The sequence below is a fragment of the Saimiri boliviensis genome, chromosome 9 (genome assembly GCF_048565385.1).
Source record: "Saimiri boliviensis isolate mSaiBol1 chromosome 9, mSaiBol1.pri, whole genome shotgun sequence".
Classification (NCBI taxonomy): domain Eukaryota; kingdom Metazoa; phylum Chordata; class Mammalia; order Primates; family Cebidae; genus Saimiri; species Saimiri boliviensis.
In genome coordinates this window covers 12,176,791-12,248,879 of record NC_133457.1, presented here as the reverse complement: position 1 = coordinate 12,248,879, position 72,089 = coordinate 12,176,791, and the positions used below count along the sequence as shown (strand labels likewise).

The window sequence follows — 72,089 nt, the reverse complement described above, 5'->3', positions numbered from 1 at the left end:
AATGAATGATAATCCATGAATATGGTTGAACTCTGCTATACTCTGGTGACTTTATAAGAAATTATTCTAGTTTCTGTTCCTATGTAACAACCCACCCCAAAATTAATTCTATGAATTGACTGATCTATTGCTCAGCATGTGGATCTTGCTTGGGGTTTCTCAGATGGCAGCACAGAATTTAGTCATCTGAAAGCTTGACTGGGGTGCATATCTGAGATGGTATCTTCTCCCACATGTCTAGGGCTTCAGCTGAGAAGGTTAGAATGCTAGGAGACAGACTGGGCATCTGTATCTCCCCATGTAGCTTTTACATATGACTAGCTTGGACTTACTTACAGTATAGCAGTCTCAGATAGTGAGTCTTCTTGCATGCTGACTGGTGTTCCAAGAGTGCTCCTTCTAAGAGAGCAAGAAGAAAACTGCTAGGCTTCTTATGATCCACTCTTAAAGTTACATTGAGTCATTTTAGTGCATTTCATTGGTTATATATAGTCTGCCTAGATGCAATGTAGAAGGAGACTACACAAATATATTAATACCAGGAGCCATGGTTCTCTGGGGCCGGCCACCTTTGAAAAGTTTATGCCGTCTTTCATACCTTCTCAAGCCAAGAAAAACAAACACAATCTACAAGACATGCATTTTGCCTTTGCCTCCTTTATTTGTTTGTTTGTTTGTTTTTGGAGACAGGTTTTCACTCTGTTACCCACGTTGGAGTACAGTGGTGCAATCATAGCTCACTATAGCCTTGAACTCCTGGGCTCAAGGGATCCTCCTGCCTCAGCCTCCTGAATAGCTAGGAGTACAGGTGCACACCACCATGCCCATCTAATTTTTTAATTTTTTTTTTGTATGGATGGCATCTTGCATGTTACCCTGGCTGATACTGAACTTCTAGGATTATAGATTTATTCCTGTAATCCGACTGCTTTGGGAGGCCTCAAGTGATCCTCTCACCTTGGCCTTCCAAAGAAGTGGAATTACAGGCGTAAACCACTGCACTCTGCCTACCTTTGCCTATTTGCTTAACAATTTCAATTTTTGAACCTGCTTTAATAGCATTCTCTACTGCATATCATAAAGAGTAACTTTCACACTAGGCATAAAAATTAGTGGTATGCAATAGAGACCCTCTTTTAATGCCTAATTTATGCTGATTGTTCTTTTTGTTCAGCACATTAAGTTTTGGAAAAATTCAGGGTATCTTAATTAAAATGCCATTTGAAACTCAAAATATTTCAAGGTATGCCTACTGAATATCTATTATGTGCCCCAAACCATGCTAAGTGCTAGGGATACATCAATTAACATAAGACTATTCTACGTTCAGAGAGCTTAGAATGAGGATAGGCAGAGCATGCAGCTTCCACACACATTTCCACACATATAGTTATCCAAAACTCTTTTTCTCAGACCCTCACATTTTATCTGAAATTCCTTCAGTCTGAAAATAAACCGTCTTTCAGGTTCCAAGAAGAGTTTAGCAAATGAAACATTACAAGTGATAAATGTTAACTGTTGTTCCCTCTTTCCTTCCCCTACATGATTTCAGGTGGGATTTATTAAGAGAAGATGTATTTCTTCTTCTAGGTCACGAAGAACATTTTTTCTTTATCTGTATCCTCCAAGGAAGCTTGTGGTGAAATAGATAAAATGTCAGAAATAATTAAGAAAAATGCAGGGGTATCCAACAACCTAAAATTACACCTTTTGGTGATGCCTAGTTTTTATCTCCTCGGTCTCTTGACAGGTATAAACACCAACTTATCACATCCTTTAGATGATGGTGTGTTAAATCAATGTTGATGAACACATGGTGCAGTGAACAGGGAGAATGAAAGGAAATTCCCTTAGAAAGCAGAGGTCATGGGTTCTAGAAGGTCAATATACAGTATGTGATCAATACAGAATCTAGAATCCCTCAGAATTATTGTACTGTATGAAAATCCTCCTAAATCTCTTTATCATTTTATTAGGTTCTATCACACCTCTATTTTAATCTACTATTAACCTCTTTTTAACTTACTATTTTCTATAACTACAAAAATTGCTGTTTCAAACATTTGTTTCAGTATTTTCTTTCAGTAATAGGTGTTTAAATTAATATAGTAGTAAACTCAACACACAGACAACATGGACCCCCTGTATCAGAAATGGGATATCTCACAGTTATGGGACTCTCTTTTGTAAAGACCTTGAATATATTTTTCTACCTCTGTTAAAATCCTCCTACTCTAGATATACAAACTAATTTTAATGAAGTGCACTTAAGAATCAGTTTTTTCCCAATGGGCCATGATAAATAGATATGGACCATTTATTATTATTCTATTAATTATTTAAAATACATGCTACTAAGGTCTTTGAACAAGTAGATAAAAAATATCTGTAACTACATTAATTCGCCTAATGCTTTTAATTACTCATTAGTAGTGGTAGTTATAATAAAACAGATAAAAAGTTTTAAATATACCAGTGTCAAGTATGCTAAACATTTTTAAGTAGACTTAATTAATTATTCTAATAACAACTGGAACTGTTCTTATTTCTACAATGTAAATGTAAAAATAAGGCATAGAAAGAAAAAATAATTTTTCCATGTTCTCTCAAGGAGGAAGCAGAAAAACTCGGTTTAAACCTAATCCTGTGAGACTCATGTTATGGAGTATTAGGGAGGGTAACTTGTGTCCCACTCCTGATGCTTTCATCCATGGGGAAGAGGGCCTACTAAAGTGACAGCGCTGGCCCATCCCCCCCTGCTCCCTGCCACTCATTCCCCCTTCTTATAAAAGGAATGAATTACCAAATTAACAAGTTTGGAAAGGTGAGGAAGTTTCCCACAGTAAGAATAAATTTAGCTTTGCTTTTCTAAGCAGCATATTTTAGATAAGGCAGAGCTATCTTTGAACTAATTATGTCTTTGGATGGATAAATATTTGTAATTCTGGAGTAGGATATTAGGTACTTCATTTGCCTACAGATAGAAACATTCTGTAATATTATTTGTATAAATAATAGAGGTCTCTAATTGGCCTTAGTTTTCCCTTTCTGATAAAGTTGGATAAGAAAGAATTACTGACTTCCTAAAGATACCAACAATTCTGAAGCCTTTTCTGAATTACTAACAATTCCAATAAACAGAACCCAAAATAACATTTTATCAATCTCGCCTCGAAGTTGCAGTATGTGTTTGCAAGTACATTTTTCTATACATTCTACAATATCTTGGCTAACTCACACATAAAAATTTCATAAGTGAGAAAGTGAAAACTACAGCTTTGTACCTAGAGAGATATAGATTCGATACATAACTAAGAATATCTGCAATATTTGAAAAATGCACTTTGAGGTAATCCAAACCACATTAATGTGTTCACCTTCAAATTTCTAAAAAATTTAACTTCACATTTTTATTTGGGGACCATGAAATGTAAAAATAAATGGAACATTTTTAATGAAATGCATTTACCATTTAAAATAAAATATCTTCTGAAAGATGTTCTAGAAATTTAAGACACATGCTTTAAATAACAATTTGATTTAAAATAAATTTTGAAATTTGATTTTGCATATATAAATATATAGCTAAATATTAAAGTTTCTATTTTATATACATAAAATTTAACATACTGCTATTTAATATGGATTTGATAATACATGTCAATATTCTGTCATATTATAATTTGTTGAGGTTACAGTTAAATATACATAGCTATGTTTGCCATTTTTGTTGCTTTTATTTTGTCAATTTTTCTCTCTCTGGGGCATTAGAAAGTGGGAGTGGAGTCCAGACATTCTAAAAGGCAGATTCTACATGAGCCATCATCTGAGCATATAGTGAAAAGAAAAGGTTGTCTTGGCAACTGGAACAAAATTAATGCTCTCAAACTCTGACTTCCACTCACATAACCTTGTAGTTCCACGGTTTTCAGATATACTTTGATAATAAAAGTCAGGTCTCTCTCTTATTGCCAGTGGAAATTTATCAGCTGATGCCCTTTTTATTTTTTATTCAAGAGCTGGGTTCTTCAACTTGTAATTTTACTTATGATGCTTGGACCATACAACAAAACTTTTAATTTCACAGCTGAGTAATTTTCAGTGCTCTTAAATTACAATTTAATCTGTAAACCAAAGTGTTTTCTATAGAAAATTTAAAATTTTTATCTCTGTATTCTAATCTAACATGTTTATTAGTTCTAATATTTAAATCTTTTCCTGACTTGATGAATATAAGTTACTTGTAAAAAGTTCATAAACTATAAAAATGTTAAAAAGAAAAATGATCTAGAAATCCATCACTCAATAATCTTATTTCAGTTTCTTTTTTCTTGCATATTTTGAAATGGTGACCTGTTTTTCTTCTTTCGTTCTTTACTATGCCTCTCAGAGACCTGCTGCTTAATACTTTGTCCTATCACTATAATATTTTGTATGTCAATGTAATGTTACATCAGTATTACTGACATACTGGTAATATACTTGAATTAATGTACTGTTCTTAATTTGTACTATTTTTAATTTAAAATCATTGCATATAAATAATTTTCTGTCTCTGATTATTCCCTAAAAGTACATTCTTTCAAGTGAAATATTGGGATCAATCATGTGCTATTTTTCAGTTTTTCTTATACATTGTCAAATGATTCTTTAGATTCTAGAATATCTTAAGAGTCTGGAAAGTTTTCACCAGTTTGTGCTCATTCCATGAAAGTAAGAAACCCTCAATAGCTTCAAACTCTATTCAACGTTGGGATTTTCCAATACAATAGTTTCAGTGGCAGCATTTTGATATTCACTTTGTTATTAGTGAGATTGAACTTTTTTATACTTTATTAAAGCTTTATATTGGGTTTTATGTTAGTTGTATATGCTTAGCCCTTAACCACTTTTTTGTTAATTTGTTTTCTATTTTAATATTCTTTTTTCAATTTTTAACATCAAATTTGTTTTAATCTGGTGGAAGTCGAATTAATCTTTCCCCCTTGCTAGTTCATCTCACCTTTGCACTTTGAGAATTATTTTAAAACCTAATAATAGGAAAAAAAAAAAAACCTTACCTATATTTTCTCCTGAATGGTCTGTGTTTTTGTTACATTCAACTTCTTATGAGACTTATTTTAATTTCCAGTTAGAAAAGAAGGCCTCCACTGGACTAGTAGATTCACAGAATTTTATTTAACTACCACATGAATTCCATGACATATATATTTCTTTTTTTTATTTTACAATTTTTATTTTTTGTGGGTACATAGTAAGTATATATATTTATGGGGTAATAGATATTTTCTTACCAGCATGCAATGTATAATAATCACATCATGGAAAATTCAGTATCTATCCCTTAAAGCATTTATCCTTTGTGTTACAAACAATCCAATTATACTCTTTTCATTATTTTAAAATGTACAATTAAATTATTATTGACTACAATCCCTCTGTTGTATTATCAAATATTAGGTCTGATTCATTCTTTTTAACTATATTTTTATGTACTCATCAGCCATCCTCCTCCCCTTCCCCATATACTATCCCAACCTCTGATAAGCATCCTTCTATTCTCTATCTCCATGAGTTCAATTGTGTTGATTTTTAGTTTCCACAAATAAGTGAGAACATGTGATGTTTGTCTTTCTGTGCCTATCTTATTTAACTTAACATAATGACTCCAGTTCCATTCACGTTGTAGCAAATGACAGAAACGCATTCCTTTTGATGGTGAATAATACTCTATTGTGTATATGTATAACATTTTCTTTATCCATTCATCAGTTGATGGACACTTAGGTTGCTTCCAAAGCTTAGCTACTGTGAACAATACTACAATAAACATGGAAGTACAGATATCTTTTCAATATACTAATTTCCTTAATTTTGGATATATACCAGCAGTGAGATTGTCGGATTGTGTGGTAGCTCTATTTTTAGTTTTTTGAGGAACTTTTGAACTGTTCTCCATAGCGGTTGTACTAATTTACATTCCCACCAGCAGTGTATGAGGAATTCCTTTTCTGCACATCCTCGTCAGCATTTGTTATTGCCTGACTTTTTAATAAAAGCCATTTTAACTGGGGTGAAATTATATCTCATTGTAGTTTTGATTTTCATTTCTCTTATGTACAATGATGTTGAACACCCTTTCATATGCTTGTTTGCCATTTGTATGTCTTATTTTGAGAAATGTCAATTGAGATCCTTTGCCCTTTTTAAAATCAGATTATTATATATTTTTTCCTATAGAGTTATTTGAACTTCTTTCATATTCTGGTTATTAATCCCCTGTCAGACGAGTAGTTTATGAATATTTTCTCCCATTCTGGGAATTGCATCTTTACTTTGTTTTTTGTTTCCTTTGCTCTGCAGAAGCTTTTAACTTGATGTGATCCCAGTTGCCCATTTTTGTTTTGGTTGCCTATGTTTGTTGGGTATTACTTAAGAAATTTTTGCCCAGACCAATGTCCTGAAGAATTTCTCCAATGTTTTCTGGTAATTGTTTCATAAAGTCTTAGATTTAAGTCTTTTATCTATTTTGATTTGATTTTTGTATAAGGCAAGAGATAAGGGTCAAGCTTCATTCTTCTGCATTTAAATATCCAGCTTTCCCAGTATAATTTATTGAAGAGACTGTCTTTTCCCTGATATATGTTCTTGGTAACTTTGTTGAAAATAAGTTTCTCATAGGTTTGTGGATTTGTGTCTGGATTCTCTATTCTGTTCCCTTGGTCTATGTATCTGATTTTATGCCAATACCTTGGAGTTTGGGTGACTATGGCTCTATAGCATTATTTGAGGTCAGGTAATGCGATTCTTCCAGTTTTTTTCTTTTTTCTCAAAATAGCTTTGGCTATTTGAGGTCTTTTATAATTCATATAAATTTTAGGATTGTGTTCTCTATTTCCATGAAGAATGTCAGTGGTATTTTGATAGAGACTGCACCAAATCTGTAGGTTGCCTTGGGTAGCATGAACATTTTAACAGAATTGATTCTTCTAATCCATGAACATGGAATGTCATTAAATATTTTCTGTGTCCTCTTCAATTTCTTTCATGAATGTTTTGTAGTTTTCATTGTAGAGATCTTTCACTTCTTTGGTTAGTTCATGGATATTTAATTTTATTTGTGGTTATCATAAATGAGATTATTTTCTAAATTTCTTTTTCAATTGTTCACTTTTGGCATATGCAAATGCTACTGATTTTTGTATGTTGATTTTGTATCTTGCAACATTACTGAATTTGTTTATTAGTTCTAGCATGGTTTTTCTAGCAGATATGTGAAGTCTTTAGCTTTCTCCAAATGTCAGATCATATTATCAGCAAATAAGGATAATTTGACCTCTTCCTTTTCAGTTTGGATTTTTTTTTTTTCTGGTTACTCTAGCTAGGATTTCCAGAGCTATCTTGAATAACAGTAGTAAAAGTGAGCATCCTTGTTCAGTTTTTCCACATTCCATATGATACTACCTGTTGGTCTGTCAAATATGGCTTTTATTATGTTGAGGTATGTTTCTTCTGAACCCAATTTATTGAGAATTTTTTTTAAATCATAAAGGAATGTTGAGTTTTATCAAATGCTTTTTCAGCACCAATTGAAATGATCATATGGTTTTTGTCCTTCATTCTGTTGATACATCATATTGATTAATTCGCATATATTGATCTATCCCTGCATCACTGAGGTAAATCCCACTTGATCATGAGGAATGATCTTTCTAATGTATTGTTGGACTTGATTTGCTTGTATTTTATTGATAATTTTTACATCAATATTTATCATAGATATTGTCAGGTCATTTTCTTTTTTTCTTTCTTTCTTTCTTTTTTTTATTTTTTATTTTTTTGATGTATCTTTGTCTGATTTTGGTATTAGGGTAATACTGGCCTCATAGAGTACATTTGAAAGTACTTTCTCTCTAGTTTTTGAAACAGTTTGGGTAGGACTGGTATTAGTTCTTGTTTAAATATTTGGTAGAATTTAGTAGTGAATCCATCGGATCTCAGGCTTTTCTTTTAGTGAATGATTTTTAATTATGGTTTTGATATCATTATTTGTATTTGGTCTGTTATGGTTGTGTGTTATTTTATGGTTCAATCTTGGTAGGTTGTATATGTCTATGAACTTATTCATTTCTTGTAGATTTTCCAGTTTATTGGCATATAGTTGCAGACAGTTGCCCCTAACAATCCTTTGAAATTATGCGTTATCAGTTGTGATGTCTCCTTTCTCACCAATTGTTTGTTTCAATTATCTTTTGCATCATTTTCTTCATTTGAATTTCACTCATTTCTTTTTTGATCTTTATTATTTCTTTTTTCTACACATTTTAGGTTCAGTTTGCTCTTGCTTTTCTAGTTCTTTAAGATATATTGTTAGATTATTTAAAGTTTTTTTTCTTTTTTGATGTACATGCTTTATAGTTATAAATGTCTCTCTTAGTATTGCTTTCTCTGTATCTCATAGTTTTTTATATTTTACATTTCCATTACTATTCGATATTTTTAAATTTTCTTTTTAATTTCTTCATTGAACCACTGGTCATTTAGAAGCATATTGTTTAATTGTCATGTGTTTGTATAGTTTCCAAAATTCCTTGTTATTGATTTCTAGTTTTATTCTACTGTGGTCAGCAAAGATGCTTGATATTTCTTTCAATTTTTCTGAATGTTTTTAGACTTCTTTTGTGACCTAATATATGGTTTATCTTTGAGAATGATCCATGTGCTGAGGAGAAAAAATGTGTATTCTGTAGCCATTGGATGAAGTGTTCTATAAATATCAATTAGGTCCATTTGCTGTAGAGTGCAGGTTAAGTCCAACATTTCTTTATTGATTTTCTGTCTGGGAGATCTATTCACTGCTAAAAATGGTGTCATTGAAGTCAACAACTACTATTGTTTTGGGATCTATGTCTCTCCTTGGCTCTAACAATATTTTCCTTATATATCTGGGTGCTCTAGTGTTGGGTGCCAATATATTTACAATCATTATATTCTCTTGCTGAATCAACCCCTTTATCGTTATGTAATAACCTTCTTTGTCTCTTCTTACAGTTTTTTGTTTTGAAATCTATTTTGTCACATATAAGTATAGCTACTCCTGCTCTTTCTCTCTATTTCCATTAGCATCAAACATTAGTTTCTAACCCTTTATTTTCAGTCTATGTGTATCTTTATAGGTGAAGTGTGTTTTCTGTAGGTGACAGATCACTGGGTCTTGTTTTTTTCAGCTATGCAGCCACTTTATGTCTTTCGATTGGAGAATTTAGTCCATTTACAGTCAATGTTATTATTGATAAGTAGGGACTTACTTGGGTCATTTTGTTATTTGTTATCTGGTTGTAAACTACTCTTTTTAATAGCATACTGGTAGACATAAAGTTGTTGTTATTACACATGGTGAAACACATAATAATTGATGTGTTAAACTGTTATTATTCACATTAAAATAGAAAGATGTCACAGCAGCTTTATTGATGTAAAGTAGCCTTCCTAGAGTGCTACTTAATCATACTTGATTATAGGAGCCCCTCTCCCTATCCCCTGAATTATTTGGTCCCAGTCTTTGCATCATGTTACCAAGATGCCTCACTTATCTCTGATAAACCTCATAAGAAGTCTGATCTAGTAGTTGCTACTCTCACTAGAAATGTGTACTGCCATCTTCTACCTGGTATCAAATACTGACATCTTTCTATCTACTTCTCTTAAAGCATGAAAGAGATATTTTTCTTAATTTCACAAAGGCTCAGTAGAACAAACATCAGGCAATAACTTAATAAACTTTGCTGAAGGTTTGAAAAAAAAGTAAAAGGGAAGCTCAAAATAGAAAAAAATAGTGTATAGGCTCCAAAGTTCAGTGCTATCTGCAGAATGATCTTTAACTTCAAGGAGCCAGAAGCATATTGCTCCAACTATCAGAAGGGAAAGCTCAACTTTACCACCTGAAGGAGCAATTCATTCCCAAGAATACTACCACTGTTAGGGCTCTGGGCACCTCTGTGCTTCAGTCTAGGCCAAATTAACTACGGCTCAAAGGCAGGAGAATCTTCCCTCTATGCAGTCACTCACTCATGCACTTCTTGAGTCTTGATTTCCTGCCTCAGGAATGAGCTCTTCATAATATAGTTTAAAGTAAGAATACATTTCATGTGGGAGAAATTCCATCCTTAAACACACACACACAGACACACACACACACACACACACACACACACACACAGATCTGGTGTCTACTCTTATCCTGTGACCTCAAGGAAAGGACCAAATATAGTAGTCTAATGTCCCCCAACCTAGGTTATTAATATTTATAGAACATATAAGTAATATTAATTGTCTTTGAAATCATGCCAAGTTTGCTCAGGTTTATTTTCATTCTTTTCAAGTTAGCTACTTAAAAATAGTTTAAGACTTTTTTGGCTACTCTGAAATCTTGGAGGACACATGTTGACAGTCTCTTAACTACGATTCAGCTCACTTTCTTAAAATGATTCTCTATCACCTTGGGCTATTGTTTTCACCATCTGGATCACCGTCATTTTCCATAATGAATGAAAGGGTAGTTTTTTCAGCCTGCCATAGTAGTTTAGGGTTCCATAGTGTTTTTAATTTGTAGTTTATCTCTTTTATTCAAGCAGACAAGGCTTCCAACAATGGAATTCCTTTAAAATTTGAGTGGGTTTCCTACAAATCTCACTGGGGTTTGTTCCATTAAACAAAAGCCTCATATACACATTTCTTTAATGTAGTCTTTTTTCAACTTTGTCATTTCTGTAAGGCTGCTGTGGGATGAGACATTTAAAATTCTTAAAATCCCTGTCATTTAACAAGGAGTAGCTATGGAGCACACCCTTAAGATCCTTAGAGAAACCTTACTCTGTTTAATATGCTATTTTAAATATTTCTGAGGTTTTAGCAATGAGTTTTGCAGTGACACCTTGGCTTCATATTTAGATCATGGTTTTTCTGACAGCTGTTTGGGTTTGATCTCTGTGTCTGCCCTCTGGAGAGTATGAGAATTGAGAAAAACTTTTATTTTCAATTCCAGTAAATTTGGACTTCATCATATTAAGGGGATTTTTCTTAAGCCTACGTCTTTACTTTCTCACATTTTACCTATAGACACTTAATTGAACCCATAGGATCCCACTGACACTCTACTAGGAAATCTCCTTAGATAAATATTCCAGTTCATTAGGTATATTTTCTATCTGCAATATTTCCTCAGGTGATGGTGTTGCTTGATTTTCTGCCACTACATAATCATGAAACTGCTTTTTCTAGGTTTCAAATTATATTTTTCTCATTCTCCTTTAAACCCTTACCGATAACCATTTTAAAAGTTAGTTTTCTGCTAACCATTTCCTGGTGGCCTTTTATTCTTTCAATAGCACTTAAGTTTCTTCCAACCACTACATTTTTCCAAACCATTCCCGTATGTTTTAGGTTTTTTGTTATAGCACTATCTCCTATCTGGCCTGCAATATCTATTTCTTGTATGCATTTATGCATGGCAAGCCACCCTTAAATTTACTGATTTAAACTACACCATTTATTTTACTCCTAATCTGCAATTTGGGCAGATGTCTGTAGAAAGGACAGTTCTACTCCAGTCAGCTTCTGCTAGGGTAACTTCACCCACTGACATGTCTGTTTTCTGGAGTCTAAAATAAATAAGATTCTTTGGATATCTTCCTCTAATTCCATGTGGTCTCTAGGGATGATGGCTTCAGGGTGTCCAGATTTCTTACTTACTGACTTGGAGTTCCTGACAGAGACCAAGCAGAAGTTAAACCACATTTTTCAATCTAGCATTACAAGTCACACCTTGTTACTTCTGCTGAATTCTATTCATTGATGCAGTCACAAAGACCTGCTCCTTTTCAAGGGGTGGGAAACCAGAATCTACCTCTTAGTAGGGAGTTGAGAGGTTCTAGAAGAGCAAGTAGAACTAGAAATATTTTGGTAGCCATATTTGGAAAATGAAATCTAACACAGGATCTAACCTGAGTCAAAAATACCTTTTTATACCAGATCTTCTAATTCTAAACCTAGTTTTTATGGAAACAATTAGTATGTTCTCATCTTCCTTCAATAGTTTTTCCCTTATTTTCTCTGTTTCTCTGTTCCTTTTAATTATTCCTTCTCCACTGCCTTTTTTTTTCCCTCTTTCTTTCACTTCTCAGCATCATCTTGCATACTAAGCTGCATTTCTACTTTCTCTTCTCAGGCGAGGAAAACTTTTTAGATTAATTAAAATGCAAAATTCAAAGTTAAGTCAGTGAATGGTATACTAATTAGTTTAATTATGTGCATAAATATAGTATATTATCTAAAGCATTAACTCATAAGTTGCTGATTGATCATTCAAAACACAATAATTAAGCAGCTACCATATCTTAAACATTGTCATAAATCTTTTCCCAAGGAAAAATTGACCTATATTTTAAGAAAACTTCTTTCTTAATAGGAAAGAAGTTTTATAAGATAAATGCTACATATTTATCTTATTTAGATACATATATATAGTTTAATTTTTAATGGTTTTAAAAATATATATTTAAATGTCTATGAATTAGCAGCTCAAACATATTTATATGCCATATGTATGACATATAAAAATATATGCTCTATTGTATTAGCAATAAAAACTTAAGAAGTAAAACAAAACTATAATTATTTTTTGCCTTTTAGTTTAGAGAAAATATAAAAGATTAATACTATTCAGTGGGATAGTTGATAAAAGAATTTGCATTCTTATATGCTGGAGAATGGAACTACTAGTTGACACAGATTTGCTTAGGGCAATTTAGTAACTATCCAAATTTTAAGGGTCTATCATGAAATAATTGAAAAAAATACTACATTTACACCTATACTGTAACTATGACCTAATACTAGGCAATGGTTTAAAAAATAAATTAGATACCCATACAATCATGTGGAATCTTCAAAACATATTTATGGTTTTAAAATCATAAGTACAGAGTAAGTCCATTTATATAAAAATGTACATGCATGCATATAAAATAAATATGTGAAACACATATGAAAATATATGTAAACTTTAAACTTCAAAGTGTTTATTTAATGGGGGGTAAAAAGATTTAAAAATGGACTTTTGGGCCAGGCACAGTGTCTCATACCTGTAATCCCAAACTGGGAGGCTGAGGCAGTAGGATTACTTGAGATCAGGAGTTCACCAGCCTAGGCAACATGGTGAGACCCTGTCTCTAGAAAAAATTTAAAAATTAGCCACACACAGTGGCATGCATCTGTAGTCCTAGCTACTAGGAAGGCTGAGGCAGGAGGCTCACTTGAGCTCAGGAGGTCAAGGTCGTAGTGAACCATATTTGCACCACTGTATTCCAACCTGTGTGGCAGAGTGAAGTTGGAATGCACTGCTGCAAGCAGGGTTCACCGCAGCCATGTCTAAACAAACAAAAAAACCTTTTATTTATTATTTTTTAACTTCTTAATATTTAGAATATTTTGTAATTACAGTGATATGCATTTATGCTTTATAATTTGGAAAGAGGTTATATGAAGAAAGCAACAAGAAAAAATTAAAATTGATGGTTAAAACAAATGAAAGTTTCAAATCAAAATAATGAATAGAGCATAAATTATGGCAGAAATGATGAAAAAATATAAAAACATAAAACCTGCTTATAATTTTCAGCCTATATTTTAAAAATTAATAGAATATAAGAGAAAAGCAAATAATTGTGGGAAAATTACTTGAGCCTGGGAGATTGAGGCTGCAGTGAGCATTGATCATGCCACTACACTCACTGTAGCCTGCATGACAGAGAACAGCTGTCTCTGAAAAATAATAATAGTGATGCACTCACAATCTGTCAAAATATAAAATTCAACTTCACTTTTTATTTATGTCTGTGAAATAACACTATTCTTATTGAATAGTTAAGTATGCTGCGGAATAGACTGATAATCTACATGGATATTTGAAATCTGTAAGTATAACACATCCAAACCTACATGACAATTCCAACTCTGTGTTTGTAAAACTGATACACAAACATAAGAAAAAAAGAAACTATGGTGGTCAACATTAGTTTATTTTATAAAATAAAGTAAAATCTGAAATTTAAAGGTTGCTGTGGTTTTTGAAATTTTTATAGCTATAATTTTTCACTAATAATCATAGGCTTAGTGCTGGCAGCCCTTGCTGTCATTTGCTCTTTCTTAATTTAACTCTGGGTGACTGAGTTCAGGGCACAGTGAATTGAGTGAAAATAAATTATTTTTTAAAAAATTTAAATAAATCATACCTGAATGGTAGCTCCAGAGGCTTTTTGATAAGAAATAGTCCATTTGAACTTTGCCTAATTGATTTTCTTTGGAGGAGTCTTACTTGCTTGATTCACATTTTGTACCATGTTTCAAACAAGTATTAATTCGAAGTGGCTGAGGTTAGAATTCATGACATATGGTTGTGTGATTGAATATTTTTTGTAAAATATGTGTGACAGAGTTTTTAAAGCACCTTTGTGTGGTGACAGTAGTGACACTATGAAATAAAACTGTGCTTATCCTTTGATATTCAGTTTCCTGAATGTTTAGTTCTAGAAGAGAATGGAAGTCTGAATTTTGTTTTTGAGGTTTCCAATTTACCATGCCAACCACACAGTGGAGAGTGATGGCCAGTACACCTTATTGCACAGGTGCATTGCTCAACCCTTTGGTGACCCCTGAATGTCTTCTAGACAGGCTTCATAGTACACCAAAAGACAGAAACGGCCAACCTGAATAATCCTTGGAAATTCCAAAAACAACAATACGAAAGAGAGTAATTTATGTAGTGAATGCTCTTCTGTTCTGTTCAGCACATTTTTTTAAAGAGTATCTCATTTTCTAAAGCACCTTGACAGGTCACTTTTAATGAAATCAAAGCTTTTAAGGGGAAAGAACTGATGACATTGCAGCCCTGATACTCTCTCTCTTCCCGATGGGCATAGTGTTAGCGGCTTAACTTAGCACAGTATTAGCTGCAAGATGCATGAGTTCCAAAATTATTCTAAGTGTTCATTCAACATGAGGCTTCCTTTGAGAAAAGGCTGCCAGTGGTGCAGAATTGTGCCAAATGTGCAGCAGTTTCATAATGCGGGCTGTAATCCACTAGGAACTAAATCCTGCTGTTACTCTCTTTGGGGAGACTTCTAAAATCCTGCTCTTCTTATTGTCAATAGTAACCTGGAGTAGTTAGAGGTTACTGGAAATCTCCTTTAAAAATTGTCACACATGTGTTGAACCTTCCTTAATGTAAGTCACAGTAATGTGACTTACATCAATTGAGCTACTGCTAAAGCCACAAGATGGGGCATCCAACACATTTCTTCGCTTGTAATTATTCTTTTATTTTGTGTATTATGACTTTAGTTATAATTTAATTTTAAATTTAAAAATTATTATCTTCAATAACTGGAATAATTGTGTATACTAACAAAAAAAGATCCTTTTCCATGGTATCAGTGATACAATAGGATCAAATTTTATGAAAATGTCAAAAGGTGCAGAAGCATGTCTTTCATATGGAGATTTCAATTCATCACTCATATATTTGTGTGTGTGGGTGTGTGTGTGCATGTGCGTGTGCATGTGTGTGTGTGGGGGGGGGCAGTGTTGACATTCACCCATCTAAAGAACAAACTCTGCAACCATTTCCCAGAGCACAGCCATATTCTGTAACTGTTCAGGCAGGAAGTGAAGAGCTCCTCATCGAACTGAACCAACCAGGGCTTTAGAAGGAAGCAGAATGCAATTACCCAGATTGAAATTTGTCCAGGACACTGGAGTTAGTGTCTTCACTCTTCCAGAAAGTACCAAGACTCTGGTTTTATGTCTTATCTGAAAGTTGATGCCTGCGGTCAAAAAGTGCCGTGTATTCATACACTGTTAGGCAACCCAGAACTGAAGATGCCATTTTTTTCAAGAAAAAAAAAATCTGTACAAGTAGTGGATTGGTACAACCAGGATTCATTGGGACACTGGTTTTATTTATTTATTTATTTTATTTTTAAAATTTCTGTGGGTACATGGTAGGTGTATATATTTATGGGATACCTAAGATATTTTGATACGGTTGTGCAATGTGAAATAAGCACATCATGGTGAATAAAGGTATCCATCTGTTTAAGAATTTATCCCTGAGTTACAAACAATCCAATTATAGTCTTTAAGTTACTTTAAAATGTAAAGTTATTATTGACAATAGTCATCCTATTGTGCTATCAAATTTGTAAGTCCTATTCATTCTTTCTAATTATATTTTATACCGATTAATCATCCCCACCAACCTCAAATTGGATTTTTTTTTAAATTTTGTTTACTTTTTTTTTTTTTTTTTTTTTTTTTTGAGATGAAGTTTTGCTCTTGTTGCCCAGGCTGGAGTCCAGTGGCCCAATCTTGGCTCACTGAAACTTCTATCTCCCAGGTTGAAGCAATCTCCTGCCTCAGCCTCCCAAGTAGCTGGGATTATAGGCACACACCACCACACCTGGCTAATTTTGTATTTTTAGTAGAGATGGGGTTTCACCATGTTGCCCAGGTTGATTTTGAATTCCTGATCTCAGGCAATCTACTCACCTTGGCCTCCCAAAGTGCCGGGATTCAGGTGTGGGCCACCGTGCATGGCTTGTTTTATTTTCTAAAAGAATAAAATACAAATCATGTTTTCTCCCCTCAGACCAACTCACAGCTCTCTTTATTTCAATGACCAAAAAAAGTGTTGCATGTAAATGCCTATGATTTATCATGAAAATTAACCTTACCTGTTACCACAGTAAAAACGAATCTGAACAATAACTTTATTGTGTATGTTTTTACTTAATTTGTATTTAGGTATAGCACTTTTTCAATTTCTGCTATTAATTCACCTTCCACGAATCATCAAATAATTAATGTATTAATGAATTTATTATGCAAGCTTTGTAGTAATACAAATTAAAGATAGAAATTCAGAATTACCAGCATTAATAGAGATAAGCTGCATGGTAGGTGTCTAATTACAGATTGAAGAGGGTCTTCATAACATCTAGTGAAAAAGAATTCTTTGATACTACTCAGTTATAATCTAAATATACATCAATTGATAAAAATGATATTTCAAAATTTCTAGAGAAAGTACAATTTTAGTATATTCTTCAAATAGACCTAATAAATGCATTTTTGAAAAAGAAAAAGGCTTAAAGCATTTTCTAATAGCTTTAATTATTATAATAAGATTTGGTTCTTATTAACTAAGGAAATGTTAAAGGAAAGGTAATTCTGACGTTAGTTAAAAGGAATGATAATGTAATTCAATTTACCAGTGTAATAGTTTTCAGTTTAAGTTTTATGTTTCAAATATTACACAATTACCTATGTCTTTCTACTTGTGAGTAGAATTTATTTTCTCATTTATCTTTATACTCATATAACTAATCCCAAAGTTACTCTTAAATGTACTACCCAAGCTTTTCTATTTTTGTTTGGGTCAGAGGATCAGAACGCTATTCTCTTGAGGTCAGGATCATCCTCATTAGCGTTGCTCTGTTCTGAGGTCACTGATTATGCTGTTCGTCCTGAGAAGCCTGGGGTGCCTGGAAGGAAAGACAGATGGATCCAGAAAAAGCTATCACAGCCGTAAGTGCCCAGACTTACGGCAGCGCAGAACTGCCATTTTCATGTACAAAGGATAGCATATCATTACTCTTCAGCCTTTATATTCTTCTTAAATTTCCTCATTGAAACAAAATGCCTGTAAATCAAGAAGAAACCAAAGTTAACCCATGTATTGTAATTTTAAAAAGTAATGCTTCTTCAATATAAGAGGTTTTTTTTAATTAAATTTAAAAGACCATAATTTATAAAATAAGTTGAGTTTTAAAATTTTTACATAATATTTAGTGATATGAAGAAATTCTCATAGTGTAGTTTTAACTAAATTGTGCTCATAATAGAAGGTTAGATTGAGTAGAAATTTTATATATGAATATTATAATTCTAATATAATGCTTCCTATTACTATACACCTAAAGGAAACACTCTGTAGAAGGAGCCTGACCAACATACAAAAGGCTGAAGAACAAGGAATAGGATGACAGGAGAAAAAGAGAGAGAAAAGATGGGTTGGCAGAGTGGTGAGGATTGATTGTAAATGATATAATTTGACACCCTGGATCCAAGTGTGTCTGAAGTATGCCTGATTTACTCCTAGAATTTTAATTACATGAAACTATAAATTTTTTTGTCGTTGTTTTCTTAAGTTGATTTGAGGACCCCAAAGAACCCTTACTAATACATCTAATATTACCTCAATGAATAGGTAATTAACTAACTAAAGAAATAAACTATGCAGTACTTCAAAACTTAAAGCATGGGTATTCATGCTAACATAATGTCTTGAGATTTCAATGTGTATGTGGATCTTATAGAGGAAAAAAGGAATTTATTTCATTTAACAAAATGAAAAAGATGTAGTAAGTATTTTTAGGATTATAGTATTAAAGAACACATGTAATGATGAATTGAAAATATAATAGAAGCATTTTATATAGTAGTGTTCATTAGATATAAAATAGAGTTTAAAAATTATCAAATTAGTCAAGGTACTGAACATTTACTGCATGACAGACACTGTAGACACTGAAGGCTCAAGGATAAATTAGAGACCTTGACAGCACAGGAAGAGGCACAGCCTAGAGGGGTAGAAACCAGAAAGGAAAGGTCAAACAACAAGGAAGTTCCACTCAACATCTGACTCTAACAGGCATCTTGCTTATGATAGGTAGGAAGATAGAAAGATAGATAGAAAGATCAAATCAAAACATAGATTATAGACAACAGATTTAAAAATAATTATGCCCATTTGATACATAAATTTTTAAATACATGTTGCTTGCCTTCCTAGATATTATAGTAATAAATCTTTCCACTTCAAAAGTATTTTAAAAATACATAGTACTTTCCATGGAGCTTTAAGTTGTTTTCAAATATTGTAACATTTCAAAGTAATGTTTCATATAAAAACACTCTTTATTTGCTCCTTCTCCTTAACTGGATAAAGGAAAGGCCTAAGATGAATAAGGGCTAGAGAAAGAAGCTATAGAGAAGTAGGTGGATCTGGAAGGTTTCCCTGACCATTCCTGGCTGCTACTTTACATGGAAAAACTGTCACAATTGTGAAAGGCACCTGGAGACAGAAGTAGCATTCCTCTGTTGTCTGAAGTGTCTGGAAATGCGTGTTGTCTTCTGTGTAAAGGGCTAAAGGACTTGCCAATATTACTCTGCAGATTGTTGATCTCAGTTCTTAGTACATGAGTAACAAATTTATAAATAAAATAGTAGGTGTCAATGATAAAGCTGATCTCTCTGCTGCCATCTCACTTTGAAAACATCAGCTAGCATTTTGGATTGGCCTTTCGGGTTCCTGCTCCCTACGTGATGAACCTATTCAGTGTTCTTTCTCTTTCCATCCATCCTGCCGCTCAGGTACCAGCAAATCATGACAGTACATGATGCCTTGCTTCTGAAACTACTGAACTGGGGTCCAAGATCTTTAACTTTCAAAGTTCTGGCTAAGCTTACAGAATTGTCATTGTATTTTAAAGAAACTTCCAGGAAAACTGTTCTCTGGAGGATTCCTGTAAAATACTGTACTTAGTTCTACTTAAAGGGAAGGTAACCCAAGCAAAAGTTACAGACCATTAGAATGAGGAAAGTAGATTCTAGAAATCACAGAAGAGAAAACACATTCAGACTATAAAGTCTGCTATTTTAGTAAGCTCTGTGGAAAAGCATGATTAAGGTAATCAAAAATTGAATTGCAAAAAAGGATGGATCCATCATATGTGTGGTCTAATGTTTATACAATTAGGGAGGTCCTCTTTAAGAATAATCACACAAACTTATGATTAGAAAATTTAAAATTAATTTATATTTATCTATAATGAGAAAAGAAATCACAACAACAAATTAAAAATTTTCAAAATCTGACCAAAAATATACCTGCATGCAAGCTTCAGTAGCATCTCAGTAATCTACTGCTGATTCCAAAAGATTGTCCAGGAGTATCCTAAGCAACTCTCTTCTCTGTGACATTCTTTTTGTATTCTAGTTTTTCCTCACAAGCAAGTCTTTTCTATTCATATTTAATGTACTCAAGTCTCTCTTAACCTAAATTTTAATAAATTTCTTATGACCCACATCCTCCTCCTAGTAGGATCCCAGCATTCTTTACAACCAAACTCCCGACTGACACTGTTTCTGGTCCCCTTTGACTCCAAAACCCTCAGAAACCTGACCTCTCTCTTCATCTAAATGGCTCTTTCTAAGATCTACCTGAGGATAACAATAGCCTTAATATAAAAATAAATCTTTGTCTTTACCTAAATTTTCAGCATAATTTGTTCTGACAACATTCTCTCTTCATCCAAAATACTGTTTTCTTTTGTGGTGGCAAACACTGCCTGCCTTTCTCTTATCTCTCTGGATATTCCATTTTGTTCTCTTTTCTTAGCTTCCTATCTTCTGCTCAGTTATTAAATGTAGGAATTATTCAAGTCTCAGTCTTCGTCCTCTTTTCTTTTTCTTCTTCTTCTGGTTCTATTGCTTCTCTCTAAAAATCTCATTTAAGTCCATAGTTTAAATTGGTATCTATAAAGACTCACAAGTTTATATGTTCAGGCCAGACCTGTTTTTTAGACACCCTATTTGTTATCTCAATACTTCAAACTGTGCTGCAATCTTCTTCATCAGAGCTAACCAGTGATATCCACCCTTTCAGGCCCCAATGTGAGCACCCCATGATGCAACTCTGACACCTTCCTCTCTATCACATCCAAGTCTAATTCATCATCAAATCCTGTCAATTATGCCTTTTAACTATCTCCTCAATTCATACATGGCTCTTCATATAAACTCTATTACTCTAATCCAAGTCACCATCATCTCATAAATGAAGTCCTATGGTAACCTACTAAGAAATTTCCTATATCCTGTCTTTGTGCCTGTTTTAGTCTGAGTTCTCTAGAGAAATAGAACCAAGAGGAGATATATTTGTATTTATTACATATTGAAATATGAATATAAATATATGTGTATATTCATATTTGGACTTATGTAAATAAAGAGATTTACTGTAAGGAATTGACTCACATGATTATGGAGAGAGACTCCAAGATCTGCAGTCTGTAAGTTGCAAACCAAAAAGAGCCAATAGCATATTTTCAGTCTGGGTCAGAAGGCCTGAGAACCAGGGCAGCAGATGGAGTAAGTTCCAGTGTGAGTGAAGGAGGCTGACGTACCAGCTCAGACAGAGAGAGCAAATTCTACCTTACTCAGCCTTTTGTTCCATACAGGTCATCAAATGATTGGATGTGGATACATCCTGACATGAGGAAGGGCAGTCTGTTTTACTCATTCTACTGATTTAAGTGTTAATCTCATCCAACAAGGCCTTCATGGACCACTCAGAATAATGTTTCACCAAATATCTGGATATGCCCTGGCCTAATCACGTTGACTCATACAATTAACTGTCATACCACTTACAGTCCAATCACCATAGAATTGTAAAACAGATGCTTCTAAACTACAAATCTGATCACTCACTCTCTGCTTAAATAATTTCAATAATTACTTCATAAGCTTCGGGTACTGACTCAGGTCCTTCCAATGGCCTGTGAGCTCCTGCATGAGCTGGCCTCTGCTTACTCTGACATATCACAAATCTGTTCTCCTGGATCTCCCTGTTCTAGACTTACTGCTCATCTTTCACATACTGAGCACTTTTGCACTCCTCTCCCACTCGGCCTTTGTGCTCTTAAATTCTCTTTGGAATTCTGCTCATTTCCACACATTAAGGGAATCTCAGAAAAAAAATATTACTTCCTTGGGCAAGCCTCCCTAATTTGTGTTCCCACATCACCATTATCATCACTGCAATATAGGTGAGGTTTCCTTATTATCTACCGTAATATAATTATTTTCATAATAAGTAGCTAACTTTATTAATATATGGTATTGCTAATCAAGAAAAATGGCCAAGGCAAGTCTCAATCATTTCAGGAGGTATATTTGCCATAGTTAAGGATGTGCACCCAAGAGACAGGTCTGTGCAATTCTCTGAAGAGGAGGTTGAGGGCTTCAGTATTTAAAAAGGAAAGGGCAGGATATTGAGAAAAAGACAACTTTCATGTGAGAGGGGGCTAGGGAAAATAGTCATTCATGCCTTTGTCTGGTGGCAGACAATGCACCAGAGGAAACAATCAGATAGATATGTATTTGTCTCAGATGGGCAGAGGGATGACGTTGAGGCCTGTCCCATGTCCTCACACCTGTGAAGATAAGCTATCAATTACATTGTCATGGTGAACTTTAACAGAAACACTTTAGAGTAAAGATCTTGGGAACCGCAAGAAGATTCCTGTGAGCAAGATGTGAGGGAGGTATGTAGCTCTTTATCTTTGTAATCATCTTATTTAGGAACAAAAATGGGAGACAGCTTTGCATGACCCAGTTCCCAGCTTGACTTTTCCCTTTGGCTTAGTGAATTTGGGGTCTTGAGATTTATTTTCTTTTTGCAATATTATTCTGACAAATCTTTGACTTATCTTAGAGCTTTAACAGAACAGGAACCAATTCTAAATGCACTTGCCATTTTTCACTATCACCTAACAAATTGCCTTGCCAAGATTAACCTAGTCAATAAACATATGTAGAATGTTAAATGAAGTAGACCCCCAACCCTTATCTCCACCAGGAAGCGTGGCTCTGCATTTTTTAAAAAAGCAAATACCCCAACTGTTGCAAAAATTGCTCCAGGTCACAGCTTACATTCTCCTCCACACCAGCTTCTTTGGATTCTGAAGTTGTTGACTATCTCCACTTAGCTGGTCCTTCCTTGTTTTCTTTGTTTGGTTTTGGAAATTTCTTTTTATATCATGTTTTTAATATTAACCTAAAAATCCTTACCAAATACCACTTCTTATCAATGTCTCATTTTCTCCCAGAATCTGTCTATAATTTTAAGCTCCAGAGGTTGTGCCCACCAACCAGCTTGGGTTCTAGTACCCCAGGAAGTAGGACCTCTCCAGGCTTCCCACCACGCCCAGAGGAAATAGCAGACAGATATAACTGGAAACAAGTATCCAATTGGTCCTACTGGCTTAAATTACTGAGATCTGCCCTTCTCCGCTTCTGTATTATGCTCTAAATGTATTCTTCTCTCCCTTAGGCTCCATCATCACCAACCTGCCCGATCTTGTACTCCTTACTAGGAAACGTGTTAAGATATACTAATGGAAAAATATGTTTTAATTTAAGCAGAGATGCTCTGGAAAAAGTATTTGAAGTGAAAAGATCTTACAGCATGCTTTATTTCATATGTTCTTTCTTTTATGTGTGTTGAGATTTTATTTTATTTTTTTCGATACCTAAGGTAGCTTAAATAATAAATTGGACTCTTCAAGAGCTAATGTCAATTCTAAAAGATTCTCCCAGAAGATTGTACACCACAAGAATTGAGCTCATGAAAAGGCATAGTGATCTGTATACTGTATAGAAAATAAATAGGACACAGCATCTGCTCTAGAGAACTTGCATCTAATATTAGGGAAGTCTATGTAAATATGGGGGAAATAGGCAGTGGCATCTTGGTCATTTAGCACTTCACAAGTGTATTTTAGTGACAACCCTGCTAAAAATTAAAGCATCCTATACATTAGACCACAGACCTTAAAAAGGCTTGGGAAAACGTTCTAACTTTATGGACTTCAATGAATTAAGTCAATAAAATAATTGAAGTAGGCCTTCTAGGTAAACAACTACTTTTGTTTAAATAGTCATTCTAAATAGATTTTGATGGAATAACACTGTGTTTCAAAGTAGCATGCAAATGTTGATTTTGATTATTATTCCTTTAGCTACAATCAATAATAAAATAATAAGAGTTTTCATTTATTTAAGTATTGTGTTAAAGATGTTGAACTCAGAGCTTGAAATGTGTTAGCTCGTTTATCTCCTTAATAATTATTTGCATTAGGAACAATATTATCACCATTTTACAACTGAGGATGCTGAGGTTAAATATGCTGCTCAAGATTACTTAGTTACTGGTGGCAACTGAGATTTTAAATGAAGTATTTGACCAGTGGTTCTCAACTGGGGACAAATTTGGCAATCTCCAGAAATGGTTTTAGTTGTCACTATATGCGGAGTACTACTGGCATCTAGTGGGTAGAAGATTCACATTAAATTGACCTTGAAAGGGACACTTGGTTCAGTGTGAGAGCTGAAACGAGAGCAGAGGGTTGCCTTGACTTTTTGCTTTGACTTCAGTTGGGAACGTCCATGCCCACAACTAAGAATTTTGGGGTTACAAATGAATTTTTTCAAGTATGCAAATTCACAAATACAGACTCAATGAATAATGAGAATATGCCTGCCTGTAATACATTTTCATGCTGAAAGAAACATTAATATGAAGTCTTATCAAATAGTTCAGTTTATTTTTTTTATGCTTGTTATAATCTTGTTGGTTTGCCTAAAGATATTACTTAATAGCATAGTGCTATGAGTCATGATTTTAGGAATTATTTAAATTGTTTACTAGGCCACAACCTTGCTTTTTTCATTTCAATCTGTCTTCAAGAAAAGTGGTTCTCAGTTGCTGATACAAGGTAAACGTACTCAGGGAGTTTTATAAAGATATAAATGGCCTTTCTTTTCACTTACTGAATCTATTTACTTAATATTCTAGGTATGCTTTTTGTATATTATGTATATAATGTTTCAGAATTATTCATTGTGAAAAATGTATTCATTTATTTTTATAAATCAGGTGTAACATACATTGAATTTTTGAAAATGGGCTTATCAGTTGTCTCTAGAGATATTGGTCTAAAATTGTTTTTGGAATGGCTTTTGTTTCACGATTTGTAGACTACAGGAACAATCAACATTTGTTGTCGCTTACAGATTCTTTTTATGAACTCTCATTACTCCTTTTACATTTGAAAATTTTCAGTAATACATTAGCAATAGCCATTAAGTCTCTATAATCTACAAATAGTCTTTATTTTATTTGGATGCTTATCTGATGTCTCTTTTATAAGCTATCTTTTTTTTTTTTGGTCTTTAACAACAAAAGACTTTGAAATGGACATAGAAAGTCTTTTTTCACAGTTAATAGGCATTAACTGGTCTAAAACTAATTTCTGTCTATTAATTTATAGACTGTATCTGGTGAAATGCATGTGGCCAGTGCATATTGTGCATATTGACCAATTTTGCCAGTTCTGACTTCATTTATAAATGTATTTCAATATTTGTTACCTGACCATGAATGTTGGAAAATTTAAATATTTTTGTACCTGTGTTATTCTCTCATTGATTACTAAGTTAAAATATTTAACATACGCTAAACTTATATTACATGAGAGTCATGATATGATCTTTTTCTTGGAAAGTTACCTTCTAACATTTCCTACTCAGGAAAATGATCTATTGAGTTTTTGGAAACTGAAAACAGTAAACAATTTATTGCCAAAGCAGCATAATGAATGAAAGAATTTGAGTTAAAAAAACTAGGCTCACATTATTCTCATGATTCTGAAATTACTTATTTTCACTATTTATATGAATGTGCAGGTTTTTACAGTTTCAAGAGTGCATCATCATAGCATGAGCACAGAAGGCTTCTCAAAGCTATTTGATAATAAAAACACAGATATTCTTAAAATACCACTGATATGACTTTAGAATTTGAGTATATGAAATATTTATCAAGTATTTAATTAAAAAAATGGTAAACATGCTTAATGAATAGAGAATGTTCATTAGACAGAATAAAAGTTAGATGCTTAAAAAGAAGCCATGAAGATACACTGCCAGTTATAAATGCTTATGAGAGCACAGATACGTCTATTTGGGCATAAATCTAAACTATATCTCCTGGTCCAGGGGAGTAAGATATAAAGTGTAATTGTCCTAAAGATTATCAATAATTTCAAATACAACAAGTTACAATAGCATGGAAGCAATAAAAAGCCCACTGTGAAGAAACTTGAGTTGATAAAGTAGGAGGTCCTTTGCAGCTGAAGGACAGTTAAACTCAAGGTCTCAAATTTCAAGGTCTTTTTCCTGTACTTTAAGGACACTGAGACACTATGCTTTCCATGGCCACTCATGCTATAGTCCTGTCTTTTTTGTCATTAATGAGCAAAGGCCAATTATACTAGCAGCAGAAATTTGCATATTTGCATTTTTATTTCACTGACACTGACAAAAAAGACGTAATTGAACCTCCAATATTTTAGTCACTGATAGTGAACTATGCTAAATATCTTTGCTATTCATTCGTACCTTGGTATAAATAAGCTAGATATGTGTGCCATCATTTTGATAACCACAGTCTTATCCATCCCCACCCTCTACACTGACTGTTTACATTAAACACAATCACTGTCATGTAGTCCCATGGTGTCAGGTGGTGGAAAACTGGAGGATGGAGATCTTGCTTCTATCAGGAGAAAGTGACAGACTGAGCAGAAGTCAAAGATAAAGAATAAGATCAAGTGGAATACACAAGCAAGAACTTTTTGTCCCACCATTTAAAGATAAAACTAGCTGAAATGAAGAAAAAGCAAATACATAAATAATCACAAAAGAAAACAGTGTGTATATTATGAGTTCAGGGTTCTACTGAAGGAATAAAGCTTTCTTTTAGAGGGGATAATCAAGAAAGCTTACCCGGCAAAGTTAAATTATATGGATACAATTATTAAGTTAGAGAAAACACAGTAGTCTAATAAACACAGTATGGTACGTACTATATAACAAATATTTTATCAGATCATTTGCTGTTTTTCAGGGGAAAACAAGTCATTGCTAACAAGATACATTGTCTATTTTCTTTTTTATCTTTATGAGATGCAGTTTCGCTCTGTCACCCAGGCTGGAGTGCAATGGTATGATCTCAGCTCATTGCAACCTCTGCCTCCCGGATTCAAGCAATCCTTCTGCCTCAGCCTCCTGAGGAGATAGGACTACAGGCATGTGCCACCATGCCTAGCTAATTTTTATATTTTTAGTAGAGACAGGGTTTCACCATATTGGCCAGTCTGCTCTTGAACTCCTGGCCTCGTGATCCTCCCACCTCAGCCTCCCCAAGTGCTGGGATTACAGGCGTGAGCCAGTGTACCTGGCCATGTTGTCTATTTTCAACTTTCCCAGGACTAAAAAGAGCTTGCCTGAAAAAAATACCTCCAATACAATGGGATCCAACTAATGATCCATAGAAATTTTAAATGAGGTACCTGTCTTTTAGTTAAATGTAGCACACTTTACATTAAAGATAGATAAGAAACTAGTCCAATAGAGTAAGAGGACACACAATTTTGACAACTTGGAAACTGTTTCAGAATAAGGGTTGAAGTTTTAAACATGCCTCAAGGGATAGTTTTCTAGCAATAAAGATATGGAGAAGGAGGAACGCAGAAAACTTAGATCATCTTTCTGAGTCTTAGGACCCAAGTAAAGAAACTTCCTGCAAAATTCTGATTGGGAAAAAAAAATAGACATTACTGGTGTACCTGCACCAGCATGGGGTTTATATGAAGTAGTATTCATCACAAGTGATATGGATAGAATTTCTGTTAATACAGATTCACTATCGCATAAACTCATCAGCATTAAAAGGCTTGGCTTATTTTATATATCTCATAATTCAATTATTCAAATAGTGGGCACTATAGTATGATAGACACCTTGCTATGCAGTAGGGATGTAATACAGAATAAGACAAAGTCTTTTCTTCTGAAGAGGTCAGAATAGATTGTGTTGCAAAGTTTTATCATTTTATGAAATTTTTAAAATTGAGTGTTTCTCAACAGAGAGTACTGCTTTGTCACCATTAGGAGACCCAAAATAAGACTTCCTACCATAAAAATTATTTCATTAAAACAGGACAAAAATTATAGAATAAATTATAGTTCTGCAAACTGAATCAATTTGGCTTCCTCAAAATGCACTATAATGTCTTAATTTTCTCATTTTGTCACAGACCAGTAAAAAAATTCATCAAGAACTCCGCTAATTTAAGAATCACCAACTTTGACATATAAAAAGAGTTTGCAGTGTTGTGTCCTCTTCTTTCAAAAGGAAGTGTATGTTTCATCACTGAGTGGACAGGGAGAGGGAATGGAACACACAGACACAGACAAGCCCATATATCATCTACCAAAAAAATAAGTAGGATAACAAAATCCAATTTTAAAATACAACATACTTCCTGGGGAATTTCTATCCACTTTTAATATCTACATGCGAATTTTTAATCAAATAATTGTGTAAAATCTTGATAATGTCTGATACACTGGTGGAATTTACATTTTTATTTGGGGAATGGGGGAAGTTTATTCTGGATTGCTTGGGACGTAACTATTGAAGGCTGAGTCTGAATGTGTTTTAGGATCTGAGAACAGCATGTAGTTGTAGGCATCTGGAAGGCAGGTCATAAGAAGAATTGAAAATGAGAAAAGATTGAGGGAAATACTGGGAGAAAGCCAAAGATAAACTTGTAAATTCTGCTTTTGTTTTTCTTCTAAAGATGGTATTCCAACTTAAAAAGGAATAAAAAACTTACTCCCCTTACCACCTTTTCTTTTCTTGAGACAGGATCTTGCTGTGTTACCCATCCTGTAGTGTGATCTCGGCTCACTGCAACCTCTGCCTCCGGGATTCAAGCGATCGTCCCACCTCAGCTTCCTAGTAACAGAGATTACAGGTGTGCACCACCATGCCCAACTAATTTTTGTATTTTTAGTAGACATGGGGTTTCACCATGTTAGCTAGGGTGGTCTTGAATTCCTGGGCTCAAACAATTTGCTGCCTCTGTCTCCCGAAGTACTGGGATTACAGACCTGAGTCACCTTGCCCAGACCCATCCCTTTTGTTGTTAGGATTTTAAATTAATAATATATAAAATTGATAAAAATTAAATGGATCTGTTAGAAATGAGAATAAGCAGCCCAATGTCCTAGCTGTAGAAGCTGCACCCTCAGCAATCATGACAGCCTATGTTCAAAACCAATGGTTTTGAAAGAGAAAAAAAAGACTGAAAATAAAGATGGCGATAGGCTAAAACTCAGAGGACTAGAATAAATGTTCCGAACTCGGGCAATGTAGAGTCATTTGTGCTCTAGAAACATTTAATTTTGTAAGTACTTACACTTAGCCTGAATTGCCCTTCAAGGCTGATGTGGAAATGCAGCCTTGAATAGGAGAGGAGGTTGGATAAACATGATGAACTAAGCGTAAAGGAGTCTCCCCTTATCCATGGTTTCAATTACCCATGGTCAACAGTGGTCTGAAAATATTATATGGAAAATTTCACAATAAAGCAATTTGTAAATTTTACATTGAAAGCCATCTCAGTAACATGACAGATTCTTGTGCTGTCTTGCTCCCACCCGGCTTTTGAATCATACCTTTGTCTAGCATATTTACACTGCATATGCTACTGGCCCCTTAGTCACATAGCAGCCCTCTTGGTTATCAGATTGACTGTCCTGATATCACAGTGCTTGTGTTTAAGGTCAATAGTAGCCTAACCCTTCATCATTTACCTGATTTCATTTTATTATGTAAGCATTTTATCTACTCACAGTATCCCAAGAAGAAGAGTAGGTATGTATACAATTCCCCAGCACAAAATTCTAGGAGACTTTATGTAGGTTCTTTGTAAACAGATATAGGACATTGAGGGAGAAAAATGGTTAGAGGAACTTTTGAGGAAAAGTCTTGAAAGACAGCAGCAGAAACTGCAGCTAAAAATATCTGCGTAAGAGCTGTGGAGCTGTTAAGTGGCTCAGGCTTTAGAACCCACACTCAACACAGCAATGATCAGGAATCAGCACTAGTGGAGCCTCTAATAATAACTGAAAATAATTACTCAGAATTCAGCATAGCCAAGTCTCTTAATGCTGATGACCAATTCGCAGATGTGTTCCATAAAGAACTACTAGAGAAAAGATGGGGAGGAAATAATCTAAGAAATAAGAGTATTTCTACTTGCCAAAGAAATGAATCTCAAATTTGAAATGACCTCCATAATTAAAATATTATATTCAAAAAATAATTTTAAAAATTTGTTTGAAGATTTTTCACCCAGACTCTAAAATCAAAATATACTTGCTGTTATGAACCAAAATATAGACATTTACAAAGAAAAAGTAAATTATCTATATCCTCCCAGTCCGATACTAGGACCATAAATGGAAGGAAAACCAATAACAAGTACACTTCATGCATCGAATTGTGTTTCTCTCTGACTAGTGTATATCCTTCAAATCAAATTAAAAGCAGATAAGAAAAGCACAGTCACAGAGCAGAAGAGTATCAGCGATGAACAAAGTAATATGGAAAGGAAATATGCATGCATTTCAGAATCCACAAAACAATAAATGGATTAAATTCCCCAAGTGGAAGGTTTGAAAAAATATAGCTATCTTTTATTTAAAGATAAGTACCATAAAAATAATGCTATAGAAAGACTGAAAATTAAGTAATGGTGATTAAGTACTAGGTAAATGCCAACTCGAAGAAAGCAGATACATCAATACTGAGAATGGACAAAAGAGAATTCAAGGTGAAGTACATTGAAAGGGAAAAGGGATATTGGATGCTGATAACATTAGAGGCCAATAAGAAGAGACAGCAGTCATGCAACCGCCACGTGGCTTTGAAAACTTTTAAAGTAAAAGCTGATGTAAATGTCAAGTGAGTGTTTAATTCACCAATTGAGAATTTCACTGTGGTAGACCTTTACACAACCCTTTCAGAAAGTGATTGAGTAAAAATTAAGAAAGGCGTAAGTCAAAGGTAGCAAACGTTTTCTGCAAAGAGTCAGATAAGAAATATTTTCAACTTGAAGGTCATGTGTCTCTGTGGCACAACTGAACCCTGCTAGTGTAAAGTGAAAACAGCAATTAACAAGGTGATGTAACTGTGTTTCAATAAAACTTAGTTTATAGCAACAGGTGATAGACCAGATTTGGCCTATCACTGTATACAGATTACTTAAATAGCAAAACAAACAAAAATTCATCATAAGTATTCAAGGCAATCGTTAAAGGAATGAGACTTATAGGTTACAGTTCAAAACCAACTACTTTCACCCCAAATCGAATACGCTGTGGAGCTGCTCTTTCCCCCTCCTCAAGTGAAATCTCTGATTTTTATAATCGCTTTAAGAAACTAAAAATAAAAAAAAAACTTCAGTCACTTTGACTCACAATGCACACCTAATTTAGTAGCTAGAATATCCAGTCCCATGCAATAGTTGAAACTCGGGGCTTGATTTAACATTAGAGCTTCTGCCTTGCCCCAGCTAGCCTATTTCCCATCTTGATAGGAAGCCTTCAGTGGGAAGGGAGGAGGGGTGCATAGGTGACTTCTGCAATATTTTTCTTGCTTGTGAGTCTATTGCTTCTTCCTCCTACTCACTGGGCTCCTCCAATTCCACAGCAGGGAAAGGAGGACAATTGAGGGACAAAAAGGCTTTCTTGACTGATGCTGATATAATTACAGTCAAGGCAGATGTTAAATCTTATTCTTTCTTTGAAGAGTATATGGGTTCCTTTGGAGACTAATGCCTTTTGTTCCCTTGAGGCATTAAAAAAAATATCCTCTTGTTGGTAACTCAGGTCTAGATGTGCCTTTTTCTTCTTTTCACAAAGGTTGCCTTCCCCTCACTCTGGATAATCGTCTTGAGCTGTTTCTAAAATGACCCCTGTTGATCTCTTCCTATGGGTAAGTACATGAATTTTGATGCTAAACCCCAATTAGGGTCTCAGTATTTCGTTTGCATCAATGAATGAGGCTTGTTTACTTTGTAAATCTATGAAACCTTAGATAATATGAGTGGGATAGCAGAATGAACAACTGTGTGCTAATATTATCTGGGATTAAAACATTAGGATTAGTTAATTTATGCATAGCCAATCATAGTAAATGTTCAAAAAAGAATCACACAATAGAGAATCAATCACAGAAAAGAGATTTCTCACTATAGATAAGAATACCTTAAAATTCATAGTTGAAAGGCACTTTCTCCCACTGCAGGGTCTCAGCTTCTCTTCTGTTCTCCTTATACTGAAGAATCTGGCTACACACTACAGGCCTGGTTCTGACAATAGTCATTGTAGTGAACTCCGTTTACAATGATGACCTAGATTGCTGGTGAGGAGAGAAGCATCCCTTTAAAGGAACTTTACCATTACCCCAAATATTATGTGTGTAGTATGTATTTTCATAACAACATTTAGTCGGGACTGACTGGATAATTTTACATGTAATCTCTTTTTCTGTTTATAATCCTACACAAAGTGTATAGTTTGGAAAGCTTACCTTTGTTCAGCTTTCACATGTGACAGAATCAGTGGAGTGAATGTTAAGCTTAGACCACTCCCCACCAATGTAGCCATAACATTGGGAAATGCATATCTTTGGCCCACTTTTAGTGAAAGTGCTCTCACTATAGCCGTCTACTCTGATGCCACAGGAGTTTCATACAGTTCACATTCTTTAAATTTCTCAAGAGTATGTTTGATACTCTTGGGGACACATATCAATCTCTCTGAATGTTCTCAGTGAAGTCTTTTCCATAAGATACTTGAAATGTAGCGGATACCTCATTCTGGTACAGAGAGTTGGGTAGTATTTAATGTCCGTCAGTAATTCTTTCCAGAAAAGATCTCTTTCTCTCAGTTTATTAATTTATCTCTGGCTGAAGTCTAGGTCTGCAATTTACATGTGCAAGTTGTTTGCAAAAGTGATTTTTAGGATTTTCTTTGCAAGTGCTGTATAACTTGGTATAGCTCCTTACAGTGGAATGTGAAAATACTTGCCACTAATTTTCTGTGACCTCGGCCAAACCTGACATAAAAAGAATTTTAATGTAACATCCTGTTACATAAAAATTTTTAGTATCCATGAGCATACCATAAAAAGGATCATGTTGTCGTTTGTACAATGAAAATCTCAATGAAGACTCCAGATTCAGAAATCACTCAGGCCACATTTTCAGGCAATAAACTTTTGAAATAAAGACAAATGTTCGCTCAGATATTAAGAAGGCCTTTTAAAGCAACCCTTGGGTAAATTTGGGAGACCAATGCTAAAATTAAATTCTAATTAGAAATCAACAATGAGAACACTATCTAGCTTATCATGTGAATGTGATTGACATGCTACACAGAGGGAAATGTATAGGCCTTAAAGCATTTATTAAAAAACAAATAGAACAAAAATAAATGTAAAGACACCCTGGGACAGAAGATAAAAGATATGGCTGAGGCAATGTGCCATTAGGCTACACCTGCACACAGCTGGTTGCCATAGCAACAGTGAGTTTTATTTATTTATTTTTTTAGCAGGTGAACGAAGGAATGCAACACTGGGGACACACGGGCCTAAAGACGTTATAGCTCACTAATCAAGATGACAAGGAAATATTGATTTTCTTAAACATCTGATGGGATAAAATGCCAGTGAAAACAGTAAATTTGGTCAGAATTTATTCATATTGCCTACTGAAAGCCATTCTACAGTTGAAAATTAAGAAAAATGTAACATACAAAAGTGAATTTGCAATTGTTTAAAGTGAAATTAAATTGGTTTAAGTAAAAGGCCAAACAGATTGCAGTTAAATGAAATGGGGTATCTAAAGTTAAGTAATTCAATTCTAATTCACTTGGTTGTAATAAAACATTTAAACATACACATTATGGATATAAGGTCACCCACTGTTTTGAGTCTCCCAAAAAGAACCTCATAGCTAACTTATAAATTAATTTAAAATGTTTTATAAAATTGTAAATGTTTTCCTGAGCCTTTAGAAATGCTTTCAAGGGAAATTACTAAGAATGCAATAAAAATATTTTTAGCAGGCTTAAACTGGCAATTTAAACTTTTCTAATATGAAAGACGATTAGTTTTCATAATCAGCTCAGCATCAGCATTTTTTTAAGATTTAAATATGTTTAAAGAAATTATTTCTCAAGAATTTTTTCTTCCTATTTTTCTCTGAGTTGAAGATTTAGAATGATTTCAAGAAAATGAAACCAATGTATACCTTTTTGAGATACATATCAAGCTAATTTTTGACTTATTAAAAGATATTCAGGTCTATTTTATCTTGATTTCAATTCTGTCTCATTCACAAGTTTAAAATACACAGTCACACTGTATTTAGGTTTTAATTATTGAATTTTTTTATATTCTTCCAAATGCAGCATTGATTAGTACATCACTGCAGTGCAAACAAGTGAGTCTTACCCTGCCAAAGAATAAAATATAAATATTTTTAAATCATACATACATACAAAAAATGATTGCATTCATAATAAATGGAGTAGTTTGCATTTATTCTTTTAGAAGCATGAGAGAGAGAGAGATAATGGTATTACTTGGGAGAAATAGGTTCAGAAAGATCACATGGAATGCATAAGACTTGAATCTTAAATGATGGGGCAATATTTACCAGGTAGACAATAAGACCATATGTACTTTGTGGTCTTTCTCACTGACTTTATCCCTGCAAGCAAAAGAGGAGGTAATTGAATTATAGAAAATGGAAAAACTATGTATTATATGGGGTAAATTACTTTGAGCATGTACTTGGACTTCCAGACATGACCCTTATGTTGAGTGCAATGTCACATGAAGAAATCGTTTTCTCTAGAGCATGTAAAATGTTGGTTCACCCACATAGATTCTATGCACATGGTACTTGTAGTTGTACAGTTGTTTACTTATTACTGTGATTATTACCATGCCACTTCCAGTTAGTGTCGATTAATAATGCTTTTAACCTTGTCAGGAAAGGGTAAATAACATCACATTAATAACAGTCTTGAAATCAGTGATGAGGTAAAAAGGAGGATAAAAACTGGAAATGTTATGACAATATGCTATTTATTTGAAAATTAAGCTGGGCGCAGTGGCTCAAGCCTGTAATCCTAGCACTTTGGGAGGCTGAGGCGGGTGGATCACGAGGTCAAGAGATCAAGACCATCCTGGTCAACATGGTGAAACCCTGTCTCTACTAAAAAATACAAAAAATTAGCTGGGCATGGTGGCGCGTGCCTGTAATCCCAGCTGCTCAGGAGGCTGAGGCAGGAGAATTGCCTGAACCCAGGAGGCGGAGGATGCGGTGAGCCGAGATCGTGCCATTGCCCTCCAGCCTGGGTAACAAGAGCGAAAGTCCGTCTCACCAAAAAAAAAAAAAAAAAAAAAAAAAAAGAAAATTAAAATATAGAACATCCATTCAAAAGATTTTGAATAATTTATCTTATTTAAACCTTATTCTTCTAAATTTAACACATGTTCTATCTTTTTAAAAAATGATATTAAATTTTGATATAACTAAAGACATTTTTAAAATAATCAACATAAATTCTAATAGAAGACTAATGCTTTTGTGCTCTGTGACTTTATCCACACTCACTTCCTTGCAGTTTTCCTTCTTGGCCATTATCTTGTTCTATCTGGGTTTTCTTTTGATATTTTCTTGTTAAAATCTGCATCTTTTCTCTTTTTAAAAAATCAACTGACATCAAAGCATCTTAATCATATTGAAGACCCTGTTTTCAAACAACTCCTGTTTGTTTCTCTTTAGTAACATCACCAATCCCCTTGGATCTAGACAACCGTAGCAGGATATATTCCTTTCTCATGTTCTCCTATCCTGTTTCCTGCAGAGTCTGATGTAAAACAGATTTTAAAGTTCATAATAGAGCAGAGGTCAACATGAAAGACTCTAGGATTCTGGCCTTTGGTTTTTGCTTCTGGTCTTTATTATTACAGCAAATAGCTAGTTGAACGACTGTTTTCCATGTCATATAAAAACATTGGAATAACAGTCCCTTCTTTTGAATCATAGATTGCAATTTTCAAAGGATTTTTTAATACATAAAAAGAGGTATAAGGGGAAAACCTAATAGGAACACAGCAATCAAAACGAATTGTAATATACTTACATTTCTGTTTTTTGGTTTTTTAATTTTTTTTTAAGATACTTACATTTCTAAAATCTGGGAAACAGAAAACATATCATCTTTGTACATGTTCCTCTCTTTTTTCCTAAATATTTTGATCCAGAATTTGTCTACGGCAGTCTCTTCTCCTGTATTTTAGATTCTATTCCCTGCTGTTTTATTTGGAAACATACTCTGAGGATTTTCTCATTTTTTCTCTCGCATAGTCGAAGTAGATTCTTTTCAGCTTTTGAACACACACTAGTCTCACCCATTTTAAAACCATCACCAAGGCACCCATAGCTCTGGCCTAACTCTTCTTTCCTACAAAGCTAAACTTCTCTAGTGGGTGACCTATTCTCGTTACATTTCCTCACCTTCCTTTCTTAGCCCACACAGTCTGCTTCTATCAGCATCATGCTACCAAAATAGCTCTTGCTAAAGTCATCAAATCTGAAGTTCATTTTTCAATGCCCCTTTCAGCAGTCAAGTAAGAAGGACCCACCTTCTTTCTTTAAAACATTCTAATCCTAGGCATCAAAATTCTACATAAAGGAACAAAACAAAACAAAACTAAACTAAACTAAACTAACATCATCTCTTTCCCAAAGACCTCACCTCCCAGCCTCTCCCAAGTTCTTTCTCCTTTCTCTCATTGTTCTCTCCCCAAATGGAGAAATCCTAGACTCTTCTACTATGCCATTCTTCAGGATTTGGAGATGTAGAATTGGTAGAAAGGAAAGAAAAACAACAAAGAGGACAAAGAAAGTAGGGAGACGATTACAGAATAAATTAGTGGCAATTACATAATAAGGCTAGTAAAGTATTAAATAGGTAGATAGGAAGGAGAATAAAATCAAATATATTCTTTGTGAACAGCATAGTTTTATCTTTTATAGTAAACCTTTTTTTGCTCTGAGTAAGGTAGAAAACCACTGAACTATTTTAAGAAAAAGACAGTGGGGCAGGTGGACTTTGATGAAAATGGAGCAGAGTGAGAAATTTTATTAAATGTTTAATATTAGCTAGATAATTGTATGTCTTCAAAGTTGTTTACACATTTGCAAGTAAAGAATAGAAGTATTTTGAAAATATTCTTAGTGGCTTGAATTTCTCTTCAAATAAATGCATCCATTCCTCCACTATATGCAAATTACTTGTAAATATATGTCTTCAATCCTGACACCACCTCTAAATAGTAGACTCAAATATCTACTTCCTATGTGATTTTTTTTTTTTTTTTTTTTTTCTGAGACAGAATCTCACTCTGTCACCAGGCACCAGGCTGGAGTGCAGTGGTGCAATCTCGGCTCACTGCAACCTCCTCCTCCTGGGTTCAGGCAATTCTCCTGCTTCAGCCTCCTGAGTAGCTGGGAGTACATGCACATGCCACCATCTCCAGCTAATTTTTGTATTTTTTAGTAGAGACAGGGGTTTCACCATGTTAGCCAGGATTGTCTGGATCTTGACCTCCTGATCCTCCTGCCTCGGCCTCCCAAAGTGCTGGGATTACAGGCATGAGCTGTTGCGCCTGGCCACATATTCTCTTCTAGGATCACTTATCACCTGAATGCTACCCCTATCTATTGAGTTTCTCTACAAGCCATGGACTTACCTTAAATCAACTATTAAAAGAAAATAGTTTATAACCTTCTCTCCAGTTAGAATAATTACAGCTAGAACTAACAGAACAATTAACCAAAGTAGCTTAACAATAAGGAAGTTATCACATATAACAAGAAGTAAAAATGTGCAGTTTTAAGAATGGCTTACTCAAAAGTATGACAGCCTCATCAGCACACAAGTAATTCCATACTTCAGCATTTGGCAGTGCATGTCCTTAAAAGCTTGAGGTGGTTGGTACAGTTCTAAAAATGTGTGATCATAGTGACATTGTTCCAAGGCCAAGCAGAAATTTATGAAAGAATAAATATCATTGACATGTTATTCAAAAGGAATCTTTTGTAGCAATATTAATATCAAGTATACTGGCACAGATGCTGAAATAAGACTTTCTGGGTTTGAAATCTCAGCAGCCCTCCTAGATGTTAGGTGTGTTATTTTGAGCATATTACTTAATCTCTTTGTGCTTCCTTTTTTTTTTTTTTTTCTTTTTTTGAGACAGAGTCTCACTCTGTTGCCTAGGCTGGAGTGCAGTTGCACAGTCTCCACTCACTGCAACAACCTCCGCCTCCTGAGTTCAAGCAATTCTCCTGCCTCAGCCTCCTGAGCAGCTGGGATTACAGACACTTGCCACCATGTGTGGCTAATTTTTATATATTTAGTAGAGATGGGGTTTCACTATGTTGGCCAGACTGGCCTCAAACTCATGACCTCAGGGGATATGCTCACCTCAAACTCCCAAAGTGCTGGTATTACAGGCTTGAGCCATTGTGTCTGGTTCCATTGTCTTTTTTAATAAGCATAGAATAATAATAGTATTTCTACTGGGTCTGTGTGAGAATTAAGTGATTTTGTACATTTATAGAACTTAGAACAATGTCTGATAAGAAGTTAGTATATGATAGTTATTGCCTGATTATTAAGTCACAAACAATGAATAAGGCTGAAAAGAAAACGTCATAATAACAAAATTAAAAATACAACAAGAAGATATAAAAATAATAAAATTATATGCTGATAATTAAAGCTTCAAGATAATACTAAACTAATCCTTCATAATAAACAAACTATGAAAAATTTACAAATCACATAATTCTCCCTACCTGGAAACTACATAATTGCCTACCTAGACAACTCCAGAGATCATACATACTATTAATACTAAAAAAGTAAATCATCAAATTTTCTAGATGAAGGCTTACATACAAAAATAAAACATCAATGTTATTCCTATACTAGTAATTGTCAATTGGAAAAGGCATAGATTTCTCATTCTATAGGAATAAAAACAAAACAAATTTTACCTATAAATAAATCTAAACAAAGATTACCTAGAAATAAATCTGAACAAATGTACAACTCTCTTATGAAGAAACTTCAAGATATTATCGAAAGTTATAAAAGAAGCTGTAAATATTTGCAAGTATATACCATGTTCATGGATGAGAAGATGCAATATCAGAAAGATGCTATGGAAACAATTGTATAAGTCTCTTCTTTGAAAAAGGAAATATTAAATCAAAAATATAAATCTTCCTATAATAAAAGATTCATCTTTGATTAAAACAAATTTATGAAGCAAATTATTTCAAATAAGGTGAATCATCTAAAATCATCTAAAAGCTTTAATTATTTCCCACTGTTTCTCATAAATTACAGAAATAATCTGATGTATTTTCTGATTTTCTTGAAGAGTTACAACCACTTTTGTCAAATTGTTTTATTGCAGAGCTGACTTAAGTGTATTTGCATTTATAAGGTGTATTAGAAGATATTGTCAATAGATTGCATTTATCTTGAATAATCTGTGATGTAAATAGGGTTACATAAAACCTACTAAAATTTCAAAGTTATTATTATATTTTAATCTGATCTATGATATTTCGACTCCAAGAGTACAAAATCAGCAGTATATGTATTAGTTCGTTATCACACTGCAATAGAGACATACTTGAGACTGGGTAGTTTATAAAGGAAAAAGGTTTCATTGACTCACTGTTCAACATGGCTGGGGAGGCCACAGGAAACTTATAATTATGGTAAAAGGTGAAGGAAATATCCTTCTTAAATGGTGGCAGAAAGAAGAAGAAAGAGTAAAGGTGGAAAAGCCCCTTATAAAATTATCAAATCTCCTGAGAACTCACTCATTATCCTGAGACTAGCTGGAGGTAATTGCTCCCATGATTCAATTACCTCCCACTGGGTCTGTTCCATGATATGTAGGAATTATGGAAACTACAATTCAAGGTGAGATTTGGGTGGAACACAACCAAAGTATATTGCTATCTTTTATGATATTTTATATGCATCTTAGTGTATTATGTACTTTTATAATTATTTAGAAATAAAAATTACTTACATTTCCTAATAGCAAAATAAAATGCAGAAGTTTATTTTTTTCGTGATGACAAATCATTACAAAAAGTAATCTGTAAATTTGATACAAGTCTAATCAAAATTCTAATACAGATTAAGAAATTTGACAAATATTATAATAATATTGGCAAAGCAGAGGACAAAAATGAGACAAAGAATAAGAAGAGAAATCTGAAAATAAAATGAGGAGGACTTGTCTACTTATCTACCAATAGTCATAATAGGGCCATGGCAACTAATATACTGTGATATCCATGCACAGGGATGATAACCAAGACAAGGGAAAGAACAGAGAATCTAGTAACACACATGTGAACATGTAAAAGATTTACATGTGAAAAAGGATTTTTTAGATGACAAATCAGAGAAGAAAATATATCCTACTGAAAAAGGATTACTAGGAAAACTAGATGAATAATAGAGATAAGTAAATATATATTTAAATCACAATCACAGCATACACAAATAATTAACCACCTATAATGAAGAACAAAAATCAACACTATTGAATTTTAGAAAAATATTTATATTAATAGGAACGGGGGAAAATGATAAACTCACATAAAAAGAAACTCACGTTCAAAAAGTATAAAATGATTTTAAAAACAGCACAGAATGGAAAATATATTTTTGCCACATAAAAACAAAAAAGTATAGTACACATCAATAAGAAAAAGCAAATAATCCACTACAAACTTTGTCAAAGAACATGAAAATTAATTAAGAATTAAGATGGCTAGTAAACGTGAAAAGATGATCATACTCAGTAGCATTTAATTAAGAAAACATGAGTAAAACAATAATGAAATATAATCAAATACCTGTCAGATTGCCAGAAACTTTAAAAAAGTTTAACAAAGCTAAATTTTTACAAGAATTTGTGGAAACAGGCAATTTGTCAGTCATTGTGATGGTAGTATAAAATGATGTGGCTACTCGGAGAATTTGTAATGTTGACCAAACAACTCTTATATGTCATCACAAGAACACTTACTGTGATTTTTTTTAAGCTTTTTTATTTTGAAATAACTATAGATTCACAGAAAATTGCAGAGATAGTACAGAGAAATTTCCTATATTTTTCACCAGGTTTCCCCCGAATGACTACATTTTACAAATTGTAGTACAATATCAAAACTAGGAAATTTACATTAATATAATGTGCATTCAGTTCTATACTATTTTATCACATGCATAGGTTTGTGTAACCACCACTGCATTGAAAACAAAGAGCTATTCCACCATCACAAACATCTCCTGTGATCCTATATTCACACACCTTGCCTGCTGCCTACCATCTGTAATCCCTGGATATTTGTAATCAATTTTTTGTCTTTATAAGTTTGTCATTTTGGTAACATTATATAAATAAAATCATACAGTATGTGACCTTCAGTACAATGTCCCTGAAATTCATTCAAGTTGTTACATGTGCCAATAGTTTGTTCTTTTTTATTGCTGAGTAGTATTCTATAGCATGGATGTACTGTTACAGTTTGTGTACCATTTACCTATTGAGAAACATTTTGGTTGTTTCCAGGTTTTGGCTATTACAAACATTCATATACAGGCTTTTTTGTGGATATAAATTTTCAATTCTCTGGAATCAATGCCTAGGAGTATAATTGTTGCTTTTTAAAATAAATGTATCTTTAGTTTTTATTTGTAATTGCTAAACTATTTTCTAGAAAATTTGCAAAGTTCACTAAGAGATTCCTCTTCTTCATATTTACTCTAGAAAAACTCTCATAGAAAAGGACAAAAACTCACTGCCGGATTTATTTAATGGTAATAATAGGAAACAATCTGAATATGCATCTGAAAAAATAATTTTTTTAAATTACATTTTTGTTTACTTATACAATAAAATATTATAAAGATCTAAAAAAATTAACTAAAGACACATGGTGAGTGTAAGAAACCATAATTTCAAACAAAAGCAAATGTCAAAATCACACATATTATGATTCTCTATATATTAATTTTGTAATGTCATTATTATAATCTCTTTTTAGAAATTGTGAACAACATAAATGGGAATGGTGAACATCATGTTCAAACAGATGGTTATCTCTAGAGAGGGAGGAAGGTTAGAGTAGAAATTCAATTGGGGAATTCAGCTGGATATACACTATTTTATTTTTAAAAAATAATTTGAGAGACATTTTTCAAATATTAGAATTTGATAGCATTGGGTGGATGATATATGGGTATTTGTTTTATTATTCTGTTGTTTCCTGTATGTTTACCACATTTTATAGTAAAAAATTAATTAAATGAAAAATATGTGCTTAAAACATAATTTGATTCTTTGAATTTAAGTCACAAAGTAATAATTATCTTCCAAAAATCACAAGATAATAATAGATGCATTAAACTTATGTAAATTGTATACATGATTTTTTTTCAAGATTTTAAAATTTATGTTTTAAACTTTTGAAAATATTCTTCTTTAGGAAATTGTGAGAATCTATGTTAAAAAAACAATACAAATAAGAGTGTCTATTTCAAGTAAGGAATTAAACAAAAAAGAATGGCATATAAGAAAAGAGTCTGTAAGAATGTTTAATGAATTGTTGGAAAATGGATAGTTGGTGGGTTGTTTACCAGTTAATTAGCCAGATCAGAGCAAAACATTCCAGAGTACGTGTGTCAGGGGCTATTACCAGGAATGAGCACATTGGCCTGATAGAACTCCAAAGTGCGGATCAGACTTAAAGAAATCTAGCACCTATCAAGGGAGTGAGAAACAAGGCTGAAGGCTGCATGCCTAATAATCTTTCCCCTTCAACAATTAGATGCTTACCCCCTTGAAAGGAAACTTCAGGCTCCTTTGTAAAAGAATTGAATAAAATGTCTGAGGTGAACTAAGAGATTTAGGAGTCCTACAGCATAATTGCTAGGTCTCACCCCATTCACCCCAAAATAAATACTACTCATTGCAAAGTCCTACCCATGTACTCAACCTGTTTTCAATTAGACATTCTCTTGCCTTGTATTTAAATATAAATCAACAACCATGGATTACCTGCCACCTAAAAGAAAGCCTGCAATGTAAAATAAACAAAACAATGGATACTAGCAGCTGTAAAGCAGGTAAATAATTTGGAGCAATTAGAATGCTAGTTAGCATACTAATTAGTATCTTAATCAAAATTTGAGATAATTTTATATGCACGAAGCAAGAACAGGATGCTATGAAAAGAGAATGTAGAATGAGAAAGTTCTTATATATTGAAGCTGTGATTTTACAAAACTGCACCTGAAGGGTTACAAAAAAGTGAAGAATTGTTCCAAAATTGTAGACTACAGTAACAGTGAATACAAAAACAAAAAAAGGACAAAGATGATCATATGACTAAATGTCTTTCCAGAAAAATAAGAGAGAAAATTGAGGGCAAGAATGCAAAGAGTATATTCACGGTGGTAAGTGGCATGATGGTGATGAGGTACTGCTGGAGGTACTGTCAGTGCACACACAGAGCAGTAATGTTCTGATCAGACTGATGTGACGCTGAAACATTGGCTGTGTTCTTAGTAGTCTGGATTTGCTTGTTTTCCACTCATGGTCAGAGCCTGGTTCCTGAGCCCTTTTGTCCATTCAATGACACTATATTCCCCTTCTGTTGAAATTATCTGGAGTTATTTTCTGTTCATTGTAGATCCCAAGAAAGGTCTCAAAGAGCTAGCATATATCCTATTCCAAAGGTACTTGAGTAAGAATGCAAAGTTGACTCTTTGTGCTTTAGAAAGGAATTTTTTAATGGTCAAGACTACGACACATGTTCCTCTTCTACATTCAGAAAAGTAGATTTTCTTAAAAATCTAGTTTGTGAATGGAGAAAACTACTCTTTGTATTTCATAGCAAGAAGTAGGTTTTTGCCCCTTATTAATCTACACAATAGGTGTTTCCCCTAACATAAGAAAAGGGTATGAATACTAGATAGTCAACAACAGCAACAACAAAGTATCTTTGCCTCAGCCTCTTGAGTAGCTGGGACTACAGATGTATGCCACTACACCTGGCTCAACTTTTAACTTTAAAAGTCTATGATTCTTAGTAACTTTAAAAGTCTATGATTCTTAGTGAGTAACTGAATCTGTGTGTATGTGTGTGGGTGTATGGATATAAGGTAGGGATGGAGGGACTACCCAAAATATCTTGGATTTTTATTTTTCAAATTTATTATTTTTACTATTATTATTAGACGGAGTTTCGCTCTTGTTACCCAGGCTGGAGTGTAATGGCACGATCTCGGCTCACCGCAACCTCCACCTCCTGGGTTCAGGCAATTCTCCTGCCTCAGCCTCTTGAGTAGCTGGGATTACAGGCACGAGCCACCATGCCCAGCTAATTTTTTGTATTTTTAGTAGAGACGGGGTTTCACCATGTTGACCAGGATGGTCTCGATCTCTCGACCTCGTGATCCACCCGCCTCGGCCTCCCAAAGTGCTGGGATTACAGTCTTGAGCCACCGCGCCTGGCCTCTATTATTTATTTTTGATATAGGATCTTGATCTGTCACTCAGACTGGAGTGCAGTGGTGCAATCACGGCTCACTGCAGCCTTGACTTCCTGGCCTCCAGCAATACTCCCACCTCAGCCTTCCAAGTAGCTGGGACTACAGGCACATACCATCACATCCTGTTAATTTTTTTATGTTTTGTAGAGATGGGGTTTCACTCTATTGTCCTGGCTGGTCTTGAACTCCTGGGCTCAAGTGATCTGCCAGCCTCAGCCTCCCAAAGTGCTGGGATTACAGACCTGAGTCACTGTACCCAGCCTACCTAGGAACTTATAATAAACCTTTTTGATTTCCATCTACTTAGAAACTTTTCTTCCTTTTTTTGCTAATGTATCCTCTTTCCTTGAGATACTGATTTTTCTTAATCCCAGTCAATTGATTCTTATAAGTTGCAATCATAGTACATAGCAGTATGCAGGCAATTCTTGCCTGACCTTAAGTATGTCACAACCCCTGGCCATTATGCTTGGTCCAGAAGTAAGGCATGTTACTTGGGGCAGGGTAATCAGAACCTTTACTAGCATCCTTTATATTAAAGCCAGAGGGAAGATTCCTGCTAACCATGCTATGACCGCATCTTTACTCTTCACCTGTGAAGAGGGAATGTGGCCATAACTCAGAGAAAGACTGAAATGAGACATGTAGAGAAAAATGAAGAGTCTTGATCACATTGTTAGAGTCTAGCTCTACCTCCCCAGTTGGAAGAGCCAGTATATCCTCTTTTTGGCTTGAGCTAGATTTAAACGGATTGTATTTGTTTACAGAAAGTAGTACTCTTCAGCACTATAGCTTATGGTACAAGCTGATGCAAACTATAATTTAGTTTTTAGCCTCTAATTGACATTATAGAGAAGTTATTTGATCAGTGTATGGGTCTTCAATACCTCTTTTCCAAACTTTAAGCAGCCGGTATAGCTCAAAGGACATGAACCAAGTAGAAGGAATTGAACATCTGAAATTAAGCCATATGAAAATAGTTGACATTATCCATAGACACATAAGATTTCATACGAATCAGCTAGCTTTGTTCTTGTCACATAGTAGGGGTTCCAGAAAGATGTATTCTCCTTGGTAAAAAGTTTTGAAACTAATACAAAAGAGGATAGTCCCCCTCGCCAATATAACATATAACAATAACATATCTATGTTATTATCAGTAATCTCTACCTCAGTTGGAAATGTTAATATTTATTTTTAGCAATAGGTAAAACTGATCCCTTTTCTGGTCTTTTAAAAGCAAAGATGCTACTTATACTCTTCATAATTTCAGAATTTGTCAGTGTGTGTATCTGGCTTAAGGATATATTATGTAACTGCTTGCCCATTATTATTTTATTTCACTATTTTTTAATATCCACTCTATGTTAACTATTTAGAATCCTGTTGCATCGCATGATGAAGTTTGAGTAATCTACAGAATATATTTACCCTGCTAAAATGCCATATCTATCTGTGTATAAATTAATACATATAATGAAGACAGAAATAGAATGAGAGAAACAGAAATAAAATGAAATAAAATTCAAATTGAGTACTTTGAATACACAATGTTTATTTTAAAAGTACATAGTGGAAAACTTTTCATGAATGTGTTCTTCACAAACTAACCTTTCTATCCCCCACCCCAGTCAAAACCTGCCGTTTCAAAGAAGACATCCCAAGATTAAATTTGACTGGAGTCAATAATTTTAATGTTACTCCTGAATCTGACATTGACCAGTACAGTGAATGATATTGGATAAATCTTATTTTAGACTTTGTATATTCATCTGATTTGGACTATTTTAGTGCCTATGCATTAAAAATAATTTAAATTCTTTATGAGAATCCAGTGAGGCTCATCGGGGCCAAAACGATGCAAAGAAATTAAGAATTTCTTTTGTGTCTTTTAAACCCCCTCTTCAACCAGATAAGTTTCCCTTTCCTGTTTTCAACCAGGATAGCTCTCAGTAGAGACTCAGTACCTGTGAGGTCTTTTCTTCACGTCCATGTTCTAGCATCTGTGCCTCTATCACTTTGCTACATGGAGCTTCTCATTATAAACTCCATGAAGGCCAAATAAATTACCCTGGGCAGTATCCTAAAATTCAAATATCTCTTTCTTATCTGCTCTATTTACTAGGTCTTAGGATATTTTGTTTTGCCATGTGGGACTTGTGTCTCAATTAGACATTAACGGTAAACAACAGGCTTACAGTTGCCACCCTTCCAAAGGATATTTTTAATTTTAATAGCAGTGTCTCACCATAATTCAAAGGAACTGGTATCTAAAAATGGGACTGAGGGCCCTACTGCAGAGAGGCTTCAGACTAGTTAGGGGAATATTTGGGAAACATGGAAATAAAGAATAATTTAAGTTTTCTAGAGCCTATCTAACTGTAATCAAAAATGAGCTTTTAGTCAATGACAAATTATTTTGATACTTAAACCTTGAGTAAGCATTTCATTAATATCCTCAGCCTGTTAACTTTTTCGTTGTTACCACTGTCATTTTATAAACTGGGATTTGAACTTGTTTGGACTGGTTTTCTCCCTTGTTTTAGGGGGAAGGGAAGTGACTAAGTGAAGAGGGAAAAAATTGTGCTTCTAGCAAGCATGACTAGATTTCAGAATTGTTTCTGTAACTCGAGAGAGAGTATGCTTGCAGGTATTCCAGGCCATAGCTCTCTCAAAGATCTTCCCACATGGCTTGCTTAGCTTTTACTTTCATTTTGTATTAAACAAAAAGTCATTTGAGGGCTATTTAATGCTCTGCTTTGCGTTTTCCAATACCAGATAAAAGTTAAACAGATGAACCATTTGGGGGGTAAGGATTGGGAAATCCACGGCTGCTAAAATGCTTTAAAGTTTCAAAATGGTTTTGTTTTTTTAAACCCATTTTCCATGTTCCAGCAGCTGTGGGTTTTCCCAGGGCTCCCCCTGTGGCTCAAAAGGGAGCTGCTTAATGCTTAACAGATGAGCCAATTGAGTTTTTAAATGCAAAATTAAACTTAAAGTGCACAAAGAGCACAGGGGAATCCACAGCCAAGAATAGACTGGAGGGGAAGAGTGAGCTGCGAGCACAGGGCTGTGGGGAGACACAGCCTCATCTACTGCAGCCAGCAACAGCTAGGAGGATGGTACGGGAACGTGTATCTTTTCACCATTCCTCAAGCAGGCTGCAGTTATACTCCGTAGTACCAAAAGTTTGCTTTGTAACTACTGGCTTTAGATATATTATATATGTCTATTTTTCTTTAAGAGCAAAAGGAAAAAGAAAAGATAGATGGACTCTGTAGAATTGGAGGACAAACATGTTTTGTTCTGCACCAGGTTTGTTCTGTCACTGTGTGATAGTGGAGAATTTGGTCCCTTCAGCATTATTTTCCCGCTCATGTCCCTAGTTGCTTTGCTTCATATATCGCAGACACTCTTAGCAGATCTGGATTCTCAGAACCTTCTACTTATGCACGGGAGATTTTCTTTCTTTTTTTTTTTTCTTTTTCTTTCCTTTTTTTTTTTTTTTTTTTTGAGATGGAGTTTAGCTCTGTCACAGGCTGGAATGCAGTGGCAAGATCTCGGCTCACTGAAACCTCTGCCTCCTGGGTTCAAGCAATTCTCCTGCCTCAACCTCCCAAGTAGCTGGGACTTCAGGTGTATGCTACCACACCCAGCTAATTTTGGGTAGAGACGGGGTTTCACCATGTTGGCTATGATGATCTCGATCTCCTGACCTTGTGATCTACCCACTTTGGCCTCCCAAAGTGCTGGGATTACAGGTGTGAGCCACCATGCCTGGCCTAAAGCACTGGATTTTGATGCTTAAAAAAAGGTTTCAGAATAACATTTTGGCCAACTTTGTGAGAGGCCTCTGATTAAAAGCAAATTATTCTAACAGCTTTAAAAATAAAACCTCTGGCTGGATGTGGTGGCTCATGCCTGTAATCCTAGCACTTGGAAGGCCAAGGCAGGCAGATCACTTGAGGTCAGGAGTTAGAAACCAGCCTGGTCAACATGGCGAAATCCAGCCTCTGCTGAAAACATAAAAATTAGCCGGGCATGGGGCACATGCCTGTAATCTCAGCTACTGGGGAAGCTGAGACAAGAGAATCACTTGAACCCAGGAGGTAGAGGTTGCAGTGAGCAAAGATGGCATCATTGCTCTCTAGCCTGGGCAACAAGAGCAAGACTCTGTCTCGAATAAATAAATAATAATAAAAATAAAGCCTCCATTTTAATTGTGCAAATGCTATATTTATACAGGGGCTCCCAACATCATCAAGACTAAAATATCATTGGTGCAATTTCTTTCATTGAAGATGATAAAAGTAACTGTTGGATTCCAAATTGTGGAAATCTGAAAGCCAATTTTATTATTTCAACAAGTTTTTCATAGCAATATGAACATTGACATTCCAGAATGGGATACAGCCCAACTCATCGGACTCACACAGTCTCTCAGATTTCTAGACGATACATACTGGAAGCATAAATATGTTAGCATTTGAGGGGATATGTCAGTTGTTGTTTATTGCTTTTAAAATGCATTTGAGGAATATTAAAGATAATATAAGAAAGTGCTGAGAAATGATAATTCCAAAGCAACAGTTCTATTACACATATTTTGCATTTATACTAGGCTTTTAAACTTTGCAAGCATGGAACATTCTTTAATTGCTCATTTTTGGAGAAATATCTACTTCTTTGAACAGAGTTTTGCTCTGTCCCCCAGTCTGCACTTTGCTCAGGCCGGTTTCTAACTTTTGGACTCAAGTGAACCACCCATCTCGGCCTTCCAATGTGTATTACAGTGTGAGCAACTGCTCCTGGTCTGGAGAAATAGTTTTAATGGATAGTAACCAAAAATCATATCAATATGCCAGTAGAAACGTCCTTATTAGGATTCACTAAGAAGAAGATGCTAGGAAGCTTCTAGTTCACATTTGATTTTGCGAGGGCTCAGGAAAAGATACCCCAAAGTATGGTACTTGATATGCCAAGTACTTAAAACTAAAGCATATTAGAAGGCCTCAGAAGCAGCATCAGGACTAAGGTATCTCTGACCTTCTCCTGCCCTCCTGTCTCTTTTCCCTCGTTCTTCCCTGGAGTGAGTCATAGAAACCAGAATTCCTTTTCCAAGTGAGTCACAGAAACTAGAACTCCGTTTCCCCAAAACAAGCCTTAAAACCTAGAATTATTACCACAACTTTCCTCTGCTTTTTTGTGTAAAACTTGCTTATGAAAAATTTGTATGACCTAACTTGTCTCAAAGTAGAAGATAAGAACCGTATTCTGGAAGGAGTCTTGTCCTATATCCAGGAGGAAGGAATGCCACAGACAGGCCAAGAACAATTCAGACAGGTCTTTCTGGCTTTTCCCACACCGTCTACGGCTATTAGATCATTTCCCTTTTTGTTCAATTATATTCTTACATGGCTGTTCACTCATCATTGAATCTAAGCATAAAAATGGAAAGCTTTCCCTTGGGAGTTTGGGCTTCATTTCTGAAGGCTCTCATGACACATAAAACTTTGATTAAATGGGGTTATGCTTTTCTCTCGTTAACCTGTCTTTTGTGATAGGAGGGTCAGCTGTGATCCTTATGATGAGGAAGAAAGTCATCATGTCCTTTCTGCCCCTACAGTATGTTATCAAGTCCAGCAATAATTAGTGGTTGCAAGGTTAAATAAAGCTAAAAAATATACACAGATATAGAGGTGTATCTGTATGTTGCACACAAATATACACATACACACACCTTTCTAAAGTTACCTATTCAACTACAAATTATATTCCCTAAGCATTTTACCTCTTTCAGTTCTCCATGTAAATCTTTTTTTTCTTCTTTCTTGGTTTTTTTTTTTTTTTTTTTTTTTTTTGAGAAGGAGTTTTGCTCCTGTTGCCCAGGCTGAGGGCAGTGGCTCCATCTCTGCTCACCGCAACTGGCACCTCCTGGGTTCAAGTCATTCTCCTGGCTCAGCCTCTACAGTAGCTAGGATTCCAGGCATCCTCCACCATGCCTGGCTAATTTTTTGTATTTTTGGTAGATGGGGGTCTCATCATGTTAGCCAGGCTGGTCTCAAACTCCTGACCTCAGGTGATCTACCGGCCTTGGCCTCTCAAAGTGCAGGGATTACAGGCATGAATGAGCCACTGCACCCGGCCAGTTCTCCAAGTAAATCTTATTTTTAGGTTTAACTATTACGGCCCTCTCTCATCCTCCTTCAAACAAAACAAAACGAAACAAACACACAGCCAAAAAAATAAATAAATAAACTGTAAAAGAGATCATTATCATTTGTATTTAGTCTTCACCTTCATCCTGATACTTGTCAATTCCTAATTATTTCATGGAACAATTATTTTACCTTAATTGCTTAAATTTAAAGTGTTAATTGTGAAATGATAACTCCTAGAAAATAGGTTGGAGATGAAAATGGATACTGTGCATTGTGACTGCTCATTCAGAGCCTTGTACCTCCTAGGTAATCAAATTCTCTTGAGTCATTGACTAGATCTAGCATTATCAGTTTGCCTAAAGGAAAGATACTGATGAGGTTAGGCTCCTTCTAAAGCAATCATATGGTTAATTGCATTAGTGTAAACCTAGCCTTTGTGATTAAAGCCTAGGACTTTCCTTTAGGTAGAGCAGGGCTTCCCTGCTTCAAGGCACTCCTTGGCATATCTAGTACTCTCCAGGCCTTGAGAAAATGTGCTGAGGCATCAGCATATTTCCCTGAGGAGTTGCTGTGTTTGGGAGATCATTCAATCATTAGACCATATTCAAAGAAACAGGTTAATTTGAATATGTAAACACTAGATCACATATTCGTATATATGCAACCTCTTTGAAAAGATGATCATCAGAATGCAGATTTAAATAAATAAGAACATACTCAAAACTTGACATATCATGTGTTTGAATTTAATGTGAATCAGTGCTTGCCCAAAGGATTTTATACCTGTCATCTAATGATGCCTGTATACTGCTACTGGTATGTGTTTCATAGATGTACATTAAAAAGACTATCTGCTCTGTTTTTGAATAAAATCCTATGGCTCATATTTTCAAAATTCCAAATTTAGTTATATCTCATAAAATTTGGTTAACAACATTTAGGCCATATTTATATGTATTTTATATAGATATATGTAACGTATATACACATACATCACACACACACATAGGCACACATATACACATGTGTATACATATGTGTGTAAATATGCACATAGATTAAATTTAGTACATAAAACATTTCAAAACTTGTGGTTAAGCTTAAAAAAAAAATACACAGAATTAAAATCATTATTCCTTTTCTCTCCAGTGAAATGTTGGCTTCTGAGTTCTCTTTTTATAAAGAAATTCTAAATCATTTCTAAATCATCCTTTTTTTTTAATTACCCAACATACTTTTGGGGTTTTCACAAGTGGAGGCTAGCATGCATTGATGCATAAAGAAACAGCATCTATGTTCCAGTAATTCAAATTCAACACCATTTTGACTAGATATTTTAATATACTCATGGGAGTAACACAAGGGTAATTGATGATGAGTTCAAATTACTTGCATCTTATTCATCTTAAAATCAATCCCGTAAGCTGTTATTATCCTATAGGCAATGATATCATTCTGTCAATTGTAAAAACAATGAAGTTGTATTAATCTTACTGTATTTACTGCTCCTCTATAACTCATAAAAACTGGCTTCTGTGTATATAAAGCATTTAAGAAACCCCACTTCCTTAGAAATAGATGCAATCAATAAGATTTACCATTTTAAGAAATATTACTATAAAAGGGGGTCATATTATAGTCTATTCTCATCATGTTGCATTGTTTTCCAAACAGTTGCCTTCATTTTCAGGGTGGATCTCTGAATGTTAATAGCAGATGTATCATGTGCAAAAGCTAGGAGCATGCAAGCCATGTTAGACACATAGATTCTTTACAGAGGAAAATGCCACACAAAGCATATTGCATCGGGGGCTTGATTTCAGAAATGGAATATTTCCTTTCTGTTTTAGACCTGTCTGACTCAGTACTTCACACCGCTGTAAAAATTTGCTCATAAAAAGATTAAATATTAAAATTGAATGCAAAGTAATAGAAAAACAAAACCTCTATTCCCCAATGCAAAAATCAAATATGCAAATATGAAAATGAGGGGACTCTGCTGTTTTCCCCTTACAAAACTGATTAAATTGTCACTGCTGGAGATTACATGGGGTTTTATTCCCTTTACAGCCATATTCAATTGGACAGACAAAAAAATATATTGCCACAGACGAGACCCACCACTTGGGTACACTGTGCTTCCAGTTGTTGCAAGCTCTTGTCCAAAACTTTGCAGCTACCCTTTAAAAAAAGAAAAGTATTAGATGTGGTCATTCATGACAGACTAGATTTTTTCTGAAGTCCTTTCCAACTTGGAGATTTCAGGACAAAAACTCCCACTTCTGGATATTAGCCTGCAGTTTACTTCCTAAGTAACAAAACCTTCCCCAAAACATCCCCTTTTTATATATGTATCCTGTAAATGTATGTGCAAAAATATTTATGTGTATATATATATGTGTGTGTGTGTGCGTGTGTGTGTATATATATATAAAACAGAGGCTTTTTTCTTTTTGTGTTTACACGCTATTTCCTAATTTGTGACTTTATTTCCTGGCTTAGCAGTTCTAACACAGAACCTCCCCCACCCTAACTCCTTTTCTCGCCCAGTTGTCTCTTTCAGTTGGTTATATTTGATTCTTGCAAAAACTGAATACAGAAACAGGATTACCTGTGCTTCTCTCATGCCTTGCCATGGTTCTGAAGTGGTTTTTGCTGTCTGCCTCGGTGGAATAGAAGTTAGTGCTCAGCGACGCTGTCGCCTGTCTGTGTCACTCTGCACTGGGGCTGAACAGAGAGCTGCCTCCAGCTGCAGGCAAGGGGCCTCTGTGTTAAGGACGCACAGAACTAGTTTGTTAATGAGATCATTTCTCCAGTGCAAAGAAATGTAGCCACAAGCACAGGGATATGTAACAACTAAAAGAGGTGGTAGGATGATGTTTTTGAATTGGCGTAATAAGGAAAAAAATAACCAAAAATAGTGAGCAGCAGATGTTTCACTGCAATGACAAGTGACTAGGAACAGGACTATTTGCCTTAAGATTTGTAGTAGACACGTACATGTTACTTTGCTATAGAAAGGAAGAAATTGATCCTCAAAGAATCTGTAGGTGGCTTGATATGTGACTGGAAATATTTTCATTGTTGTCAGCAAAATAATGCTTAAGAGTGTTTTTAGTAGATAAGATCTCTACTGTATCTGTTGATATAACTATAATTTGAAAATTGTATTTCTCTGACAGGATAGTTCAATAAATAATCAAGTTTTTCATTTCTAGAACCGAAACGGGTAAATTTATCATGAAATCAAGTGATTTTTTTCATGCCAAAGGCTCCAAAATTTTGCATTTGCAAACACAAACATATACATCATGCTTAAACAAAGCATTCTGTTTAATTTTGAGAATTTTAGAAATCATTGCTTTCTAATATTGTGTATGCCCTTTCTTGATTCAGATATCTTTTTGCTGTGAAAATTAAAAGCAGAGTTGTGTTCATTCTACTGGCTCAAACATTTACATGTATCCTTTAGTCTCTGCTTGTGTTTGCTTTTTTTCTGTCTTTCCCATGTTTCTTTGTTTTCCTTTTTGTCTTCTTCTCAAGACTTCCCATGGTTTTTGTTTTATCATATTGTTCTCTTTGCATTGTTCAACTGCTCTTTGACAAAAGTTCCATATTTAATCTAATTTCCTTGTTTTAGTTTCATTTCCCTTATAGTTTTATATTACTACTTTTTTTTTTCTTTTTTGCTAGGGCATTGTGTTAGTGAAAACACAATTCCAAAAGTAAATATCCTTACCTTAAAAAATTTTTTTTGACTTGTTTATTCTTTTTTCCAGTTTTGGCCATTTAAAATTATCTTTTCATCTATTGAATTGCCTTTTTCATTCCTAATAACCTTCTCTTTTAATTCTTCCCCTTATGTCTTGATTTACTAGGCATCTTTTCATTACTAAAACATGACCACCATTTATTCAACACTTAGTCTAAGCACCATGTTCAATGCCTCATAGCTGTTCTCTTGAACTCTTAGTACAAACCTGAAAGGTAGACATTCTCATTCTCATTTGACACAGGAGGAGACAAAGGCCCAACGATTCAAGTACTGTCTGAAGACCACACAATAACTTTGATAGCAATGATTTGTCCACAGATTTGTCTGACACCAAATCACCCCCTCTTTCAACTAAACCATACTGAGGCTCAAAATCAGAATTAAGTTTTAAAATTTTGTTATGTATTGGGGAAAATATATTCACTTGTTAAATTTAACAGATATATACTCTCAGTCTTAGTATGCATTTGTATCAGAAATGATTCAATATAAAATACTCCTTATATCTTCCTTTTTATAACATTTACCAACTTTAATTTTATTTGTGATGAAAGAAACCTCTAAACTCAAGTTACTATCTTCAACAAAATTTTTGAGACTACAAGTAGGTCCAATTTTCCTTTGTATCATACCAATCTACTAATATATGGTTATAAATGTACACAAATTGGAATAATAAGTTTCTACTAGTACTATAAACAAGAAAAGACAACACCAGAATAATAAATAGCCCGTGTTGTCTGCAAATCTCACAACACTGTATCAGCCTTTCCAGTAATGACATCAGTAATCAACTATGTTTTTACAGTTGTCAAAGTAGTGGATCAGACATCTAATCCCACTCTGCTTGCAGCTGCTTTTCCTCATCCTTCCCTCACTGTATTAAATTTGCCTTTTGGGAAAATAGGAAAATTACATATTCCCTTACGTTCCTTGTTCAGATTTAGAAACTCTCATACTTCTTGCTATGATGGCGACATGCAGGTATCATTTTCTAAACAGGAAACTTTGTAAGTTCCATAAGCCCACTCTTAAATCATTACCATTTTCTTCCGATTATTGCAATGATAACATATATGTGTGTATAACATACACACACATATACAGACATATTGACTTTTGAAAAGCAGGCATATATTTGATATTCTATTAGAAGTCTCTAAAATTACTGCAGCTATTTCTGTGAAGAAAGTTATATTTCTAGACTTTCAAAAAGAGCTTAACAAAATTCTCTTTGATGGATTGCAGTCCTGAAAGTTGCTGTTGTATTAAGCTGCAATTAATGCTTGTACCCAGCAGTCTCCTAAGGAATTACAGAAGAACAAAGTTAGCAACTAGCAGGCCTAAAATAGCTAGAGAGCTTTGACCACAAGGATAGGATAACAGTGACTAAGAGGAGAAACTGAGTAAGGAAATCTTCATTTCAAATTTCAGCTCTTACCATTTGCTACCTTTGTGATGTGGGCAAGTTACCTAATTCTTCTAATGAGAAATGTTCTTCTAATCTTTCTTTGATTAAATGTATATAATGCCCACCTCAAAGGGTTTGGGGAAAATTTAACCCATTAATAAATATTAAGCATCCAAGACAGAATTGTATTTACTAAGATATAAAAACAATGGTCATCATTGTCACTATTATCATCTATGCAATAACTAAAAATGAATTTCTCTTTCTTTTCTACTTTTGTCATGATGTATTGAACCATAAAGTTTTTTATGCACCTTATGAGTAGCATTTAAGTTTCCAGTATTTTCCTGTTTTGGTTGTTCTCACCACACTATAATGGCTACTATATACAACTCTCAGAGTAATTTTAAGATCACCATAAAATCTGTACCAAGTGAAATGTACATGATTCAGCTCTTCAGCACACATAGCAAAAAGTGTCTAGGAATAAGCTCAATGCCTACACTATACCACATAGAAGATGTTCAATAAATTACTGTTACAACTAGCTGAATTGAACCTGATATATTGTATTTGCCCAATGTAAACCATAAATTCATTAAATGTATGCTTCATTCATGCACCTGTACATGCATATATGCCTTTATTCATGTATTACATGTCTACTGTGAGATAGGGACTGCCTCCAAATTAAGCTGCAATGGGCAGGAGCTGTTCCTTCTCTCTCTCTCTCTCTCTCTCTCTCTCTCTCTCTCTCTCTCTCTCTCCTCTCTCTCTCTCTCTGTGTGTGTGTGTGTGTGTGTGTGTGTGTGTGTGCATACAGCATACATATATACATATATATCTATATATATGCTTTACTTTTTCATCTGTAAAAATTAGAGGGACAGTTTGACTTATAATTTCTCTAAGCAATATACAGTTCTGTGATTCTTGTCTAAATATATGATTCCTTTCTTAGAAAACTTCCAGTAAAGCTGGTATACCTGGACCACCTCTACTCCTAATAATCAGATTTCCCAAACTTTGTATAATGGCAAGCATTGTATATTTATTACCGTTGACTATAACTATCATTATTTTTTCACCTGCTATTTACTCTTTTAAATTTTATTTTAAAGTAAAACTGTTGATTCGAAAAACTGCTGTTAGGAAAACTCTGACACATCCAATTGAAAACATACTGGCTCACAGTAGTGAAACCTTGAAGTGAACTTTCAAGATCTGATTACTCACAGCCTGACAAGTAATTGAAAAGATGGATATTATTATCATTGGATTGTTTGTTGTTTTGTTTTCATCATGCATTGCTCCAGGCTGTTCCTATATATTCTGAAAAGCAATCTGTCTAAAGATAGAATTTAATTAATTGATTAAGCAAATATTTATTGAGTACCTATCATATGCCAGGCATTGTATTAAGTATTGAGGATACAGATCTATAATCTATATCCTCACCACTATATCACAAAACCTATTAAATAGAAATGCTAACATGGATAAATCCATGAAAAGCTACATTTAAAATTATCTGTAAGACATTCAAAAATACTAACCAAAAGCAGAAAATGTTAAATAAAATATTCAACATGCTGTTTGTGTTGTTTTCTATTAAAAAAGCCTTCAAAATAATAGAAATTTCAGTTGTTCAAGCATAATGTACTTCTATTCAATTGAGTCCTTAAATCCAGATTAAGATCAGAGTTGGTTCCAATGGGCACGTCCCCCCACCACCACCCTCCCACCGCCAGCCATTCTATATTGAATTTTAAATTCATGTTAGCAACTGCCTATACAATCCAAGGAGGAAAAGGAGAGAATAGGGTTAGGGGTGGTGCCGGAAAAGTTTCTGAATGAAAATTTGTAGTTAATCTCAGATGATGAAATTTGTTAGGAGTTCCTGTATCTACAACGCCACACAGAGTTGTTTGCAGATAACAATTTAGAAACTTTTTCTCAAATTCACAATTAAAAAATTGCGACTGACCCTTTGCAAATAACCATTCAAACAGTAATAAAAGAAAACGATGCTCAGTTCTATAGTTTGTTCATCTGGAAGTGGAAGGCACAGGTTTAGAGGGGGCACGTGTTTACAACATTGCTATGTGAAAGAAACAGGGGTTACATATTTCACAGAAAGTTAACACTTGAAATAGGCTATGATTAAACATGTGTAACTGGATGGCATAAATATTCTTGAGAAATAAAATTATCTATGTAATCTCCTATAGATCTCACAGGAAGGGTGACCCTGTAGAACCAGGATCAAGGCTTTAGCGTGAATGATTGTAAGCACATGTAATTATTTCTTTCAGATTTATAACAACATTCTTGCTGTTAACAAATATAAATGTAACATTTACTAGGAAATAAGAGACTGCAGACGGAAATAAACAAACCTAGGATGTAGTTCATCTAAGTAAACACTGAGGTTATAAACCTTCCAACTTAAATATCAAGAGCCCTGCAAATTAATGCTACACACAATAGACCCTTTGGAAGCTAACTTAATCCACCCCCCTGAATCTACATGAGGGCCATGCATAACAATGCAGGAGCTGGGTTTCCATTAAGAGTTTCCTCCGCAGGCTGTCAGCTGTTTGAAGAAATAACAATTTCCTAGGCATGAAAGCTTTTTCAGAAGGTTCCCACTGATGTGTAATAAAAGTGACTTTCCTTTTTTTTCTTCTGCTTCTTACTTTCTCCCCAACCTCAGATGTAACGTTGTGGGGGGAAAAAAGGGGTGGACTAAGGCCATAGGCCCCCTACTAGTTTACCTTAGGTGGATTATCAGTGCAGGTGTTAATATAATTGAAGGTATGGTAGCAGATACAACCCCCTAATAGCTTTTCCTATATGGAGATTACCTAGGTAGAGAATGCCAGAGTACCTGAAGAATAGGCAAGTGAGTACCTTATTAACATATCACCATTCAGCGGCAGCTGCATATCTGGAAGAAGAAGAAGAAGAAGAAAAAAAAACCTCTAAAGAGCCTATTCATCTATGTTAATGGGCCCATTGCACAGTACATTGTGTGAGAAATTAAGTCTCTGGCTGTGAACTTCCTGTGCTGTGCAAGCTGCCTTGACTCTTTTTTATTGCTTCAGTGTTATTATCTCCTCCTGGAAATAAAAACAATCATGTTCTCACATTTGAGAAGCCAAAACATTCCAATATAACAAACTGGAGATGCTGGTTGAAAGTTTCTTTTGTCTCCTTTATTAACTGAAAAAATATGTTTGAAATTAAAACAACCCCTAAATTTACATCAAAGCACATCAAATTAACTGAGCTGCCCTGTGAATGACAAAGTCTTTTTTTTCCTTCTCATAAAATACACAATTTAAATTGCTTTTCTAGTTATCATTCCTTTTTAGAATTAATTTTTGTAGAAAAAAAAGTTAATTTATTCAAATTAGGCATTTAAAAAAATGTACAACTGGCAAAAGAACTGCTTTTCTTCTGAAAGATAAGTAAAATAGACATAAAATACACACTTTTAAAAAATAATATTTATTGTCAGCAAATGGTTTCTCTTTCAGAACAAGGTTGGCTAGCATTTCAAAAATAAAAATAAGAAAGATAATTTAAGGTGAAAGAAAATCCCTCTTTTAGGTGTTAAAAGTCCAGAACATTTGCTTTTACTTTTTTGTGACTGTGGCAAGGCCATCATGTAAACCTATGTATATCATTTGGTATAAAAATGAATTCTCTTCAGATTAATAGAACACATTTCCCTCATTTTGTGTGCAATTCACCTAATCATCACCACCATCATCATTAAGATTCTTATCATAGAATAAAGAGCTAATGACCAATACTGATTGCAACTCAATTAACAGTGACTTTCCCAGTGCTATTTAAAAAATTCAGTTTCCTTCCAACTTGAAGCATTTTCAAGTTAACCTAATATGTTTTACTATTTAATAGTTTACTGAATATGAAAGGCAATAAAAAAATACCATAATTTAATCTGCTGTTTTACTTTGCTAATGTACATTCAGTCTTCACTGGCAAAATTTGTCTAAGGAAAATAGTGATTATTGTCTGATGAACATAAGTTTTCAGCAATTGTCAATTCTTATTTTAAGAATATGGCAAATTCGTCAATGGTAAAACAAGGTTGAATACATTCAGGATGGATATATAAACACCATAGAGTTTGTCAAGGAAATTCTTAGAGTGTTAAAACAAGATTTTTCATTGACTTTTGTGGTTTTCTTCAAAATATAAGAGTTTGTAAAAGTAGGATATAGTCAAATAGCTCCTTCTCTGAATGATATCATGGCAAATATGTTTCTTTAATCTGCACAGTAAAATCAGCATTAATTATTTGAAATGATATCCACTATCAAGCCTTTTTCAAGGATGAGTGGCAAGTTTTCCAAACTACTACTTACTAATATATTTATGATTCATTTATTTTTTTACATACACATACTCAAGTGAGGCATTGGAAGAGATGAATCTGTTCGCTTTGGAGTCAGTGCTTTAGTCACTGGGGTATAACTATAAATGGTACCGTTTTATAGACTTTGGAAGGGGTTGTTAACTTTCTACTGATTTCTTAAAGAGAAGACAGATTATTAATCTACAGTAGGAATGAAACTTGACTATCCATTCTTTCCTTAACTAGTTTATATTTCATGTTGCTTTTTATAGACTACTAAATAAACACGGTTTTCTAGAATGAGTTCATATTTTATTTACAAACCTCCTCTTTACATGGGGTTCCTTTCATAAAATCCTTTTTTTTTTTTTCATACAAAATGCCTTCCAGTGTTTTTTGGCTAACATTTTATGGTCACAATCTGTTGCTGGGGGCACTCAGACAAGAAGAACTGAACACCACTGTTTTCTACAGCAAGGAGGCAGTTGACATTTTAGAAATAATGGAGACCAGTAATTTAAAGAAGAGTAAAATTGAACTAGTTTGTTTAAAATAATTCAGATTAATGGGCCATTCACCGTCCTGTTAACACTTAACAACTGTATGCTCCAGGTAATCAGGGTGACATTGTTGCCAGCACAAAAGTGACACCAGAACTTGTCTTCATTGGCATCAGAAATGCCAGCCATATCACCTCTGACTGCATGGCCCCATGTCTATTAACCCTATTGATTTGGAGTCCTGCTGGGCCTCCCTGGAAAACTACTCCCTGCTGAAAGGTTGAAGTGGATCAATCCTGAACCATGGACAAGAATTCAATAAAACAACACAGTAAAGACCTTTAACCATTAAGAATTCCTTAAAGTAAATCAAATTAAGGACTTTGTCATAATGAAGCTCTTTTAAGATTTTTGAGATGCCAATTGATTCCAAGTCCCCAAAAGTAAACTATTGTCTAGAAGGGGCATCAGGTTATTACAAGAGACACCTTTTTATCTGTTGTGAGGTAATTAGTGCAATGTAATAAGGAGTGCTGGGTTTGTGTATTCAAGATGGCTGTTGTGTAAATAAGTGGTTTTAAAGTCAAACTTTAAAATATTACTATTTTCATGACAAAATTGAGCATTATGCAGATTATCAGTAGAAAATATCCTAACAGAAAGAAAAATGTTTTTCTCACTAGCTATTAACATAGATTTATTTTACTTATTACTTGTTTTTCATAACATGCTACCAAATTTTCTAAAGTTGTTAGTAAACTTACAATCTTTTTCAAATTCATAGTTAACAAAGAAGACAAGTGCAGAGGTTCAGAGCTCCATATTTCTCTACAAAGGCAGAAATGATCTACATATATAACAGAACTGCAACAAACTCATTCATATTTAAATGCAACTGGATTCCTGAGGAATTCAATTTCCATCTTTCCAGATTTTGCATTCTTTGGGTTTTGTTTATTCACAAGTCCCTGATCTGGGCTTCAAAAAAAAATCTCATTCCCTGAAAACCGAACACTTTTGAAAACTTTTAACACTTGCAAAATCGAAGGATCTTACCAATACTTACCTTTATGTCTTAAAAGTCCTAAATTTACAAAATATACTATGGATGTATAATATTTTATATAGATATATAACAATATATAAATACATATATTTACTTTATGTATTATATATAAATACATGTATGTGTGTGTATACATCATTTCTTTACTTCTGAACGTTTCTACTTTCTCCTAATTACTTTTTAAATAACTTGTTTTAAAATTATCTACAATATCATGTTAATGAATGTATACATCCAAAAATTTTAAATAAATTTGAAATTAAGAATGCAGACACAGTCCGATTTTTAAAAAAGTACTGGTTGACATTTTTGTTTCCTAAAATATTTTCTCTATATTACTTTAGAAAATTTAGTATTGGGATTTTTTTCTTACTGGAAAATAAATACTATATTGTGTTGTTCATTGAAAAAATGGCCCAATTAGTGATTATGCTGAAATAATGGCATACAACTAGAGTAACAAAAATTGATGTTTGCTTTCTATAATTGGTATTCATCTGTGATCAATAATGCATTGTAGCCTATGTGAAACACCTATCATAGAATACAACATATATTATCTCTATTTAGCACCTCTAGGCAAGAATATTGTAAAGGGAAAAAAATCAAAATTACTGTTTTCTTTATTGACAGCTCTCTAAGGAATACATTGGAATGAGTTTTGTCTGCCCAACTAATTGATAATTATTTAATTAGCGATTTATAATGACAATGGGATTTTACCCTCCACTAGTCCATCTCTTCTTTAAGACAAAAGTAGACAACTTTTTGCATTTTTGTACTAACTTCTGGGAGTCAACACTGGCCAAAGTGTGCCCTCGCTTAGATTTCCAAAGTTAAACTCTAAAAGCAGTGTGTGCCACCACCTCCTTTAAATCGCAGCATTTCCTTTTCCCATTACCAGGGATGACTGGCATTTTAACAATGTGTGTGGGTGTACAGCCTTGTTGTGTCACTGTGGACAGTTCTAACAGCAGCTTCATTAGTTCTTTTTACAACAAAAGATAGGGTTTTCCCCCCTGCCTTTTTCTTTCTTTCCCTTAGTTGGCATGCGGGTTGAATTTTCCTTGGACCCCCTGCTTGACTTTTTTTATTTCAGAACTTCTTTAGAATGGTGCTGCTATTCGAACACTACGAATTGTAACTGATAGACTGTTTGCAGGGGAACTCATGAAAGTTCTCTTTGTTCTCCGTTCTTTAACCAGGTTTGCCAGTCCCTCCCTCCCACCATCCAGAAAAGGAAAAGGAAATCCACTTTTAATTATACATTGATGGAAATCACTGTGTAGGAAGGATGCATTCACTGTAGAATGCCCATTATATACTTTATTACAAACAAAAGGAAGTTGCTTGCGTCAGAACAATCAGAACAGTAATTCTCTATCCTGAGCAAAAGCTCAAGTTAAAGTTAAAATGTATTTTTCTCCATAACATTTCTGTTCAGTTTAACATTTTTACCCCAACGAAAGAGTTCTTGTAAGACATGGAACTGGGTAGTAGCTTTAAATATATATGTGTGTGCCTGTGTGTGTGTGTGTGTGTGTGTGTGTGTGTGTTTGTGTGTGTGTGTGTGTAACCTTCAATTAATGATATAGAGAAGCTTTGTGTAGATAAAAACAAGATTGAATCTCAACTGACTGAAGTTTTGATAATTCTTTCTTTTTGTATCTTTCATGCAAAGAAATAGGCTTAGAGTAAAAAATATTTGAAATAGAAGAACATGAAGTTGTGAGATCTCCTTGGGAATAATGAGGGAAACGCTATAGATTAAGGTGAATCAGTGATTAGTGATGAAACTTCAATATTCTTTCTAGGAATGAAAAGAAGAAAGAAAATTAAAAGATTTAGAAATAGTCACATTCCTGAAATAAAATTTCAACTGAACTTGCCTTTTAGTTTTTTACTTCTGAAGCATATGCACACTCATTTTCTTTATATTAGAACCTCTTTTTTTTTTTTTTTGTCTTTTGAGGGTTTATTTATATAAGGAAAAAAAAGTAGTGAAGTCTTGCATGCTAAAGCAAAGGCATTTGCCCTAGAAGACCAACATTCAGGCTCCAATAATGTCATCCATTTACAGTTTACACACCAGACCCATTATCACTGGATTCTCATTACAGCTGTGTGGATCAAGCAGGACAACTCATTTTTTATAAGGAGGCTAGGACTTAAGAGAGTAAGTAACTGGTCTTATTAGTTAATGTCCATAAAGAAAACAAAACTAATGCAAGTACTTCTGCAATAAGAAATTTAGTATAAGAATTAGGTCTTTTATGAATGTTGGGTGGAGCTGTTTAAGCGAAAGTCTGGAAGGAGAAAGTAGAGGATCAGAGAGATAATCAATGCCAGATTTACATGAAGCCCTTGCCCAGGAGAACAAGGGAGTGCTTGCAGGAAAATATGAGAAGCTGTGTTCATCTGATAGCAAAGTTGTACTACGATGTGTGGAGGTGTCTGTGGAAACTATCCTCTCTGGAGAATACATTGTTTCTGCAGGGGAGAAAAAGTAATACGTTTTCTTCACCCATTACTAGGGTCATGGCTGACATTCCTATAACAGATTAACAAGAAAAAATATAACAAATATATTTTTTAAAGTTCTATTTGACATATGAACCTTTTTGAAGTTTTACGTGACATGGAAACCTTCAGAAATGAAGACCCAAAGACCCGAGGAAAACTGTATTTTTATGCTTAGGTTCAATGAAGAGTAGACAATTATGTAAAAGCATGATTGAATAAAAAGTGTATGACCTAATGGTAATAAACTGGTGTATGTGAAGGGATACTCAGCAAGGTCTGTCTGTTTAGATTCTTTTTGGTCTCTGGGACAGGACAGGACACCTATGGAATGAAAGTCTTATTATCTGCTTTCAGGTGAGGTAGGTCAGATAATTTCAGTATTTTGTTCTAAGCCCTGACATACCTGTAATCTCACAGCCAAGACTGTAATGGTGGGCCTGAGGCCATGGTGAGTTGGCAAGGCCCAATATCAGAAAGACATGTTGGACACGGACCAACAGTAGAGCAATGGTGAATTAGGGCTCACTGGGAGCCTTTGTATCTCTCCCACACCATATCAGACCACAATGGTCTTCCAAGAGTAATGGCTTCCTCACTTCTACCTTCCAAATCTCATGTAAATTCCTTGCCTGGGTAACTCTAACTCAGAACCATGCAGGGAAAGGGATTCTGGAAAATGCAATTCCCATTATTGCATAGGTATAAAAGTGCCAAGTAGACAATACACAGTTCAATGTGTTAGTCTAAAGCCACATACCAAGACAGCAGAAGAATCAAAAGTAAAGTAGGTTTTCAACTGTGGGTACAATGTTGTTTTCATTCTGTCAGGCTATGTTAAACCATAAATTGTCAAATGGGAATCAGTTGTCAAAAGGAAATGTATTGCTTCATTGAAATATTCAGACTTCGGGGATGACTAGATCCTGGAATTCAGATAGTATTGTTAGGATTTAATTTTTTTCTTTTTCTCTCTTGTTTCTTCACTTTGGAATGGCTTCATTCTTATCTGCTAAGAATGGTAAAGAAAAAGAAAAATCAAAATTGCTAAAATAGTAGTTTTTTGCCAGGTGCTATGGCTCAGACGTGTAATCCCAGCTACTCGGAGGCTGAGCCCAGGATTCTGAGACTTCAGTAAGCATGATCGCACCATTGCACTCCAGCCTGGGCAACAGAGTGGGAGACCCCATCTCTAAAATAATACATGAATAAATAATAAATGTTTTAAAGTACATAAGGGGATGGATATTTTAATTAGCTTGACATTATTCCACAATGTGTAATATATTAAAACACACCATATCACATAAAAATTATATAATACTATTTTAGATTAAAAATAAAAATTAAAGAAATAATTGAGGTCAAGAGATGATTGTCCATGATTTGGATCTGTCCATGTCATTTCCAGGAATCAAGTAGGAGAAGAAAATACCATCTAAACATGGGTAGGAGAAAAATGGCTTTTCTGTGATTAAGAGTATGGAATGGACAGTAAATGTCCATCACATTGATGAAAGCTCTTTTTTTCAATGAACTTTGTTACTACATAAGGAAAGTGAAGAAAGGATGGGTTTATCAACTCTCACCAACTTTAAGAATCTAGGCCGGACATGGTGGCTCACGCTTGTAATCCGTGATTACACTTTGGGAGGATGAGGTGGGCAGATCACCTGAAGTAAGGAGTTCAAGACCAGGCTAGCCAACATACAAAATCCCATCTCTACTAAAAATACTTAAATTAGCCCAGTGTGGTGGCACCCACCTGTAATCCCAGCTACTCAGGAGGGAGGCTGAGTTAGGAGAATCTCTTCAACCTGGGAGGTGAAGGTTGCAGTGAGCCAAGATGGTGCCACTGCACTCCAGCTTGGGCAACAGAGCAAGACTCCACCTAAAAAAAAAAAAAAATTCCAAACATTTATGAAGCAAAATTACAATGGAATAATATAACTGAGGTAGTAATTATTTTTGATCAATTGGCCATATATTATATGTGTCCACTAGTATTCTGGGCATTCAAAGGGAATATAAAAGTACAACTTATAGTTTGTCTTCCCAGGACTTGCAGTTTTATCAAGGGGAGAAATTTTATGCACACAACAATTAGCAAACAGTTTAGGACAGAAGGTAATTAATGGCTACTTTAAGTGATATGGGTCAAAAGAATAACAGTCTATTAGGAATGGGCTATATAGGAAGGCCTCCCAAAAGAGTTGGTACTTTGGTCAGTCTTTAAAAAATGAGGGAAAAAAGGAAAGATACTCCATTCTAGAGAAATAACATAGAAATAGATAAAGCAACAGAACCACGAATATGATGGGATAATATCATAAATGTTATTTCCCCTTCTTCACTAATAGAATCTTTTTGCTGCTTTAGAGCACAGTAAGGGATGAGTAATCATGGTTTCAAGCAAAACATCAAAATTTTGTTCTCCAATTTCTGGGCTTTCTGTATGGTGAGGAGAGTCCATATGACCCAGATAGCTAGATAGTTAATGAGATAAGTGAAATCTTTTGGCATAGTTTTGGACAAGCTATTGCTTTCCTAATGTAAAGGAACAAATGTGGCTAGCTTCACATTTCTCCTTTTTTCTACCTTAAACATAAACAGTAGCTGAAGGTATAACAGCAACAAGCCTGGAAAGGAAAAGTCAGCAACCTCCACCCCCTGGGTTCAAGTGATTCTCCTACCTTAGCCTCTGGAGTAGCTGGGACTACAGGGGCCTGCCACCACGCCCAGCTAATTTTGTATTTTTAGTAGAGACAGAGTTTCACCATGTTGTCCTAGTAGTGCTTGAACTCCTGACCTCAAGTGATATGCCCGTCTCAGCTTCCCAGAGTGCTGGGATTACAAGCATGAGCCACCATACCTGGCTGAAAATGGCAATATTCTAAAAGCGGTGAAGCAGAAAGAAAAAATCCAAACAAATCTCCTTCCAGATATTTTGGGGTTAAAGAAGTCTCTTTTTGTTTAAGCCACTGTAATTATTTCTTTACATACAGCCAGATCTATTTTTAACTAATACAGATGAAAAAAGAAATTAACCTGGCGAAGGGTTAGAAAATAGTCGAAAATACGATTTCGGTAATCACCATATACTATTCACACATCTACAATTTTGTATGGTGAATATCCTCTGTCTCAAATGCCTTTTCTTTATCTCTTTGGTAAAAATGTTATCTATTTAGGCCTAGCAATTTGTTATTTCATACACAAAATTTTCTTTGATTGCCACAGTCAGAATAAATGAGGCTTTGGACTTCTACAAAAATATCTTGTGCTTAGATACAGCACTAAATAATTTTTTAGTCTCATGGCATGATTAAGAGTTTAGATATGCACTTCTTTTCCCAGCCTGCAGACTTCCTAAGGACAAAGATATCTTAGTCAATTTTTTGTTTTGTATAGAAGTGTCTTATACATATCCTGCTTTCAATCCAGTTTGGTTTATAATTTTCTGTTATAAACTAGAAAAAAAAAAAAAAAGGTAGCATTATTTTCCAGCTCCCAGCTCCTTCTCTAGTAGGTGAAATCTATCTCTCCAGTCTTAAATCTGTGCTTGGTGGAGTCTCTCTGAATCTGCTGTGATTCTGGGGGCTGCCTGAAAATATATATAAATATAAATATATATATATATATAATATTATATTATATAAAACATATATATTTTAAAAAATTAAATCTGTAGTTGGCTTTGTGACTTGCTTTGCCAATGGGATGCAGCAAATGGGATACAAGTATAGCCTTGAAAATTTATAGTGCATTGGAGCTTGCACTTCTCACTGCATTTTAGAACTCTGAGACTCCATGTGGAGAGCTCAAGTTTGTCTGCCAGATGATCAGAGACCACAGGAGCAGCTAACCTAGCTGAGCAGATCTTCTAGCCACCAGCTGACCCATTAACTGGCCTCAGTTGCTTAAGAGCAGCCAAGACCAGCAAAAGAATCGCACAACTGAGCCCAGCTAATTTAATGACACATGGAATTATGAAGTAAATAAAATGATTGTTTTAAACTACTTAATTTGGGGGTAAATTTTTATATAGCAATAAAAAATGCACCATCAATTTTTCAGGGTCGCTTTTTAGAGCTTTCCACTTCAAAGGTTCAGTTTAAAATATACAGATGTTTGGAGCAAATGTATCTTTTGGTTAAGAAGAAATTTATTTTTATAATTTTTGGTTGACTTGCAAAAATTACTCAAATTACTGGCTTGTAATACAGGCCTACCCTGACTCATAAAATAAATGGATTGCTGTTGATTTTCAAAACAGTATCATGGGACCTACAAAAGTAAAATAAAACTTCTCTGCTTTTAAAGACTTTTGTCAAGTGGTACAAAGTGTCAAGCTGTTAAAAAACCTTGAGTATCCTTTATAAAACTCATGAGATCTGTGATCTACCCCAGTTATGTTGTTCTTTGTGAAACTTTTATGTGATGAGTATTTTAATATTTTAAGCTAGAGTATTAATAAAATTTTCTGTTTGGTCTTAGCTTGATTCACATGAACTTGATTCTCCATGGGCAATAATAAAATCCTCAGCATCATGCCTTACTAAAAATCTACCCATTTTATACACACATTAGGTGTGAATTTCAAAGCCTTAATCAAGGTTTCTTAGTTTTAATCTTTAGTAGATCGTTTTAACTCTAGGGCAGTTAGGAAAATCTAAGTTATCTCTAAGCCACTTTGTGTGTCACTTTCTCTTGTCCTTTCCCACATACAGAACAAATAGGACACAGCAAGCGGAGGAAAAGTAATGAGTGTGGCTGGGCACAGTGGCTCACGCCTATAATCCAAGTACTTTGGGAGGCTGAAGCGGGTGGATCACTTGAGGTCAGGAGTTCAAGACCAGCCTAGCCAACAAGGTAAAACCCGGTCTCTACTAAAAAGACAAAAATTAGCCAGGCATGGTGGCAGGAGCCTGTAATCCCAGCTGCTTGAGAGGATGAGGCAGGAGAATTGCTTGAACCCAGGAGGCAGAGGTTTCAGGGAGCCAAGATTGGGCCACTGCACTCCAGCCTGGGTGACAGAGCGAAATTCTGTATCAAAAACTAAACGAAGTAAAGAGTATGGTTGGCTGGCTCATTATGTCTCCCTCCAAATGTTTCTGCCTTAATTTTTGTGGAGGAAGTTATATGTAGGATGGGGAACAGGTCTAGGATATTGTGAAATGTTTGGCATATCAGCCAGGAGTAAAGATGCCATTCTCATAGAACTATAATGTAAAAGCTGTTTGTGCAGCTGTGCCTATTGGGGTGTCTCGCTGTGACACGAGAAGTCACAGCTTCTCATGTCAGCTTCCCAGAAAGGGCATCAATGGGGCCTCATGCCCATCCTAGCCCTAACTTGACAGGTATTTTCTTCTTAATATGGAACTTAAATTTCTGAGATTCGTTCTCAGTTGCCCCAACATAATCTTTAAAATATGTTTGAATTCACCCTTTTTCACATCTTAGATGGTCTACAGAAAATAACATATAAGTATATATGTGTATATTTCTTATATAAATAACTTCAACTTTATGATCTCTACAAACAACAGTCCATAGTTATAAGCAATATTTCCATAGCATTCTTGAAGCAAAGTTGGAATTAATGTGCTATGGCTACTAAAAGTTGATGTTTGTATCTAGCCTTTCTCCCAAATCTCCTGTGCTGTGGACCTAATGTCTGTGTCTTCCCAAAAGTCATATGTTGAAATCCTAACTCTAATATGATGGCTTTAGGAGGTGGAGACTTTGGGAGGTAGGAGATCATAAGGATGGAGCCCTCTTGAATGGGATTAATGCATTTATAAGAAGAAGCATAAGGAAGATGATTTTTCTCTCAGCCGTGTGATGGTGCAAGAAGACAGTTGTCTGCAATCCAGGAAGTATATCCCCACTGGGTATAAGATTTGCTGGCATTTTCAGAACTATCAGGAATATATTTCTGCTTTTTAAGCCACTTCAGGTATTCTGTGATGGTAGCCTGAACTAAGATACTCTAACACTAACAATATAGAAAGCAGAAGCAGCTATGATCTGCAAAGTCATACTCCTAATATTATTTTCTACTTTTAAAACATTTATCTGAGGTTTTTTTTTTTTTTTTTTACTATATTGTGCATTATCATTTCTAGTAGATTATGCTAGAGAGAAACTACTTCTGAGGAATTAACCTTAGCGTCATCTATTGTCATTGTAAACACTTAGAGACGCGCTGGAGATACGAACGATTACTTGTAAACTTTGCAAAAGGAGATGGGTAGTCAGAATCTCTAAATCAGCTGGGAAAGATACAGATTGATAATGACCTTTGATGGGGAAAAACAGTGAATTAAATATCATATAAATTTGTTTTAGTGGACACACACAGTGGCTCATGCCTGTAATCCCAACACTTTGGGAGGCTTAGGCGGGCAGATCACCCGAGGTCAGGAGTTCGGGACCAGCCTGGCCAACATGGGGAAACCCCCTCTGTACCAAAATACAAAAAGTAACTGAATATGGTGGTGGGTACCTGTAATCCTAGCTACTTGGGAGGCTGCAACAGAACAAATTACTTGAACCTGGGAGGCGGAGGTTTGCAGTAAGCCAAGATCACATCATTGCACTCCAGCCTGGGCAACAAGGGTGAGACTCTGTCTAAAAAAATAAATAAATAAAAAATAAAATTGTTTTGTTGCCACATAGAGATAGGCAAGTCAGGCTTGGTATGATGATTCCAAAATCGTAAGTTTTGTTTTCTTTTTTTTTTAATTGAAAATAGTCTCTGACTTTTAAACCACAACTCAAAAGAGTCACACTGCATATATTTTAGCCCAACTATTTTCTTTATCTTCACAACTGGTAGAGAGACCAGTTTAAATATCAAAAGACAACATAAAATATATGGTTAATTGCCTATTTTATAACAAAAGCAAATGGCTATAATTGACTATTTTACTGTCTATCTCCCTTGGTCTGATTGCTAGGGAATAGACATTGAGGTGGCTGGGATATTCTGCGAATTTGAACAAATCTGACTTTAAGGTTACTGGATTTAATTTTGCGGTTTTAAAATATAATTACTCTCATGTCGGTCTGTTCAGTCTAACTAGGCCTAGAGTCTCTTTCTCTATTAATTACTAAAAGTCAGTTTTTACTGTGAGGTTTTCTGTTGTTGTTGTGTTATGTGGGGTTTTTTTGTTTCATTTTTAATGAAATGGAGAGAACATGCTTTTGAATACACACACATGCTAAATTTTAAGTGCTCAACACAATATTCTAATTGAGTGTTCATGTTCAAGCATTTTCTTTAGAAGTACTTTAATGTGAAACACTTCACGAATTGTAAATCCCGGGTTAGTTACTGCTAAGTGAACCATACAAGTTATCAAAAGCTTTAATTAGATAAACTAGTTTACTTCCCTTTATTTCTTCAGATGTTGACTGTCACCTCTTAGAAAAATCTGCAGCCAGATCTTTTTTTTTTTCATTCAGCCTCTCACTTACTGCAAACTACAACCACAGACTTTTTGAAAAAATATGGCTACCATCCCAGCTCCCTAGTTTCTGTGACTGATTTTGTCTGATAGAGGAAGAACTGGCACATGTCTGTTGAACAACAGTAGGAATCCCTCTCTCACTGTTTTCCAGTCATTTGCTTTTCTGTTGGCATCTGTAGCTAAAACAATTTCACATAAAACTGAAATGATTCACTCCTCTTGCCTTCTGT

General features: G+C 34.6%; 1 long non-coding RNA gene across 1 annotated transcript; it reads right to left on the bottom strand.

The window, feature by feature from the left end:
- Positions 1-17,267: 17,267 nt before the first annotated feature.
- On the bottom strand, positions 17,268-53,438 carry LOC141585584 (uncharacterized). Its single transcript, XR_012519118.1, has 3 exons — positions 53,334-53,438; positions 52,844-52,903; positions 17,268-17,758 (listed from the first exon to the last, which is right to left on the bottom strand). It is a non-coding gene; the product is annotated as an uncharacterized LOC141585584 (long non-coding RNA).
- Positions 53,439-72,089: the final 18,651 nt, after the last annotated feature.